The sequence below is a fragment of the Marmota monax genome, unplaced genomic scaffold, assembly GCF_021218885.2.
Source record: "Marmota monax isolate L192 unplaced genomic scaffold, Marmota_monax_Labrador192_F-V1.1 WCK01_AAM20220418_F8-fsc00022, whole genome shotgun sequence".
NCBI lineage: Eukaryota > Metazoa > Chordata > Mammalia > Rodentia > Sciuridae > Marmota > Marmota monax.
The window spans coordinates 10,254,730-10,326,818 of NW_026695215.1; the positions used below are offsets into that span (position 1 = coordinate 10,254,730).

The following is a 72,089-nucleotide window of genomic DNA, read 5'->3' on the forward strand; positions in this document are numbered from 1 at the left end:
ACATTTAGTGGAAGTTTTAAAAAAACCACTTTGAAGTCTCTTAGTATAGGTATCAATCATTCATTCATCCATTGATTTATAAAGTGATATTGGTATTAAACTCTCTATTCATTAGCATGTAGTCCAGATCAAAGATGCTGTCTTCCTGTAATCTAAGAATAGCTGCTCCTTGCTCCTCAATGGTGGTACCCTGTGACAAATCATGAAAGAAAAATAGTCTTTTTTTACAAACACAATGCTATTGGAGGAGCAGTCTCTAATGCCACATTCCAAAAATTCACCAGTTGCAACAGACTGGCTTAAAAAACACTTAACTCCTATCACTCAAAAATGAGTTGAGGGCTGAGGTTGTGGATCAGTGGGAAGAGTGCTCACCTAGCATGAATGAGGCACTGGGTTCAATCCTTAGTACCACATAAAAATAAAATGAAGATATTGTGTCCACATAAAAATTAAAAATTAAAAAAAAGAGTTGAAAAGCAGTAGGTGTAAAATAATGTATATAATTAGAATTAAATTACAATTTACAGGACAAGCTTATAATGGCTCAAGAGAATGGTAGTAATATACCTTCCAAGGAAATTAATTATATACGAAATACTTATGATAAGACATATAACAACTAACTTAGCTCCCTGTCAGTATTAGACTCAAATCTGTGTGTATCTATGTTTGCATGTATGCATGTGCATATACATATTTGAAATTACAAAGCAAAGATGAAAGGAAGCATACTGAATTATTCATAATTTATTTTGTATTTTTATCCTACTTTTTATATTCAAGATCCCAAAATGTAACCTCCCCCCAAAATCAGATGAAGCAACAATAGTACAGCAATTTGAACATAATAAAAGACCACTGTGTATACTTGTAAAACAGAGATACATTTTCTTGTTCTATTTTTATCCTAGAATATTTCTTAAAATAAATTTATTTCATAAGGAAAATTTGTGTTAATAATTTTCTTTTATTTAGTAATTTCTGGTACTGGGGATTGAACTCAGGTTCATTTTACCACTGAGCTATATCCCCAACCCTTTTTATTTTGAGACAGGTTTGCTAAATTGCTTAGGGATTCACTAAATTGTTGAGGCTGACCTTGAACTTGAAATACTCCTGCTTCAGCCTACCAAGCTTCTGGAATTACAGGCATCAACCACCGTGCTGGCAATAATTTTCTTTTATTTAGAGTTAATGAGGAATTTTGAGATACTTAACAATGTTGTTGCACAGATCAGGGATCTATGGAAACATCAGTAAACCTAATTTACAGGTGGGACAACTGAGATGTAAAAAAGCTAATGACAAAGTTTGTCACTGCTGACCTGTTTTAGAGAGAAGAAGGGGAAAGGATCATAAAAATTTGTACAGGGAAATTTTGTTTTGGGGTAGTTAGAAGCACTTACATTATAAACATTGGGATTCACATCACTTCCTAACATTATATTTATTCAAATATACTGTCATGTTTCACTTATCATTTATTTATAAGGAGAGGTGAAAAAATGAGAAGTTACTAGTAACATTGTACTTTGTATTTTCTATTACTTATATATTATAAAAATAGTTATCACTTACATCTTAAGTATTATTTCATAAAACTGAAATATTCCAAACCCTAAATAATTTTTGTATCCACATTCTCTTCCCCATTAGGTGGCTCTGCTATGAAAATATCTCCCCTTAATTTTAAAATTATGAATGTTTATAGTTTTGAATTGTATAGACAGTATTTACAAAATATACATTGATAGTGCACTAGGTGCTAAATTAAGGAATTTAATTTTTAGTGCTTCTTTTCTTTCTTTTTTTTTCTCATTATTCAACTGTGCTAGTTTATTTTTTTTTAATTTTTATTGTTGGTTGTTCAAAACATTACATAGTTCTTGACATATCATATTTCACACTTTGATTCAAGTGGGTTATGAACTCCCATTTTTACCCCGTATACAGATTGCAGAATCACATCGGTTACACATCCACGTTTTTACATATTGCCATACTAGTGTCTGTTGTATTCTGCTGCCTTTCCTATCCTCAACTATCCCCCCTCCCCTCCCCTCCCCTCCCCTCTTCTCTCTCTACCCCCTCTACTGTCATTCATTTCTCCCCCTTGTTTTTCTTCCCCTTTCTCCTCACTTCCTCTTGTATGTGCTTCAATGTAACATTAAAAAGTAAAAATAAGTAAATCAATAAACAACTCAAGTATTTGTTTTAATGTAATGAATATTACTTAACTGTTCTTGGCAACTGTTTCATGTTAGGGAAACAAAGTTTTACCCCAATTTATTTCACTATAATAACCACTTTATTATCTATGTCTCCAGTATTAGTGTGTTGTAAATCTCAAATATGCACAATAAAATTTATCGAAAATGGTAATTTTGGCTGCATTTTACATAAAAGCAAATTCAAATTTGACTAAATAAAATGGGAATTGGGGGGCCTACATAGCAGACAGTCCAAAGTAGAATGAACTATCTGTTCTTCTCGGTCATTAGCATTGATGTTTTGTTCTGTCCATTGTTCCAGGAACATTTTTAATCTAAAGTGGCTTCCAACCTCATGGTTTTAAGATAATTACTAGTATTGATCAAAACTACTTGTCTTCTTGTTTGTATCCTGCACAAGGACCCACCTCTGCCCAGTGAAATTCCATGGTGTTGGACTAGGCCATGTAGGTTATACGCCCCAAAACTGCCACCAGGGGGGTGCGCTGCGTTGTTTGGCTGACACCTGAGTTCCCCAACACCAACAAGAGAAGTAGGATTTTCCGATTGCTTTGGACCTTTTCTCTCTACGTGGATTCAGGTACAACTTGGATGAGCTGCATGACTGCTTCATATCCATGGGAAATGCAGGGATGTGGGTCAGTCAACACAAGTGCCATCCTGCACAGAACAAATATGCCATCTAATCTCAATTACTGAACACTCATACCCAAAACTCACTATCCCAATGCTAAGCCAGTATCTTTTAATGTGTTTATAGTTGACTTCCCTCTGAAATCATCTAAAGGATTTTTAGCACCACACAAAAAAAAAAGAAAAAGAAAAAGAAAAAAAAGTCCCAACTCTGGAGGATATCCCTCTTAATGCAGAAAGTACACCTCCCAGTTGACAAAAGGATGTGAAGAAAGCATTTCACTTTCAACATAGTGGCTATATTTATTTCTACTCTACATTTTTAGATGTAAAGTCATTTCTCTATTTGTCCATTCTAGCTGCATTTTCTTCAGTGTCACCTAAACTGTGTCCAAACACTAGTGATTTTAATAGTGTCTATTTGAAGAGAATCTGAACCTGTTTGAGGTAACTGGTTTTTGCTTTGTTTTGTGTGTTGTTGTTGTTGTTGTTTTGGGTTTTTTGTTTGTTTGTTTTGTTTTGTTTTGTTTTTTTGGTACCAGAGATTGAATTCAGGGGCACTAGACCACTGAGCCACATCCCCAGCCCTATTTGTACTTTATTTAGAGACAGGGTCTCACTGAGTTGCTTAGCACCTTGCCTTTGCTGAGGCTGGCTTTGAACTCGCAATTCTCCTATCTCAACCTCCCAAACCGCTAGGATTCTAGGTGTGCACCACCATGCCCAGCTGGTAAACTGGGTTTTGAGGAGCATAATGCACAGGGCTTGAGACCCAACTGGTTCAGACATACGCATGCAATGATTTCTGGTCACTATTTTAAGAACTTCTTTTTCATTCCTCTCTTGGATCTAATATTCCTTGACATTATGTGTGCTCAAAAGTAGTTAACTGAAAATTTCAAACCTGATAATTACTCCCCACATGCTTATGAGTGCACTTAGGTTATACAGTGATTTTGTTTTATCAATTGTTTTAGGTTTATTTCATTAAGCAAAATTACAATGTTTCACCATTGGGAGAAAATCATACAAAATGATTTAAAAGAGAGGAGGAAACCTATTCTACCAATTAAAAATTTTACTTTCTTCATTATATTATATCAAAAATCACCCATTTTCAAATCCCCAGTGAAAATCATCTTCAACTTTTTACTTTTTTTTTTTTTTGTAACTTGTTTTGTATCTTCATGTACTTTCATATCTACTTCTTGGCTTTATTTTACAAAGTCATTGATACCATCTTACTTCCCACATAATAAGGAAAAGACATGTTCCATCTCTCCCTATTCCCTTGACTCTAAGATGAGGGATTCAAAAGTGATAAGGAAATTCTCCATGCCATTCAGCTCCTATCTACATACACCTTTCATTTTTTGCTTCACTGAGATAACACATGACTTTACCACTGCTTAGCAGGAAGCCCTCTGTTGGACAGGTATTCTTAAAGGTGGCTGAGTAGCCCAGTGCCAGGAACTTGGAAGCTTGCCCCAAGTATGTGGTCCAGGCTGCTCTGACCATTGTAGAAATTTGTTCAGGGTCATTTAATCTTTATGCAGGTAAGTCCTGGACATTTTCTTTCAGTCAAAGCTCCAAAGCTGGGAAGTAAAAAAAAAAAGAATAATAGTTTCTATTATTATTGAAAGAGAAATCAGAGAAGATGTAATAAGAGATAATCCAAAAATAGGCAGATCCATAGCCATCACCCACCTCAGGATATATAAGAGGCAGAGAGGAGGGTGATTCAAGGGCGATTCTGAAAGAAGAGATTTTTGAAAAGAGTAGTCAGAGGGTCTTGGCTCCAGTCCTATCAGCCAGGGGAAAGTATCTTCCTACTTACCTCAAACTGAGCAGGAGGGCTTCAACCCAACAACCTAGAGAACTTGATATGGGATTTCTGGAATTCTCAGGGTCCCAGAGCCTGTGTCTGATTCTTGGTTGAAGATGTGTGAAGGTTAAAAATCCAGCAGGAGCCACCTTGAGGTATGAACAATGCATGTGGGCTTGCACGTGTGTGCTGTCTGTGGCCACATGGACCCAGGGAGGCCCCCACATGGCAGGCATGACTTGTTTGCAAAAAGGACCTATCGTGAAAAAAACTAGAACTGTTCTAGTATATAAAAGCTAAAGGGAGGTCTGCGTGATAAGGAACAGAATAGCCTTCTTTCTCTGTATGGCTAGGCCACCAACATAGACGTGGTTCCTGTGTTACATTTTGTCTTTGACTTTTAGGTATTGATTTTTTTTTCTCAAAATTTAAATTAGCTTTACAGTTATTGAAATTCATAGGTGGTTGGAAAGCCAGGTCTACCTAACAAAGCATACGGCGTGAGGTAGAGCTGCCACCTACCCCTCTGCCTATTTTCTTCACTTTGCTCCCTCTTCTCCAAGAAGTAACTATTACTTTTATTGTTATTTTTGCTTTCTTGAGTGTGTGTGTTTGTGTGTGTGTGTGTGATGTATGTGTACACACACAACTCTGAAGTACTCTTGCAGTATTCAATTTAGCAGATATGCCATAGTTTATACAACTAATTCCTTATCCATCAATAGATACTTGGTGATTTCCAGTTTGGGACCATTGCAGATAGTGATGAGACTTTAGTTAGAGACTCTAGGAGGAAAGGGAGATGAGTCTGGGAGGTGGGCAGGGAACAAGGCTTGTAAGGCTTTGAAGATCATAAGTTTGGATATTTTTCTCAGGGCTTCCATAGTATTGAAGAGTTTCAAACAGAAGATTGACATGATGTAATTTTGAGTTTTTTTCTAGATGGTGTGAATTTAATGTGAAGTCCAGAAAGGTGTCTGTTGCATGAATTATAAAAGTTGTTTTTCGCTAGAAAGATGATTTCTATATTTGAAGTACATATTTTGCTTACCCTGAAGCCCATGATTTGAAATAGTTTTCCAGGACAGCAGATTGATACAGCCCTTTAAGGCTATGTAAGTACAAGATACTTCAACGTAATGTTCAAAATTTAGATTTTAATACTATTCACACTTAGAATAATGCAAAGATCCCCATAAACGACAATCTATTTAAGAAACAAATTCTGTGGTTACAAAAGCAGAATTGTAAACAGTGTTATCATCAAAGGGAATCCTGAAAGTCATTTGGCTTTTCAAAATCTACAAAGTGTTTTTAAAAATGTCATTAGCTCACCAAATGTGTAATCATACTCTACATTAGAGCTAGTAATACAGTTTTGTGGCCTGTGTAGCTCCACGGTGACCTTGTGTCCCCAGAGTGACCCCCTCTTAGGCACACATTCAGGTCAACTCCATTGTGCACATGTAGGTGTTCACATTGAAGCATCTGAAATAAAATGATCAATGAGTAGAAGTCTTCTGTTTTAGGAAATGCCAGATTTATTATCAAATAACCAAACTCTGAATTTCATGGAAGATCTAAGTTCTTTTAAAAGAAAATGTGTGGTCTTCACTGAAAGACGCCTGTTCTTTTATTACTCCACTTATTAGTCAAGAGGATTTTTAAATTTGTTCTCTTGTTTGACATGCCTTTTATTGCCTTTAGAAAATGGGTTAATTCTCTTTCTCTAAATACTGGGGGGTAGGAGTTGTCCTTTATTCATCTAACTATAAATAATTAATCTTACTGGGAACCCTGGTACCTGAAGTAAAAAATTGATGCTAGGAAAACTACTATCAAATATCCAATCAGAGTCTGCCACATGCCAGGAACTGGCCTGTCTCTGTACTAAGGGCTACAACAATGCTGTGGAGGATCTGTTGTTATTATGATTGCAATGGTGTGCAAGCATATTTTGCCAAGTTAAAGAACTTGCCCAAGAATCACACAGCTGTTCACAAACGAAGATGAGAAGCCAGGTTTGGCCGACAAAGAAGTTCCAAGCTAGCAGTCTACAGTTGTATGTAATACCACCAAAGAACTCCAAGTTCTTTGTTGCTTAACGTGTACATTAAATTAATTTCTTTTTTTTAAAATTAATTTCTAATATTTAAAAGATGGGACGATTGTTTTACAATAGAGTTCTACCTTCTCTGAAAGGTCAGAAGATTGGCCACATTGGGCCATGCTCCCCCATGTCTACAAATCTGGGTGACATCCCCCAAGACACAGAATGTGCTCCTGGGCGCTTGCTCCTGCAGCTCTGTGCAGGGCTGAAGCTGGGGCCCATTATTCACTCTATCCTGTTGATTTCCTTCGCTCAACCCCAGCCACTCGGGTATTTTCCCTGTGTGCATTGCCAGGAGAGGCTTTGGCTCTGCTAATGCTTTCATCCACGCTCCCTTATTGGAAGGTGACAGACACAGGAATGCCAATGTCCAAATCTGTACCTGGAGCCAAAAACAATGACGTAAGGCAAGCAGTTCTCTGGTTGCACCACCTCCTGTATACCAGTGAGAAAACTGGCTAGGCCCAAAGATGACTTCCCCTCGTTAGCTCCATTCCTTTGAGTTACTATCACATTTTCCTTTGGCAGTTTGCCAGAGTTCAATTCTAAGAGCACATCAAGGTCAAAGCCTTGGCAGTTTTGTATGGGTTCCATTCTGAAGAAGACACACTATGTTGTATAGCATGTGGGATGACCAGCTCGACATCATCCAAGTCCCGTTCTGCCTGCAAAATGCCCCTGTTACCTTCTTATCCGCTAAGACCCAGCTGAGGCCTTTTCTCTCTAGGGCTCTCCGGCAGCCACTGGGCATAGTTTTGTTGTCTGTGCATCTGTATGTATCTCCTTAAGTGTAAGAGGGTTCACGTGACCAGCTGAATAAGGATGAAAACCAGAAATCTGGTTTATTTTTAGTAGTTCAGTACATCACTATAAACAGAAAACAGAGAGTGACTACATTGTAGGCACATTCATAAGTGGCCTTAAAAGACACTGCAGGAGGAAACTCTTCCCACAAGGAAATATCTTCTTGTGGGCTGAGCACCAAGCATGCACATATTCATCTACTTCGTCTGGAACAAATGTACAAAGGTGAGAATATGCTGATTTCTTAGCAGCAGCCAATACCTAGCCTTCTGGTCAGCAGACTAGTAAAAATGGGTTGAAAGATTAGAGACAAAAATACCCACATAGAAGAGTCACGTATCTAGACAAATGGAGTGAAGAGATACTGAGATTTTTCAAATCAATATTAGTATCCACCAGAAATCATGCATGAAAAAAGAACTGGACAACTAAGCAGACAAAATTACTTGACCAATTGACATTAGCAAATAGCAGCAGCAGCAGCTCCAGACATAGGAGAGGAAGCACATTGGAGGAATGGTCACGGTGGCAGAGTTAAAAGCTCCATGTGGCTATGAGCAGGGACCCCCACTCCCAGTTCTACGTTATTCTTCTGAATGGGTAACATGCTCAACAACAGAGCAACTGTGCACTGACAGTTGAAAACAATTATCCACGTGTCTCACACATGTGTGAATGTTTTATTAGCAGAGATACTGGTTGCTTTTGTTCAGGACTTTCAGTTTAAAGTCTTTTTAAAATAGCAAATATGTTTGATAGTTAGATTGTGTCTTCCTTAGAAACAAAGCACAGGTTTGTTTATTATACATGGTAAAAAATAATAACACCTCTTCCAATCAACAGATGTAAGCTTACTTCCCATTGTGAAATAGCTGAATTTGCTAAGCTTGTCCTATAATTCAATTCATTAAATGTATTGTTTTCACAAACTTCTTTGGGAAAGATGGCTAGGGAAACCAGAGCAAAATGATGATACATTTGGAAGAATAGAGTGAAATTATAGTTACCAGAGGCTGGGTGGGATGGGAAGGTGGAGGGAGCAATAGAATAGGGAGATGCTGTTCAAAGGGTGCAAATTTTCAGTTAGGTAGGAAGAATAAGTTTTGAGATTGATTGGTCATCAGCTTGACTATAGTCAATAAAAAGGCATTGCATTTTTCTAAAAGTAAATTTCAAATGCATCATCACACAAAAAAATGCTAAGTGAGATGATAGATATGCTCATTAGTTTGGTTTAAGTATTCCACATTGTATACATAAATCAAAACTTCTCATTGTGTAGCATAAATGCAATACAATTAGGATTTGTCAATTAAAACAATATTAATGACAAAAATGGTGATATTCTGACTTTTGCAATTTCAAGAAGTAATAACTGCTCATTGTCTATGATCCAGGAATCTTATGTCTTCTGTCAAAATATTTGAGACTATGGCAGCAAATTTATTAACTTGCACATAGGACAGACTTTCAGATCCTTCACAATTCTTGACATCAGTATGGCAATATTACTTGAGGAAACAAACTGACCACCTGGAGGCAGGAGAATATATAGACTCTTATCATATTAGAAAGCCCATCAGGATAGTTTTTTTTTTTTTTTTTTAAAAAAGGGACAGATGTGTATTCTTGATGTGGATTTGCCATTCTTACCTGCACAGATTCAATCAGCAGGACTTTTAAGGGTTTGTATTATGGAATCCAAAGGCAAGGATTTCATGTAACATAGCACCTGAACAGTGGAAAAGGTATGAGAGTGAGTTCATGATCATAGAATCCACTGGTTAAACCATAGACCAACTGCACAAAATTTGTTGATTTCATGGAATGCTGGGATAGGTCTGTAGAGCTTCTCAGCCCATTGTCAATTTTATTAAAGAAAGAAAGTATGGGATATCTTTTTTCTTTTTTTTTTTTTTTTGGTATGAGTTACAGGCATTGAATCAGAAACCTCAATATGATGTTGTATTCCCCAACAGTAAAAATACATAACTTGAGAATCAGGGGTAGAAGCAAGAATGACTTATTTTCCCTCACTCCAAATGACACCCTGGGTAATTTTGCACAACTCTGGGCTGTGGAGGAATGAATGTTCTGAAATCCAAAAAAGCATGCTCTTACCAAGTGAAACAGCAATGATCCCATTCAATTATAAATTGTAGCTGCCACCAAGGTTTCTAATCCTCCAGGGCTCCCCTTGTCCAAGAATCACAGACAAAAGTAAGAATTCCCATACTAGCAGGGATAATTGATCTCAGGAAGCAGAAGAAGGTAGGGATGCTTTCACACAACATGGGCACGAAACAGAACTTGTGGAATTCAAATTATCCACCTGGGCACCTCCTGACTCTTGCCTCATTGGACATTTACATGCAGCAACACAGAGATAAGATGGTAATGATCACCCAGCAGAGAGACTCCCAGGAATAAAGAGTAAGATCAGGACAACAACCAAGGTTTTCTGAGATGATAGTTGAGCACACAGGTATTTAGGAAGAATTGTGTGAGAGAAAAATGCTGAGTACCACCAGTTGTAGCCTGGTATCAACTGCAATGACTGAAGCTCTAGTTCATCCCACGTGTTTCTCCTTTCCAAGTTTTCCTCTCAAGAAAAGGGGCCCATAAGAACCACAGAGGAGCTCTCCGCAAACCACTGTGGAGCAAGTGGTAGACAGTGTCCACCAGGAAATGCACGACTCCGATCTCTGGCTTTGGCATAGGACTCTACCAACAAAACTGAGCTGAGGCCAAATGAGCACAGCAGGGACTTCTCTGATGGATCGATTTGGCTCAAGGACTCCAGATGGGTTTGTCTAAAACTTTCTTCAAACATCATATTTTATCCCACAAATATTTACGATTTTTGGTGTGTTGGTTAAAAATCATAATAATAAAAATTTTTAAACTATATGGCAAGACCCTTCTTTTCTTGCCTCACTTCTTTGTATAGATCAGAACTTCATTACAGCCTGAGACTTCTCCCCACCTCCTCCAGCTTCTTCTCATTCATTGCATTAATACCATTCCCCTAATTGATTTTTTATACACCTAAGTCAACCATGGTGTCTGCCTCTTTTATTAACTTAGTGTATTAATATCAATATGCACAACAAGAATAAAGACTGTATATTATGTAAAGCCCTACTGATGGTCTCAACCATTGTCTTTCATGAATAAAATCATCAATTCTATGAATTTGCATTACAAATAGAAACTTACTACCCTTTTTCTAATACACAGCAATTCGGAAGTTCAGTTTTGACAATATTTTATTGTGTTTTTTTGTTGTTATTGTTGTTGTTTTGTTTGTTTGTTTGTTGCATCAGGGCAAAGAGTGAAATTTTGTATTGAAGAATTGCCTTGAACTACTATTTTGAACACTGAATTCCTCTGAAAATTACCTTTTCCCATAAGCTTGATAATGTTCTTTATCAATCTGGCCTAAGATTGGAAGGTAAATCAGCACTAATACACAAAATGTATATTACAGGAAAACCTTGGGATGACAGTTCACATTGAAAACCAAGTAACATCAAGCTGCATCATACACTTCCGGGACTATCAGAATTTAAGATCAGAAGGAATACCGCCATTCCCACACAATACTGCAAAAGGTATACTTTTCAAATTTAAACCATAGTTTTATAGTTTCAACTTCAAAGGAAATTTCCATATTTCAAAATTCATTCGTGTGTATAAGTGAGGCACTTCTACCCAAACTTTGATGGGAAGTGAACAATCGGAAATGCAATGACACGCTAAAAGGCAAGCATCGAAAGAATCTGACAGGTTCTGCAAGCCCCTCCCATATGCCTGTGAGTTCATATCGTGTTTAGCATGTCTATCTGTGGAAGGGCATTTTCAAAGACGAACTACGTAAAATCTCATTACAGATCAGCATAGACAGGCAAACACTGGAAATCAATTTTGATGAAAGAAGACAAACTCTGAAATTCATTTAAGTGAAATATTCCTTCTAAAACAGATTCCATTCATTAGTAGACCAACATTACCAAGGTTATCTTCAATCATTGTTCCTTTTGAATTAAGTCAATAAGATTTGTTAAAACCTGATTCTGAACTACAACTTAATGACTTGCATAATGCTCTCCATTTTGCCTTTTAGGCCATAAGCCTAAAATATCCACTACCTGACCTTTTATTTGTGATGGCATAGAGTATGACAGATTCAAAAACAGAAATCATATGCCATGTCAATTGTTTTTAATTTTGATGTTGACTATCAGTTCTATTGAAAATAATTTTGGGACGTCTTTGAATACAACATGCTGGCGACATAACAGTTGTAAGAGGAAAGATTCTATGAGGACTTTCAGAACCATGACACTGTGCTGTCATAATCCAGCTTCTCTAATCTTAAATCACCTGAAGACATCCTTTGTGGCTGGATGGAAGAGGAGTATTTGAAATTGCAAAACATTTTCCACCATATTAGTGCTTTCAATGCCTCTGATGTATAGTTAATCTTTTAATTATATTGTTGTCTAAATATTTTAGCTGCATTAAAGATAAGCTTAAAATGCAAGAATATGCCAATAACAGCAATCCAGGGGGAAAAAATGACCATGTAGAAATGACAGGTTTGGGCAGAACGGGAAATTATTTACAGATTGTACCCATGTTATTGCCTAGTTATACCAAGTGGTGGATCAGGAAAAAAAAAATGGAGAATGAAATAGATATAAGATTTATGCTCAACAGAAAGTTTAATAATATAACATAAAATGAACTCATGCTAACATTAATAATCTTTAAAAGATACAATATTAGAATTACAGTGCACTAATATCGAAGCTTGTAAAATATGCACACTAAAAATAAAGCTTTAAATTAAAAGTAATTAATATTATTTATATTACTCTTCTAGATGGAATTTCAAGACTTATTAAATGTGTAAAACAAATTAGATCAAGATTGTTAACACTCCTTTTATTATTGTAGAAGATAAATGCTTTGTTGGAATTAAATTCGTCTCTAACTTCTTCCTTCCGCATGCTAATTAATAGAACAGGATCATGGATTTATTAATTAAAATAAGATACCTCAGGGAATTGAAATTAATTTTGATATCCTAATAGATACTTTTATATCAATAAATCTCCCAGATGTTTTGTCAGCATTATATAAATGCGGACAAAGGCATTTTTTTTTGGTTGACTTTAGCAAAAGTGAAAGGGAATTATCCATTTTAGACTAATCACAATGCATGAGGTAGATTAATGTAGTTTTTCATTAAGACTAATCTCCATGGATATGTTAGAAATTTCACAATAAGCTTTCAAACACTATATATCTAAGTCATTTGTTCAAATGTGATCCAGTTTAATAGTTACTGAGAGCTATAACCATCTGGCAGATGTTTTCTGGCCTATGTGAAATGAGTTGAGGGGCTCATTTCTGTTTCTATTGAACACATGTCCAGGTCACCAGAAATACCACCACAATTTGCACCCTAATTAGCAATATCAAGCACGTTGTGGGCTGCATGGTAATGGAACATGGGCTACCCTCCAAATTTGGAAATGAGTCTATTCAAATACAAATGGAAATGCCCTTCTGGGGTCAGCATCCAGAAAGCTTGCATTTCTGTGTAGTGTAAATTTCAAAACCAAAAGAGAATTTTTTATTTTTGCTCAAGGTATTCACGTGCCACTTTCTTTGAAAATATGTTTTTGGTCGTATTGTAAAATATAACATGGATCAAAGAGTGTTGTCAGCATGGTACTGGACATTTTGAGAAAAACAGACCCCTCCGATCATTTGAAAAAAAAACCACAATGCTTCTCCAATAAAATTATTTGTATACATACATATCTGTATGCAACGTCAGAGACTTCACAGAATGTCCTTACCCTAGCACAAGTAAAAATGATGTAAAATATAATCCATTTTTTTCACTGTGATTTTTCAGGTAGTATCAGTTGACTTTTTTTTTTCATTGTAATATCAGGTCTAATAAAATTACATTGTAAGAATTTTTAAATGAAAAGATTTAAAAACTCTATGTCACTTCTTTTATATTCTAGCTGGAATGGGATACACACACACACTGCACATGTGTGCATGCGCGCACACACACACGCGCACACACACACACACACCAAGAATTCTAGATGCTTTCATTAGCCAGTGTTTTGTTTGTTTGTTTGTTTTTGTTTTTTCTTACATCAGGCTGTATGTGTGAGTCTTTGGTCACATAATCCAATCCTTTACCAGAAATCACATGGATTTTTTTCTTAGGAACCCTTTTTTTGTTGTTGTTTACAAATACCAAACACATACTTTGCTACATAGAATATACTCTATAAAAAATAATAATAATTGCAGAAGTATGAAAATGAAACTCAGGAGAGAATAAGATTTTTCTTTGAATAGCAAATTTACATAATATTTAAATATTAAATGTGAATATTTAATATTTGTGCTATGGTCGGAGTATGAAAATTCATATGGCAAAGCCCTAGTCTTTAAGGTGATGGCATTTAACCTGTGGAGATTTGGGGATCATTAAATCAGGAGAAGGAGCCCCCATGAATGAGATTTGTCCCTTTTAAAAGAAGACTGACACCTCACCCCTTTCACCACGTAAAGAACAAAGAGAAGGTGCCATTTGTAAACCAGAAATAAGAACCCATCATACATCAAATCTTCCATGCCCTGATCTTGTATTTCTTGGTCTCCAAACAGGTGAGACTAAATTTCTATTATTGTATGCTACTGAGTTTATAGTGGTTTTTTTATTTTTATTTTTATGTTTTTTTTATAGAAACCAAATCAGACTAAGACAGTGGATATGTCACGCTTGGGTAAAAATCCATTCACAGAAACTAACTAACATACATTTGGAATGAAACGTAAACAGAATTCCTGTTCTTTCAATGCTCTGTAAGAGAAATACATAAGGAAATAGGCAAATACAGTATAGTGTAATACAAGCCATGATCGGGAAGAACGAGTTGGATTGGTAACCTCTAAGAGGGAGCTGAGAGTCTTGGAACCCAGAGCTGCTGGACAGCCATGGGTGCATTTAATTTGATTCTAAGTCCTGTGTCCAGCATCATAACTGGCCCATAGAAAGGAACATAGCAGAGTGTTAGAGTCTGTAAACAAGTCTGGATGGCGCCTGGCATTTTGCCAGAGGGAGTGGTTTGTGAAGTAACGCCAGCGAGCCATTAAGTGTGGAGATTCCTTATTGGTTGACTGCTGTATCTAGTTTATGTTAATTAAGACAAGCTGTGTGTAGTATATTTATACCCCTCCTGTCCTATAATAAACGGCTCCCATTCCTGCTGTATCAATCTATACAAGTTGCTCGTCACCCCCCCAGTTATTTTGCTGCAGCCGGACTGCGGCAACAGAGTTTTAGGATTGATGAAAATACAAATTATCATAAAATTATCATTATGGATGTTGATGGTGAGGGCAATGTGGATGTGGGTAGTTGTGCACATGTATGCATAAAATTTATACACTGTTGGAAATTGTGTGTGTGTATTACAAAAGATAGAGCCCAGGCACTCTATCACTGAGCTACATCCTCAACCCTTTTCTTTTTTATTTTATTTATTTATTTATTTATTTTCAGAGATTGAACTAAGGGACATTCAAAACCTGAGCCACATCCCCAGCTGTATTTTGTATTTTATTTAGAGACAGAGTCTCACTGAGTCACTTAGCACCTCGCTTTTGCTAATGCTGGCTCTGAACTCGCAATTCTCCTGTCTCAGCCTCCCCAACAGCTGGGATTACAGGCGTGCACCACTGTGGCCACCTCCTTTTCATTTTATTTTGAGTCAAGGTCTCCTAAGTTTCCCAGGCTGGCCTCAATCTTGAAATCCCCCTGCCTCAGCCTCCCAAATAGCTGGGATTGTCAGTATGTACCACCTCACCCCGTCTATTAGAATTTGGGGGAGAAATCAGCTTGGCTAATTATGTCAACTGTTCAATAAAAGATTTTATATAAAAAAGCAGATGACATGTATTCTGTAATATTTTGAATTCTAGAGTTGAGCAAGATCAGAGCCAGGGCATTGATAAGATCGTTCAGGGCTAGAGTACACATGATAAAATTCAAAAGAGCAAGGAGGCCTCCTAGATAACACCGGAATGAAAAGCAAAGAAAGCCATCTGAGTCATTAAAGCAAAACCAGGAGGAAATAACGTTAAATAAGCCAAAGAAGGAAAGTTTTGAAGCAAAGGAGGTCAGCAGTTAAGCGCCCAGAGAGGTCAAGTGAATAAGGATTTCAAAGCATATTTAGTGCTGGCAACCCAGCGCCATATGTTGCCTTGGAAACAGCAGTTTCCAAGACGTGACAGCTTTAGAACTGGGGAGTGGAGGCAGATTGCTCCTGTCTAGGTGGTGAATGGAGGGTGTGGGGGGGCGGAAGCAAAGAAGGCAAATATTGACATATATTTGAGGAAGCTTCTGTTCAGTGAAGGAGACAAAGGGCCTGGCATTGAAACTGACAGCCGAATAAGGGAGAGAAATAGTCCTTCACATTTTCTTTCATGTGATAGTGAAGTTCCTACACAGAGTGTTTCCCATAGATTTTTACCAAACAGTACCATGAATTACTAGGAATAGTTTGTGGAATCACTGTCTCTCCAGGTTCATCTGCCCAAATGACTTGTTCAACATGCTTGAAGGTAAAGAGATGGAGCAGGGAGCCCTGAGAGTCTCTGCAAAGCTATCATTTGCTTTTTATATTTATTTTTTAGTTCTAGGTGGACACAATATCTTTATTTTGTTTTTATGTGGTGCTGGGAATCGAACCCAGTGCCTCACGCATGCTAGGTGAGCACGCTACCACTTGAGCCACATCCCCAGCCCCTGCTTTTTCTATTTTAACAAGCCTTCTGGGGAGCAACTGGGAAGGACCAGTGTGACATTTCACAAGTTCTTCCTGATCACAAAGAAGATAAAATGTGAGGGGGAAAATTAAACATATAACATATAAGCCCCGACTCCATTTCCTTATCGATAAATGCTTGCAGCCGAATTCTATACTACCACATTTTCATTTTTTCCCTTGCTGCTGTTTTATTTATTGATTTTTTTATTGTTTCTACTTTCCTTAACTAATTGGCTTCCTTCTTTGAATTCTCTTGTTCACTAATATACATAATTACAAGTAAACTAAAGCAGTAAAAAAAAATGAATTAAAGTCTTTTTTTGCCATATAGAGTGGTTTTTAAAACTGCAACTATGAAGTATAGTTTTTATTGTTGTGTTTACGTAAACTAGTAGACAATCTGATCTTTTCTTTCTCTAGCAGGATAACAGAAGGAAAGGGTGTGGTGGGTTTCTGTGAGACCTCCTAGGGTCTCCTACTTTGTTAATCACAGTTTAAGTAAACAAAAAAATCAACTGTTATAAGTGATTTTTCTCCTCAACTCTCTCCTGGTAGCAGAGTCATCAAGCTTTCTGTGTAAATGGAAGGTGGAGTTTCACACCTTTACCTGATACAGAGGGCTCCTAGACTCAGTCATACAAATGGGGAGATTGCGGTTGCTTATTAACTCCGTTCATCCCTCAACACTCTGTTCTTGATAAATATAAGAGGGCCGTCAACAGGAGAGTTCTAACAGAGTGGACAAATGTCAGGTCCCAAGAAGCAACATGAACCCCCTTGGCAGATCACATGGTTATTCATAAGCTGCCTGGCGCTAAGCTTTTTTCACATTTTGTTCCTCTCCTAACTTGTGGTATTTTATGGCTCATAATCACCTTCAGCAGAATCCCAGTCAACAGACATGATTGGAATCAAATTTTGTAGACAACATACACAGCATTTATAAAATGGATAAAAAAAAATGACTCAACTTGTCAGTTTGCTGTAATTCACTAAATTAAATGAAGCATCCACCTATCTGATCCCCTAACGTTACATCTAATGCACAGGAATTTTCTTCCTTCTTCTTTTCATCCTTCAAACACTTTTCTCAAGTGAAACAAGGACTCCAGAGGTGCCTGCAAGCATTTTTTTTAAGCAAAAGGTCTTTATTTAAAGTCATTGCTCCATGGGCTGTGATTGTAGCTCAGTGGTAGGGGACTTGCCTAGTATGTGCGAGGCACTGGGTTTGATTCTCAGCACCGCATATAAATAAATAAAAATAAAATTCTAAATATAAACAAGTAAGGTTGAAAGGAACCATTTTGTTGAGTTCCCTAATCAGGAGATAGAAGATGGATGGATGGATGGATAGGTAGGTAGGTAGGTAGATAGATAGATAGATAGATAGATGTCCATCCTAAATAAGGGCTGGAGAAAAAACAATTCAAAGAAATTCTACTTTTATGGGATTAGTTCTCCACCTTTTAAGTTCCATCAGGATGTCCCTTTGATGTAATGAAATTTAAATTCAAAGTAGTATCACTTTCCTGGCCAGTATGGCATTGTAACTAAAAGATGTCCTGCACGGGGCCAGGCCAGATTCTTCACTCTGAAGATTTGCTCAGACCCAGGACATGACTTAGCTGGGTACACCATATACAGTGTTCCCTATCTCAGAGGAGGTCGCTCACATTTTACACATGGCAGGTTTGTATAGTGATCACTATTTTTCTGAAAGGTGAACAATTCTAGTTGTAACAAAACCAGAAAAGGGTTTTCCTTTTGGGTAAAGATCGATTCCTCCCTTCTCCACCTATCCTTACACTGCTTTCTTCCTAGAGAGGCTGACTTCTTTCCTCTGTAAAAGAGAGCCTCACTTTCTCCGGCTTCCCAACGGAATTTAGCCAATGGGGAGGTGCGAGATGGGAGGAGAATGCGGTGATCAGAATAGCTCTCCTCATCTTACCCTCTCCAGGAAGCCAATGTCTGTCTGTCTGTCTGTCTGTCTCTCTCTCTCTCTCTCTCTCTCTCTCTCTCTCTCTCTGTCTGTCACTTCTGTCATCCACCTGCTTGTTTCTGTGAGACTGAGTAGTGGACTCAGGTGATTCCTCTTAGATCTCATGTCCATGTATCTATAAATAATCCTTTGTAGTTAAACCTTCCTGTTCTGTCTTGAAGTGTCTCTTGGTTCCTCTCAGTCCCCTAACTCCTGGAGGTACATCCGTATGTCACACCCAGGCACTGCAGGTCTCGCCCGTCCCTGTGCTCATGCACCCCATCCAGGCCCTAGATTCCACTCCTGCATACCTCCTACTAGGAAAAAAAAAAGGAAATAAAGAGACAACCTCGAAAATGTGTGGAGAGTCAGACCCTTCTACAAAATCTACCACGTGTGATTGTGCTCATCTTCAATCAGGGCCGACAAAAACTCTTGCACATTCCGTTATCTGTGAAAAACACCACTCCACGTTGCAAAAGAACAAAGACATTCATTTGAAGCTTGTTTCGAGCACTGAATATTCGAAACATAAATGCCAAATCATATAAAAGTTTTAAAGTAAGAGTGTCATATCTCCAACTCCCACCTCTGAGTCCATTGTCTTTTTAACAGTTGGTGTTTTGGGTTTGTTTGCCTTTGGGTGGGTATCAGAAGATATTTTTAAAACATTCTAAAAGTCTTCAAATATTGAAATATTATAAATATCTGAAAATATAAGATTCTTCTAAGATATACTCCAGATTCCTGATTTGTTAAATAGTGTTGACTCTCAACAATATTAGATTAGCTATTTAATGAAATCACATTTCCTGTTGCCATGATTTACATATTTACACACAATTGCTTTTGTGTTTTCAGGGCTTCTACAGTGTACCTTCTATTGTTTGTCTAAAGCCAGGTCCTCTGGGCTCCACCCATAGGTTGATTACAAAAACAGAAGACCAACAGAAGCATTTATAGTATTATGGTATACAGTTCTGCAGAATGAAATCATGTGTAGGAAAAAAAAAAAAGTAACCTTTAGCTACCAAATCTGTGCTAAAGGGAAATTATTCCCAGCCTCAATCTCTAATTAATTCTCTTGCCAGACAATCAATTGCTCAAAATATTATCATAATAGTGTGCTTGTCTTTCCATCTTGAACTATATGTGCAGCTATGTATAATTTTAAAGGGGAGAGAATTAAAAATAGCCTTATACCAGTCCATAAATTATACACAAATATATCATCATTTATGTCAAAATATCAAAGAATTTATTAATCCTAGGAAAAGCTGATAATGAGAATGAAATAATGGTTTCAGGAGGTAACCTTGGTAACAGTTTGGCTTGGTTTCCATGGTAACAAAGAGTACAGCTGAGAGGCTCAAAGAATCACAATTTCCTTTGATTGGTAGATGCTCAAAAATGATGATTTGGAAAGTGACAGGGGATTTGAAAAAAGAAAAAGATTTCCCTTATGAGGAATGAGACATTAAGTGTAATAATAGCACATTGATGGTTGGACACAGACAGGCCTTTGAAATTTAATGAAACCCCCCTTTGCTCCTTCATAAAAAAATTGGATAGAATATCTCAATTTATAACAGCATGAATCTGGAGACTAAATTTCCTTCTCCTGATTAACTAGCCACTGTATACTAGATGACTTATAATGTCCTCATAAAATTAGCTTAAAATTCTATTCAATGACATAAATTGTGAATAAATCCACAATAAAACAAATATTTTTTGCTTTCTCTGTATTGTTCTGTGGATCTTAATAGGAAAAAAAAAGGTAAAATAAAAAAATATAGTGAGAAGGGAATTAAGAAATCTAGAAAATCAGGAGATATCCCTGTAGCTAGTAGTTGCATGAGCTCATATCATTTTTACTTGCTCCTGGCTTTTCTTTTCACAAAGTAACTCTCAGTACTTACTATCAAAAACAAAACAATCTGAATAATTACCTAAGCTGCTTAGCTGCTCGTTGGAAAATATCAGAGAGATTCTTCTTGCTTTACCCACTATAAGTAGAAATTGTAAGTTGAAAATGCATCTAACCTACAGAATCTCGTAGCTTAGCAACATGACAAACAGTAGAGTATCAGTTCTTGAGCCTCATGATTGCATGGCAACGCGGAGCAGCTTCTTGCTGCTACTACTACCCAGTACCAAGGGAGTACGATACTACATCACCAGCCTGAAAAAAAATCAAGTTGGATCATAGCTAGAAAGTCTATTGATAATGCCTATTATGTTTGTGCCATAATAAAGTAAAACTAAAAAAATTGAACCCCAATAAGTCAGGAAAATCTATAACACATTATTTTAAAGATTTTTTTCTATGTTTGAATTGTAGGATTTTAAAACATTTTTTATCAATGTGAAACACCAATTTGGAGAGATGCACAGACAGGCTAGGAAAACCCTGGATGAAACTGCCACAGTCTGGCTGGGCACAAATGCCGCAGTCTGGCTGGGCACACAATCACGAGCCACCACACAGCTTGTAGATTCAAACAGCAACTCTTTATTCCCGAACTCACACCAGCCGTCTGCAATCACGTTCTGGGGAAATCCACGTTCTCTTCCCAAATCCACGTTCTCTCCCAAATTCACCTCCACTGGGCTTCTATCTCCAAAATATACTGTCTGAATCCCGTGAGAACTCAAGGGGAACTCAGGCAGCAGGATACGCCCTATTCCCAGCAGGAATAATCTTAAACCTTAAACCTGGAACCTAAACTGGGAACGCCCTAAACAGGATTATCTTAAAACCGGGAACACCCTAATCTGCCTTGGTCCTTGAGCAAGGTCACCTACATATAATGTCACTGCAACATGTCAGCAACATGGGGTACGCTGGCAAGGAAATTGTCATACCTACTTGGCTAATGGCTCCCAGCATGAAACTGTAGATATTGAGCTCCTGTCTAAATGTCAGAGTCTCATAAAAAGAATAACAACAACAACAAACTTTATTTAGATCTCCCTAGGAGGAAGGTGTGTAAAGGAAAGAAAGATTGAACAATCTTTTGCAGAGTCAATGGTTTACATCTAGAAGGCAAAGCACTGAGTGACAAACAATTGCAAAATCCACACAAACCCTCTGAGAGGAGGATGTGGATTGGATGGACTAAAGGCCATGGGTCCAGGCATCTTAATAATAGTCTCCTACACACAACTAATGGAATAAAAAAAGGGGGGGGATTTTTTAATGAAAGAATAAATGTATGCATGGATCAAAAGTTTATGTGCTTCAAAAAGAAGTGCTAGGGAAGAATTCACCGTTTGTCATATGCTAGTCAATTTCTTGAAATCCAGGGATAAGGAAAGATTTCTGCAGTCATATAAGCAAAGGACTTATGAGACAGAAGGCCTACTGTCTTCAGATATCTACACAAATACTGAAGGTGAATAGGAGAATCTACAGCAAGGTACAGGAAACTGAAATCGCAACCCTGGAATGTTATACCCAGCCAATGTGTCCAGCAAGTGCAATGGTAACAATGTTTGTAGGTATGACTGCCTGAATTAAGGAAATAAGAATTGATGAAAACTTCCAGAAAACACAATATCATGGCAACCCATGACATGGCAAAATTATGATTAAAGGGTGAATGTTAATTATTGAGATTTTATATATAGAACTTGAACAAATGTTATTAATATACATGGTTATAGAAAAATGAATTTAGAGTTTATTATATAAACATGCTCAGGGCTAGATAACTATATCTCACTGGTAAAACATTTACCTAGAATGTGCAAGGTCATGAGTTCCACCCCCAACACTAAATTTATAAATAAATAAATAAATTCGATATATAAGTAATTCTGTAAGAATAGATACAGGATCTGTAATTTACAAGTCAAGAGAGGATAAGAAATAAGAACAAAGAATAGTAACATCTCTATTTATCCAATAGGATAAATCATTTTTAAAGTAAAAAAATCACAAATAACATATGAAATGAGATTATAGAAATAAACCCATATAAGTCAAAAATTGAAATGAATATAGAATAGCTTAGTGAAATATTAATTTTATCAGATTAGATGATGTATTAGTACAGTTTTTGTTACTATAGTAAAATACTCGTGGCTGAAATGATACAAAGAGAAAAGGTTTGTTTGGCTCACAGTATCGACCTCAGTTCAGTCAGAAGAGGACTTGGTAGCAGATTACATCACTATTGACATCTGAAAGAAAGAGATCCTGTTGTAAAACAAATCCAAAGAAGCTTGGGATTCAAGGAAGGTTTTTCATCAACAATCTTGTTATAAGAACTAACTCAGGGTCCCCTTGAAACTTACTATTCGTTCCAATGCCAGCTCCCCCTCCCCCAGTGACCTAAACTCCTCCCACTAGGCCTCACCTCTTGGATCTCATTCCTTTATTAACTTTGACACACTGAGGACCAACTTTCAGTGAGTTACTCTTTACTGAGTGCTAGCTCTGGGGCAGACACTGCTTGGATGGTTAGGATGTGTCAAGGAGTAATAAAGAAAAACTAAGACCCCTGCTGCAAAGAACGTGTGTCTTGCCAGGAGAAACAGACAATATGTAATAAACACAATAAATAAAATAGACAAATGGTTTTTTTTGGAAATTGTAGTGCCTAATAAATGAAAGAAAAATTAGGAAGGATTAGAAGGACCAAGGGAACCCCAGAAAGAGGACAGTGTGGGAGTGATAAGTAGGGTGCTTGGGCCATTTAAATGAAGGCATTAATCTGCTCCTATCTTACACAGCAGCATTCCAAAAAGAGATAACAGAGCAAAGGTCCAGTGTAGAAGAATCCCAGGAATGTTCCAGAAATAGAAAGGAGGCTGATATGACTGTTGTGGAGGAAAGAGAGGGAGCAGTGTTGGATGTGATCCAGTAACCAGATAGTAGGGGACACAGGAGAGTGAAGTGATCTGACTTACATTTTCAAATGGCAATTTTTGCCGTTCCCCTTGAGAATCTAGTGTAAAGGGCAGGGATAGGATCAGGAGAGGCATCTATGAGCTAGGGCAATAATCAGGCATGAGATTATCATGGCTGCATTAGGAGGGCAGCAATGAAGGTGGTGTAGACTCGTTGGATTCCTGATCTAATTTTGAAGCAAGAGCCAAAGGCTGTCATGTGTGATCAACAGTGCGTGAGAGGAAGAAACCTGAGAAAAATGGCTAAGGAATTTTCAAGAGAAAAAAATAAAAAACTCTACAAAGCATAAAAATGCATCATGTCATGCAAAATAGAATTGAACATGGTTTTTACAGAAACTAGAGACTTAAGAATTGTTTTGTAAATCAAGTAATCCACAATGACATTTGAGAAATTAACATATTTTAAATGTGTTTACCTGCATCTTTGGGGGAATATATTACACTTTATACAACAAGCCAACTACAGGCTCATGCTTTCTCTCAGCCACGCTGCTCATTCAGCCTGAAAGACTGTTCTTTCTTTTCTTCACCTTGCAAATAGATTTCCTCCCTTTCAAAAATAGCTTGCAAAATTCCACATTCTAATCATCCTCCATGCTCCAGTACTAGCAGGAGTCATTAATGTCCTCATCTTTACAGGATACATACTTTATGGGACGGTTTACACACTATGCTTCACCTTGGATGTGTTTACCCAGCTGTTTCTCACCTGAACTGTCCTTCCCCTTTCTTTTTTCTCTTCTCAGCCCGAGAACACAGTACAGTGCTTGGCAAATGGGAGAGAGCCAATGGATGCTTTTGAATTGACATTGAGTGGATACCTCTAAACAGGAATAGGTCCAGGTGACACATCAGAAAATTCATCTCAGTTGTATGTGTCAATAAGTAGAGGGGGAATACAAATCCGGAGTTAATTTTACATATCTTTGTATCTGTAGTTAGGTACAAATCTGAGGTTTTTGCCATGCCCGTTTGGTCACATTTTATTTCTGCAAAGAACAACTTTAATAATGCGCTATTGAAAAGTTGTAACAGCAAAGTGGAAGGAGGAGAGGGAGGGTGCACCCGGTGCAGGAAAGATGGTGGAATGAGATGGACATCATTACCCTAGGTAAGTGTATGACTGCTCCTATGTTGCAACTCTACATGGTGTACAAGGAGAGAAATGTAAAGTTGAAATATAAAGAAAAAAATAAAACTGCTGCAGTTGGGTACAATGAACCAAAATGCATTCTGCTGTCATATATACCTAATTAAAATAAATTTTTAAAAAATTGTAACAGCCCATATTTCTAGCCACCTTAAAGGTATAGTGGTGTGTGTGTGTCTGTGTGTGTGTGTGTGTGTGTGTGTGTGAGAGAGAGAGAGAGAGAGAGAGAGAGAGAGAGAGATTTGCTAATAAGTAAAATAATTAAGGGTGGAAAACTAAGTCAGAGCCAATGCCGCTTGTGGCATCTCCAGCATCAGTGTGCAGTGAGCACTTCGTGAAAGCAGGTAAGGCATCAGTACCTGTATTAAAGAAGGTACCTCCACTAGATAACAGCAAGAAGAAAAAGAACATGCACAGATAGCAACGGCTGACCTTGCTTTTCCACCAGACTTGAGCTTCCCATTCGGTAAGTATCATTCTCCAGATTATATAGGATTCTTTCCACTGTTTTAACCTCTGCTTACCAAAGCACGACCTTGAACGTGGCAGCGTTTTCTCAACGACTTAGCCTATCGACCCCAACCCAAGTAAACCTCCGCTGCGCTCTTCAACAGGAATCAACTCAAAAGTGTTTCGCCTATATGTTTAAGGTATATTTATCTCAACAATTCTCTCAGTTCCTTGGGAACTGTGCGCTTGGGGATCCCAGCTCAGGGAAGCTTATTTCAATGCTGGACTTGTGAAGAAAATGTGCTGCAGCAAACGACTGGAGCGCGCAGGCTGCCAGGGAACTGCGACGGCCGTCCAAGGAGGCAGCCAGCCGTGTGCAGGGCTGCGCGGGAGGCTGCAGCTGCTGACGTGCCCGGTGCAGTGTTTTGGTGACATCTGAAAAGGCAGACAGATGTTGGAAGGACAAAGTGACCACACTGAGCAAGGCACAAGGTAAATCTAATTTAAATAACGGTAGAAATAGAGAGCTTTTCACAATGATAAAGCAGTTCCTGTTGGGGATTACAGGAGTCTCTGAAGATTGTTAAACGTACTCTCAGCTCTGCCTTTCCATCCACCAGCTACCAATTCATTCTCTCTCTCTCTCTCTCTCTCTCTCTCTCTCTCTCTCTCTCTCTCTCTCTCTCTCTTCTTTCAACCTTGCCTTTATCTATTAAACACACACATTAGCCTACACCCTGAAGAATGGGTAGACAAATAATTGCTGATTGGTCTCATGTCTGCAGAGTACAGTTTCCTGCTAGTAATTTCTGTCTCTTCCTCTGTAACATATCCTCCAATGTTTGCCTAAGCCAGGAATTCTCAGAATACTCCCATTTCATTTGGACTCTTTACAGGAAAAGAACCTTAGGAACTATTCAATGTTGGAATTGAGCACAACAGACCTGGTGGACACCCCATGACAAAGATGCTATAGAGACTGATCATTTCAAAGAAAACTATTCAACTTAGTCTTCTTAAAGAAAATATATAGTTGAAAAGAACTTCTATGAACCAGCTAAAATTTTACTCCAGCCGTGGGCCTAAAAATCTTAATTATGGAATACATTTTTCTGTAAAGTCTTCATACACAAAATTTCAAAATAAGAGTCTTTTCCAACTGGTGAAGAGGGACCCTCCAGAGAGATTTGCTTCACAACCATGTCTCCCTTGTTTTCAGATAAACTCTACTGTGTATCTAGGATCCTTTTCCTTTATTCCTGATTCTTTGGATCAGTGCCTTTTTTTATGTAGGCCGAAAAAAAGATAATGTGAAATCCCTTTCTTAACCAAAAAAGGTGATCCCCCTCTCCTAGTCCTCAAGCACAGATATCTCAAGAGCTATTCCTTCCCTGCTTTAAAGAAACAGGGAGGTTTAATGTGCACATGTGAGACATTGAATTGCTAATTCAAATGGCACATTATTGATTCTAATTATATTTTCTTTTCAGAGAGGGGATGAGTTCTGTCATTTCATTTTTAGTGAGAAAGTGACTCACAATTTTTTCAAAAATAAGTAGAATATTGATCCCTGTGCTTTGCCGCTCCACTTGGGCACAATTTCCGAGAGTGAGAGCCAGGCCTTTGCAACTCAGAGTTCTAGGGATATACTGAAAAGCTAATAAATGAACAAATGAATGAAGCACTGTATCAAAGGAGCAGGTTTGAATAAGATAGAAAAGAAATGCCCTCTGATATAACTCAGTTGGTAGAGTGCTGGCCTCACATGCACAAGGCCATAAATTCAATCCCCAGCACCAAAAGAGAGAGAGAGAGAGAGAGAGAGAGAGAGAAATGCACTTTGATACAAAGTTTATTCCTCAGGGTGAATAAATAGTTAATGGAGCTGGTAGCAGTGGCTCAAGCCTGTAATCCCAACTGCTGCTCAGGAGGCTGAGACAGGAGGATAATGAGTTCAAAGCAAGGCATTAAGCAATTCTCCGGGACCCTGTTTCTAAATAAAATACAAAATAGGGCTGGGGATGCTGCTCAGTGGTGGAGTGTCCCTGAGCTTAATCCCTGGTACTCTCCCCCAAAAAAGTTAATGGAATAAAAGAAGTTACATTTCCCCAGAGGAAAAACACATCCGTTTACATTAAAGGATTGGATTTTTCATATTTAATAGAGTAGTATAAATCAGGAAAAACACCTAAAATAATGCTATTTTTCCCGTATTTGCTTTTCTTGCTTCCTGTGTTTATTTACTCCTAACTTATCTCATTCACAAAGAATTTTACTACAGGAAAGTGTAAATCCAGGGGCCAGACTTATGCATAGAGATGCATGTCTTAGGTGTTGCATGATGGAAAATTATTGCTGGACTCTTATTTTAGTAGACCATTCCTTTGATATCTCTGAATGAAAGACACCTGAAATATAGTTCATTTGCATACCATGCTCCACCTCCAGCGGTCACTTTCATAACTGGCTATTCATACAATTTGTTATTAATTATTGTTACATGACACGGTGTGATAGGACACATGAAAGCAATAATACACACATAGGTGTTTGTATTACTCAGATTAATGCAGCAAGATCTCTGGATGCTGCCTTCTCATATATTAATATTTAGGAGCCTTCCAATTAATTCCCCATTACACTGACCAAGCCTGTACTGGAGGGGGATGTGGAAATGAGAGCTCTCCTCCAGTACTCTTGGTAATGTAAGTTGGGACAAGTACATTGACGATCAACTTAGTGGTTTTTACTAGAGATGAAGAACTTCATATCCCATAAACCGGCAATTTCGATCTTCCACTTAGAGCTCCAAAACACAAGTCCTCATGTGCATGACAACCATGGCTTCCACCATGGAAACTACATCACTGTCCATAAAGGACAATGACACAGCTTGTGTTCATTAGTTTCATAAAATGGAATAACCACAGTGTTTTAATGGAATTGTATACATTGTGATGAATTTTTAAAAAAACATAATTTTAAGTGAATAAAATGTGCTTCAGATGCCATTTAAAATAACATTTATATAAATTAAGGAATAAATTTCTAGGCTGGGGTTGTGGCTCAGCAGTAGAGTGCTCTCCTAGCACCTTCCAGGCCCTGGGTTCAATCCTCAACACCACATAAAAATAAATAAATAAACAAAATAAAGGTATTATGTAAACCTAAAAAATAAATATAAAAAAGAGAAACAAATTTCTCTCACTTCATACATATTTGCATATGTACCTGTGTATATGTATAAATAAATATGTATTTATGTTGTGTGCGTAATTTTTAGGAACACATAAAATCGGAGGCAGAAGAACCATAAACCTAGTGAAGTATTCCTAAAACTGGCTCATCTGGTCCTTGTTCTGACCCCACCTGTAGGCTTACATCCTGCTCCATTTTCCCAGATGCTACCCAGAGCATATCAGTGTTTTTGTTTTGTTTTGTTTTGTAACATGTAACAAAATGTGAACATTTCAAAACATACAAAACAACTAAGTGGAAATTAGACTCTTAAGATAAATGTCATATGCCTTCCTGTCTGACTTTTATTAATTTTGAGTATTTTCTTCAGATACCTAGTTGTATGATGGTTTCTGAGTAGTGATCACCTTTGGTGACAGATTCGTCTCCCCCTGTTGTCCAAACAGATAAAATCAAGCAGTCTAGAAACAGCGAGGCTCTCCCTTCCCGTTATTTGTAAGCTGACAGAAGGGAGACAGACACCTTCTGAAGTTTTATGCATGCTGTTTTCTCTCCTTGCTGCAACAAGAAAAGCCTTTCATTTTAACCTGGCTGTTTTTGAAGAAGTGACTCAGACAACTTCATGGCCTCTAAAGGTAAGAGTAAATATAGCCAGCTAATGAATTATCCTTCCAAATGACTAAAAACACAGTTATTGAGGTGTTACACTCAGCAAGACTGATACATTGTGGGCTGCTATTTGTTGCTTTTGAGTTTCTCATTTTAAAATTTTTTACTTAAAGGAGTACACAGCATTAACACACACACACACACACACACTTGCACTCACACACTTTATCTCATAGAATGTAAAAATTCAAATGTAAAAAAACATGTTTGCTTTCATGAATTTAAATAGCAAATTTAGAAAAAGAAGAAAGCTTCATACCAAAAATTGAGAACGAGAAAATTGAATGTCAAACCTAAGGAAAAGATGAAGTTCTGAATTTAAAGGGATCTGAAGAAAATTTTTCGCATCTTAGTGAGAAGGCTTTTAAGTACAATTCAATAATTTTTAATTTCCCATTTGTTATGCAAACTATGTGATAAAGTATTTATACGAAGAACACAAGACTATGCAGTATTCAGGGAAGAAAATTAAGAATGTGTAATTGCTAGACTAAATTTGATTAACCACAAATGAATATTTCTTCTGGTTTATGAATTTAAAAATTTTCACAATTTCTTTGATAATAAATTAATTTAAAAGAATCTAAAATATTTAATTTAAGCAAGGGAATCAATTAGGGACTTTGGAGACAAGGGTCTGGTAAATTTTTTATTATATCCTTAAAACTATAGAAATGCTGTTAGTGTTTTCTTAAGTTCTCAAAATATGTGGGTTTTTCCCCCTCCAGGGAAATAAGTTGCAATTTCCCAGAAAGCACTTGTGTAATTGTATAAAAATGAAACTGTAACATGCCTTTGTTCCATTGTCAGAACAAACATTTAAACTCAAGGCTAAAAGGCTTTAGCATAAAGAATTATGATTTGTATAATTGGTGGAAACTTTTAAACCTATTTAAAATAAGTCCGAAAGTTTATAATATCCTAAATTCAATTAATGAACTATTAAAATATCCATACTTCCTTTCTGAAAGCACAGTTCAGACAGTATTTAACATTAAACAAATAATTTATTCTTTCCATTTTTATTCACTGTTTAATATAGGCCAGTCCCTGAGAAAAAGAGGGAAAACTTACAGGCCAATTTTAAAATACATACAAGAAACAGCAAAATGTGAATTTTAATACATGCATACTTCATTGTCTATATTTAAAGGCAAGCAAAAACCTTGATCAGAATTTTCTTTCATTTAATAATAACACTAACACTTATTCCAAAACTCTTCATCACTTTATGAGAGTTACAGCAACACGGTAGCCTGTAAGGTAAAGAGTTGCAGAATACGTAAAATATTTATAAGCTGGTTATACATTTTTTAAAAGAGTAGATAGAAATTCAAAGCCAGATAGAAATTCAAAGGATTTCCTTCTTCATCTGGTGGTCTGGGTCTTTGAAGAAACTTGTGACTAGAAAGCAATGCTATGATCAAAATGTGATTAATCTACCCCCAAAAAGCAGTGATGTTCTGTAATGATAAGGACTTAAGACTAAACTTAGAGGCAAAACTTTGAGTGGAAAAAGAACCCCCCTTCTGCAGTTTACTGGTAAAATTTAACACACGGTGTGGTTATAACACTGTAATAGGCCCAATAGTTCTTCAAAGAATTGAAGTAACAATAAAGCTATATTTTCAGTTAGAAATATTGTTTGACTAGATGATAATATGACTAGATTGTCATCATCATAGATCTAAACCCTTTTTGAGGATTTTTCTTCAAATTTATGTGAAGACACTACTTGTAACTTCATAATGGTTTCTGGCCCATGAACCTATATTGTTGGTTAGCATCCCCCAGGGAATACAGGTGAGGTGGACATTTCATAAGCAGGTCCATCTGCACTACTAAAGCAGAGGGCAGTCTGAACTGGAGGACATCATGAGGAATCCTGAGGTCTGGAAACCCTGGTTCAGTATAAATAAGTACATTTAAGAACAAGTTGTCCTCAAATTGAGAACAAGTTTGAGAAAAGAACAAGTTTCTCTGGTGAAGAGAAACTACCTCCAGAGGTGATTGCCATGTAAACTGATATCTCAGAGAATGAAGCAAGTGATCTCAGGATGATGATGTCTCTCAACAGTCTGAGACAGAAACACAGCAATATTCCATTCCTGAATAAAGACTTTGGGCACTGAATCCTCTGGGTTTCAAGTGCACCAATGCTTAAGGACCTGCTGTGAGTTTAAAGACCCGAGAACTTGGGAAGGAACGTACAGTCATTTGCCCAACACTTAATAACCCACTGCACTGTGTTACAGCAATTTACAAGATAAAATTGGAGCAATTTGACAATCTTTAAAAAAACGGGGGGGGGGGGTGAGATAGATCCTAATAATCTTATTCCAGATATTGTGTTAGAAATTAATCTTATGTACTTTTTATTTTATTGGGAGGTGTGGTACCAGGGATTAAACTCAGGGACACTCAACCGCTGAGCTACATCCCCAGCCCTAGTTTGATTTTATTTAGAGACAGGGTCTCACTGAGTTGCTTAGCGCCTCACATTACTGAGGCTGGCTTTGATCCCACGATCCTCCTGTCTCAGCCTCCCAAGCCACTGGGATTACAGGCATGCACCACCGTGCCTGGTCTTATGTACTTTTTAAATTGCAAGATAACATATGACCATTAAAATCCATAAACAGCACCCTGTTGTTTTGTTGTTTCTTAATAAAGGTGCATGCCTGTAACCACCAGCAAGAGAAAGATGTGCAACATTTCTGGCACCCCCTGAAATTTCTGTTTAGAACCATAACCCTGCGTTCCCATGTTCATTCCAAAAATGAACCTCTACTCTGAATTTTATCATGGTGAACTAGTTTTCTCTACATCATGTTTTTGCCTCTGTGTTTTTTGAAAATTAATGATGGCAGTGCTTTTGGCACTAATACTGGAAAAGGATGTCGATTGCCTTTTAGTATTTCCCAGATGCCGTTGCTATATTGGCACTTACCTCACCTCCCAATTCTGAACTAGTGTTACATAGTCTTCCAGTAGGACTCACACTTGGGATCCCATTTCAGGGCCCCTTCCCGAGAGCAAGAGGAGTTCGAAAGCTTGTCTTTTCTGACCGTCCAAGATCTAAGAGAAGTTCAGGATGGGATTTCTGGGAGAAGCAAACTGTTAGAGTATCATCAGCTCTATTTCAATGGGGTCAAATGACACATTTTTCCATTTGGTCATAATAGTTGAGCATCTCCTGTAAAGATTCTAAATGTCAAAGACCTGTACAAACTTAGCCATCCTACGTTAAGAATAATAAGCCCAATTTCGTCCCGCAGCCTTCACATTCAATAAATAAATGGATCATCTGGCAATTGTCCTTCATTAACATTATATGTACACCCAATGCTAATGAGCCTGTCATTGCTAGAATCAAATTATGTCAGTATCCAAAAGGTCATTCCTCGAGTGTCTTTATTTCCTCATCATTTTTTAATACCCATCCAGTTGCTCATTCAGGGTATACTTGAGTTTTCTTAGTGATAGGAAATGTATTATCTTCAAAGGAAATAATGCATTTTTTAAAATTTATTATTATAGTTGAGATGCAATAGACAGAGAAAAAAATATGCCTCTTGTATTAGTCAACTTTTCATTGCTGTGAAAAAAATATTCAACTAGAACAACTTAGGGGAGAAAAAGTTTATTTTGGCTTGTGGTTTCAGATTTAGAAAGGGGACCAACTTCGTGGCTCTGGGCCCAAGACGAGGTGCACATCATGGTGGAAGGATATAATGGAGGAAAGCTGCTCAGCCCCTGGCACCATCAGGAAGCGGAAGTGGGGATTTCAGGGGCTACAGGAAAGATGACCCATCTCCTACAGCCACAACCCACCTCCTACAGCCACACCCCACCAGCCTACAGTTACCACCCTGTTAGTCCATTCACACTAGGAAGGATGGATTGGTTTATAGCTGTCATAATCCAATCAGCTTACCTCCAAACATTCCTGCATTCGCATAGGAGCTTTGGGGTGACACATCGCATCCAAACCTTAACACCTCCCATAAACATACTTTCATGAGTTTGGTGTCATTTTTTAATTAACAGCATTGTGATGTATTTTTACTGATATATATGTTACTTCAATATTAATATGTGCACAATGAGATATAACACTTCTTCAAAAATTTTGAGTAGGTATTGTAAATTTCTCTTTTGTATAAATCCAGAACCAGTTTCCTTGTCCCTTCCATTCATGTGTCTTTAGAACAGTCAGAATCACATGCACCTATTGCATAATGAAATTGCAGCCAACTAGATGAACAAATAGGACAGTGGTCCCATGAGATTATTGCCTACTGATGTCTCAGCCACCTTCCTTTGTGAACTATACTTTATGGTGTTCACACAATGAAATTGCCTTATGACACATTTCTCAGAACATCAATCCACTGTTGAGCAATGCTTGACTGTACTTTGTTTACATAATAGCCTCTATCATTTCTGAAAATAAGTCTTTGTTAGTCATGCTCCACACCTACACCCAATCTAAAACAACACAATGCACTAGCTAAATCTACCTGCAAAATTCTGATTCTTTGTGGAAAAAGATGAGAAGTGAAAACACTTTTAGTCTTTGAAAAAAGACTCACTATCCAATGACAGAGACACCCAAATGGTAGTTACATGAGAAGAAAAAGAGCAACTACTAGGAGCAAGTCTATCATTTATACTTTAAAATTAAAAAAAAAAGACTTTTGTATGCATCATGTTCAGGTGTTATACATAATATTATGAAGAATAATGTATAATAAATACATTAATAGTATGCCCTATAGTAAATACATAAATAACATCCCTCCATATTTGAAGTTCCAAATCTGAAATTCCTTTTTCTCTGACTTAGGGGTCAAGTGTTAGTGGCAAAAGTGGTGTAAATTAAAGAAAGGCCACTAAAACGAGAGCTGCAAGAGATTATCTGAGCTAAGAAGTAACGTATTTTAAGATGGAGTAAATGAGTTGGCCTTAAGATTAAATATGTGTTGAGACTTTCATTCTCTTGCAGATGCACATACCCCAAAAAGCAGAGGGCTGCCTCGTTTTCTTCCTGGAGCTCCAGACACAGAGCAAAACCCTAATCCAGGAAACCAAGAATGGCGGCCAGGTCTCACTCCACCAAGCAGCTTCTTGCCAACAGTCTGCCTCCCCCCTGGTCTAGAATATTTAAGCCAGGTATTTACATCTTTCTGTTTCTATGAATTTTTCCCCTTAAAATTAATACAAACTTGATTTCTTGCTTTTTAACCAAGTTTGAAAGATCTTGACCAATAATTTGCTAATGTGAGAAAGACATTATAAAACATGAAATTATAAAATATTAATTTTAAAGTTATTTTGGAAGACATTTGTTTTATTGTTGCTTCTATTTTCCTTATTTACTTGACAGAGTGATGACACTAAGTATTTTTGATAGAGCTGTTTAGCACATTTATCTACCTTATGTTCATTGCTCGAGGTGTTGGGAAATTTACCCTCAAGGAATTGTCTCATATGCTTAAGTCACTTACCGCCATTTAATTAAAGAATATTTATTGAGTATGTGCCATACTCGAGGCATATAAAAAGCATGAAACCTAGTCCCTCTCACCCAAACATTCTGCATTATTTTACAACAGGCAAAACAAACAAAATGTTTATAAATAGTGCAAGCCTGTGTACAAAATCAAGGTGAACACAAACTTGTAAAATATTCAGGGATACCAAGGAGAGAAATGTTATACTTCAAAGAACCTGGGGGCTTCTGCAAAGAAGTGAGAATTCAACCTCTTCAACTGAATCTCCAAAAGAAGATGAATATCTGAGGGAAAACAAGTCATCAAATTAACATTATCATCTTCTGATACTGTGCATCTCTAGACCAATGGCTCAAAAGATCATGTTACTATTAGGTACAGTCACTGTTCTGGTCATTGGAAAGGAAGTAGTGATTCAAACCTTGTAATAACTCAGTCTGAAAAGAGCATCATCCAAATTACATAGCAAAAAAAAGCAATTGCTCTGTGTATGTATATGTGTATGTATGTGTGTGTGTATGTATAATTGCTTTTGCATTTTATCCTATCAAAGATTAGAATCACACTAATATTGAGATGTCAGCACATCTGCTGCAATCTTCAGCTTGTCTGGCATTCTTTCAACTATAAAGTCTCTCTCTTTTATCAAAATCAAATCTCTGTGTTAATTCCCTTAAGGTACAAAAGATGTCTGTTATGCCCGATAGGGTTTAAGCTGCATGCAGCATATGTTCCTGGGAAAATGTTTATAATTGCAGATGCCTCCTCCAGAAACCCATTGGCAGACAAATGTACTTCAGAGACTGGAGAGCTCAGGGAGATGTGTAAAAGAGCTGGAAAAGCCAACCTACCATCTTCCATCTGCAGAAAGGATCAGCTGTAATAGCTGACTAGAGTTGATTAACTGCTGCAAGCTGTTTGGGAATGTTGTCAGACAAGGTTTTGCCAAGTATAAAAGTGATATACCAGTGCCAGAGGGCTGAGGTTTGATGATCACATATGGTCATCGCATATCCTTCTTCCACCCATGAATGATGACACACCCGGGGCCAGATGCTTGACACAAATACAATTTTTTTTTTTTTTTATAATTCAATGAATAGACATATGAACTCTTTGGCTTCAGTCTAAAAGGTAGAACATTTCCTAAAAATAGATTTTTGCTAAACTTTTTTCAGAAAACAAAATATACCACAAAATTATCAAACCGTTTACATGGAAAGGGAATGATAACCTACTTTATACTAAAAGACATGTATCCACTTTAAACCACATACAAAAATAAATAAGCATTTCAAAGGTGTTCCATCATGGATCTGGAAGACACACGAAAACAAATGAATTTTTAGGTGCTAATTTTGAACTAAAAAATCCATAAGTATTAAACAAGATCATGAACATTTGGTGATATTACATTTTCGATAAATAAATGAAGTCTATAATAAAAATCCTTATATATATTAAAAAGTTAAATGATTATTAATTTTTATTTTATTATCTATGAATCAAACTTATGACTATTGAGAGTATCATTTTCAAAAACAAAGATAAACATACATATATACTTACATAAGACATCAGTTAAATCTAAGAACAAAATTAATGGATGCTTTGTAGATTGGATTTGCATTCATAATAGTCAATGGCATTTTATTCTGTGGTGTGAAAGGACAATTAATTATCACAATTTACTCACCTATAGGTAAGACTAGTAAACTAAAGGCACACGTAATTTGCAATTTATTTTTGAAATACATATATGAAATGAAATCAATGATACCTGTAAACTTGATTTAAAATATTTTAAAAAGAATTGCATCTGAAGCTGAATATCCACGGCTGTGATTGTGTTTTCATTTCTACAGCTCTCATACTTAAGGAATAATTTACTTGCCCTGACACCTGAATATATAATTCAATCTGTTTAAAGTTTGCAACACTTTCTATTTCACCAACCAATAGAAAAGGACGGAAAGGGCCCATTTGGACCTTGGTTTATAAGTGCCTCAGGGCTATTTAAAGGAAACTACAAGAACAACCTAAGTCAAGATGCTCAAATCCACGAGGCTTGTCCACAGAGAGAAATCAAATCCAATCTTATTACAGAGGATGAGGTAAGTATGAGAGTGAGGAAAACACAGAGGAAGGGCATGCAAGCTTTAGAGTGTCCCTTAAGAATTCTTTCCTCTTGTCCCTTGGTCTAGTGATGGCAGTAAAGTGAAAGTCGAAGGCTCGTCCAAACTGGTGGCCCCTTATGTACGCTGTGATCTTGGGGTATTTCCTGAATTTTTCTGGAACTGTTTCCTCATGCATTAAATTAGCAATATCTATCTGAGTTTTTGTGAAGATTATATCAGAGATTAGGTTAAAATATGTAGCACAGTCACTAACCCCATTGTAGCCAATTAGTAACAACCACTACATCAGAGAGGTACAATTTCCCTTTTCATTGTGAGGTCACTCTCAATTGATAGTTTCAGATTTTCAAGACTAAAATTCAACTCATGGCACCAACATTCAGAGTTCCTAAACTCAAGCACCTTAGACCTGACCCCACAGATGTCAATCACTAAGCTACTTCTGCACAAATCCACTGCTAAATAATCACATAGACCCTTTTGACACCTTTTCTTTTCCCACGATTCATCATTTTCCCAGATGTAATGCAACACACTACAAAAGACTTTTCTAAGTTTTTAAGAAATTGTCTGCCACAATTGTTGATACGGTTTTGGAATAAAATTATTTTGAGAAAAATATTTTGGGAATCTTAAAAAATAGTCCACATGTAGTCTTTTATCAATAATCAGATTTAAAAAGAGGAAATGGTATAGATTTTATCCCCAACTCAGGATATACAAATGAGGGGATAATGTAGCTTCAAATTTTCTGGGTATGTGGTATTCAATCGAGAACCAAGTTTTATCAATCATTGGCTTGGTTCAACAATTCCTGGAGTGTTTATTAATGTGATGCAAGAATAAAGCGCAGAAAATTTGGAGGTGAAATAGAGAGTGAAACATTAGAAAATAAAATGATCATCAGTATTTTCAGTGTTCATAATTTTGCTTAGTGAATTTCCATCCTTATTTTATTTTATTTTATTTGTGTATGTACTGGGCATTGAACCCAAGGGTGCTTTGCCACCAAGTCACATCATCCCCAGCCCTTTTTTCACTTTTTATTTTGAGACAGGTCTTGCTAAATTGCTTAGGGACTCACTAAGTTGCTGAGGCTGGCCTTGAATTTTCAGTCCTCCTGCCTCAGCCTCCCAAACCACTGGGATTACAGTCATGCGCCACTTCGCTCAGCTCTTCTTATTTCTCTTAAAAAATCATTTTGCACTACATACTTTTTAATGTCATTTCTTACCTGTCTTGGATAGCTTATGTGTGAAAATTGATCTCATTGTAATTATGTTACAAATTTATGTCACTATTCAGTAGCAAATCTCTTATTCTGCTTAATAGATATTTTGTTGGGATCTACTGGTTTCTTTCTTTCTTTCTTATTTTTTTTTCTTTTGTAGCCCAAAGGTAAGTGAATGAGAGATGTTCATAGTATAACTTCTTTTAAAATTTAATTCCATCACTAAGAGGAAGGAGCTGTGACTGAGGAATAGGGTTTGAAGGGAGAGGTTAGTCATTCAAATCATCATTGTCACTTTATTTCTTTGAGTTTTAAAACATCTTAGGTCTTATTATTCAGAGATTAATAGAAATTTTTTCAAAGGTTATCTTCTTTTCTTTCTTTCTCTCTCTCTTTCTTTCTCTCTTTCTTTTGTTTTTGTTTTGTTTTATTTATTGTGACAGAGAAAGTTAGCAGAATTAACCACTGTTGCTTTTCCTATTCTTGGCAATTGTTTCCTTCAGTTTTAAGGGTTCCTGTAAAATTTTTGTGTGAATATAAAACATTTTATCCTCTTCTTAATTATGAAATGTGAGCTGTTTTCAACCATTCTAATAGAAAACATGACAATCATCTGTTTTGTGTATTGTAGTAAGGAGATTAATAGTAATCTCTCTGGATGTTTTCAAAGCATTGTGATGTAATTCTTTTTGTTTCCTTTCTGTCATCTTTTCACAGTTAGACCTGATAATTATACACCAGCAGGTGGAGCTTCTCGGAAGTAAGTGTATTATCTTCTACATTTATTAAAATTGTTGAAAATATTTTAGTTCTCAGAAGTTTCTTTACATCTAAATATGTTCAACTGAGCTGGAGATGTATCTCAGAGGTAGAACGCTGGGGTAGCACATGTGAGGCTTGCCTAGACCTGGGTTCGCTCCTCAGCACCACATAAAAAATAAGCAAATAAAATAAAGATATTTTGTCTATCTACAACTATAACAATAATAATAATAATAATAATTTGTACCATAGAGTTAAATATATAGAGAGAAGAATTATATCAAAATGAGCACTTGGTCTTTTACTTAATAAAAGCACCAAGTAAAAGAATTAGTATGATTTAAATACAAATAGAAAACTCTAAGTCTTTGGTGCTATTACTATCCAAATTCTCACATTACATTTAATGTTAAATAAAAAAATGTATTTTAGCATTCCCAAAGATGTTAGTCATTTACATTTCTTAACAGGTTCAGAAATGGAAATCAAGGTTGAGACTAAATAACAAAAATCTACCAAAATTATAATACACCACGGTTTTATCGGTTCCTCAGTGATTCACCAAACAGGCAAATTATTTCTCAGGACACAAATGTATGAGGATGACTAACTGATTTCAAATTACTTAAGTGTTTTCTGTTCTAAATAGTCTATATTATTCCTAAAATGTTTCAGAATTGAGATACATTATTAAATGGAACACAGTTGTAGATGTATTACCAGATAGAGATTTAGACACAATCATCACTATTACTATAAGTTGTCCCAAACTTGCATAACAATGATGAAGCTATTATTTGAAAAGTAGATTCTGGATAGCATTGGTTCTTTAGCAGACAAGTGCATGAGTAGTAATAGTTTGGCAATCACAGTTAATTAATTACATAGCTTTGTTCTCAGATTTTACCTTGATAAATAGATAAGACCTCAAATTTTAGAGCATAGAAATAGATTTGTATAAAGAATAATAACCTCTACTTATTTTAAAGGGTTGATACTGACCTAAACATTATTTTATAAAATAAAATAACTTTTTTCTCTATTAGTGATACTTGGCACTGAGACTTCTAACAAATATGAGATTAAAAATGGCTTGGGACAAAGAATTTACTTTGCAGTGGAAGAAAGCATTTGCTTCAATCGTACTTTCTGTTCCACTCTGAGATCCTGCACCCTGAGAATCACAGATAACTCAGGTCGAGAGGTGATCACAGTAAACAGGCCCTTGAGGTGTAATAGCTGTTGGTGCCCTTGCTACCTGCAAGAGGTTAGTCTCTGAATTTTTCTTTTGTTCAAGGTTAGTCATTGTTTCTTTAAGTGATATGATATTTGTCTGGAGCTGTGGAACAATTAACCTTTCCAGTGTTAAATTAGTATGTTGCTCTTTAGAATCAGAAGAGCTTGAGGATTTGGGGAGTCACTAAATTTTTCCCTTTCCAACCAAAGACAGGTAGCCTCCATGATGTTAAATGGTTAAGACAGCTCATGCACATGAGATGCACCTCTTGAACTTCTGTACTAGATATATTGTTGTGACATCTATACACTCCACCCTGGGCAGATGCACCCTTGTCTTCTGCAAGAGTAATAAAGTTCAGGAGGTGCTAATGATGCTATTAGTCTAGAGGCAATGATTCAGTCATTTAATCATAAAATACAATAGCTTTTTATCATTATTTAATTGACCTATAGCAATAACTTTCACTGACATATTAATTTAACTTGACACCAAACTTTTCCTTACTTTATTGACTTTTATATGTCATTTCTATGAGCTAGTGAACAAGTTTCACTCTGCACTTTTTGTAGTTAAGGAAACTGGGGTTCACAGAATGGAGGCACTTGTTCATGATCGCACACCAAGGGAATGTTATTTGTCAAGCTTGATCTAAGTGTCCTGATCCAGTCCCCAGATTCTCTGTTGAAGTCCTGTATCCTAAGTATTGTTCTAAGTGTTATCAAAAGCTCTGTCCTTGGACCAATGCCAATCCAATAACAAGGACACAGTTTTGAGAGAAAGGAAAAAAAGTTTTATTACTTTGCTAGCAAAGGAGAATCAACAGGGGACTGCTGTTCCAGAGGTTGTGGTTCTCCCCACTAGGAGGAACAGGAGGTTTTTAAAGAGGTGATTCAAGGGCTCCATTCCATATGTTCTCTGTGTTAATTTGGGAGATAGTCATTTCTGAGATCTTCTGGTGCCATCCCCAAAGTCTGAATTAATTTGTTCCTGTAGTGGTTGTGTGCTCACGGAAACATAACTCTTCCTAGGATGGGGAAGAAAGGTAATTCTGTTTCCCCTGAGAGTAGGGAGGGGGAGAGAAAATGGGGGGGAAAGAAAGAAACGTCCGTTTTTAAAATAAGTCATAGTAGTAGAGCAGCAAATACTATATTTCAATCATAAAGTGGAACACTGTTACATAAGTACAAGGGCAATAAATATTCAAACAGAAGACAGTTACTTAGGGAAGTTTCTAACAACATCTATTGAAATTATTTCTCTATTTATGAAAAAGTACCTGGCTAAACCATAAGATGTCTCATACACGGAGCCCAAGAATTTGCTTTTGTGTGTGTGTGTGTGTGTGTGTGTGTGTGGTGCTGGGGATTAAACCCAGGGCCTTATGCATGTGAGGTAAGCATTCTACCAACTGAGCTATATCCCCAGCCCTGAGAATTTGCATCTTTTATGAGGATTTTGAAGGTTAATATGCCCCAAGATGTTGTAGTCTGCATAATAATAATTATGTGTCCATGAAATTTACTGATAATTGATATTTTATAACATAGTAGCATAGTGGAACATAAATTAAGATAAAATGTATCTTGATACCCATTAATATTTATTAACTTGGTCAAAAGTGCAACCAATTATTTAAAAATTGATCTCGGAACAAATATGTCATCCTTAGCAATTCTATTAAATTCACCTCTTTGTATCTAAGAACACTATAGATGTGCACATAAGACCGTGAATTCAGTAAGGAGAGTCTAAAGGATATTGGATGATGGAGAGCTGATTTAGCTTCAAAGCCAAAAAATTATATTTAAATTTGTAAGGAACCCTTACTTATCATCATACAGAGGAATTTGATTTGACTTCCATAGATATGAAAGGGTAATGGAGTCAAATTACACTTTGGAAGGCATGAACCTTACTGTTTGTTTAATAACTGTAACTCTGTAAAAGAAATTTTCTTTTAATCAAGCTCAAAGAGGCTGGAAAAACTTGTGAACATTTAATGATTGGTAAAGGAGGCTTCAAATAGACATGTGTTGTGGCAACAACTGAGAGGAAGTCAGTGGTGAGTTACCACAAGGTGAATGGCTATACTTGACCAGCTGCCTGAGATGAAAGGTATGAAGCCAGTGGGCTAGGTCAGACATTATGTTGCGGGGGAGGGGACACTGGTTGACATCTTTAGAAGCATATATTTAGAAATATTTGTAGAATACAAAAAATGATATCATAACAGCATATACTGTTTAGAGGTAAATTTGTATTAGAATGTAATTACAATATAATAACCTTTAAAAATCTCATTTTATCTTTATCTTTTCTGACAGTTAGAAATCCAAGTCCCTCCGGGTACTGTAGTTGGTTATGTTGCTCAGAAGTGGGACCCCTTTCAACCCAAATTCACAATACAAAATGCAAACAAAGAAGATATTTTGAAAATTGTTGGTCCTTGCGCAACATGTGGCTGTTTTGGAGATGTGGATTTTGAGGTATGATTGACATAATGAATAAAATTTTTTACTTAGGTCTTGATTTTTTGCAATATTATTTATTTTTTAAAATATTCAAATCATGAAATATCCATGAAATAAATTTAGAAAATAACATATTAGTGAAATCTAATAAATCAATATGTTCCACACCAACAATAACTTAAAGTTGCAGATGCTAGTTCAACAATTAAAAAAAAATACTATAAATATGCCATCCTGACCATGACATCTGCAAGCATTTTTTAATTTTTTAAATTTTAATAAAAAATTAATAATGATGATCATTATTAAATATATTAAAAAATATATATTTTTTTGCTTTGAAGCTAAAGCTAAAGTACACTTTTCCTAAAAGGGTACTTAGCTATTCTATCTCTTTTCTTAAAATAGTAAGTGCATTATTGTTTTTGATCTAAGTTTTTGAACACCAAGCTTTCTGTATATAAAGTTACATTTTTTTTAAATAATCAAGTTTTCTGATTTTGAAAGAGAGTGGTACATCCTAATTTGGGTGAATTAGATTTATACAGAATTACAAGCATACATGGTATAAAGCAAATGTGTACAGTTCAGATCACCTAAATTATGTGTCTTCTTCTTTGTAGACCTGATTGTCACATAACCCAGTTTAGATATCATTTCAGAAATGCATTCCATTAAAATATTTAAAAACTATGATTGTAAGAGTTGCTAAATTTCATTATAAAGTAATCCACTCTCAGTTTTTTATAATTGAATGTTAAAAGAGATAATTATAAATTCAGTTAGTAACAAAATGAAATATCTTTACAGATTCCTCTAGACATATATCTGTAGGCAGAGGAGATAGCTTAATTTCAAGTGTATATTTATTTTTTTATTCATTTTTTCAGTTTTCAGACTTCCAGGAACATTATTCATACATTGCAAAATTTGCAAAGTGAGATGGGCTAGTTCCACCCATTTTGAAAGGATTTGGTGTGGCTTTTTAAATGGTTAATATAACTGAGGAGAAGTAAAACATAAGCTTTAGTATCGATGGTATAGAAATGTCCTAGGTAACATTCATTCTTTTCTGACTTCTACCACTACATGGAAAGCGAAAGACCATATTAAATAACTTTCAGTGTCAGAATGGGAAACAGGGAAAAGAAATGCATAGTTGATAAAGTTGAATTGTAGACTCTTTCTAGCTGACAAGGTAGTCTTTAGTGTCAGATTATGATTTCCTTTAATATATATTAGCTTAGAGTGTTTTGTAAAGTTAAAATATGACTTAGGGTTGGTTAAAAAGGAATGACAGCAAATATCTGAGTAGAGTGTAAAGTAATTTAATAATATGTAATAATGTTTTAATAATTATAAAATCAACTATAAAAATATTTAAATTCACAAATTTTCTGTGGAAATTATTTTAATTATTTCTAAAGCTTTCTCAAACATATTTTTTGTGTATATATATATATATATATATATATATGCATTAATAAATATGTATTTTTTTAGTGGTGTATTCAGGCTTAAAATCTGCACCATGGTTAAAGGAATTACCTTCCTGTTTAGGCCATATAATTGAACTGCTGCCATCTTGTGGTTTCCTGGACTTAATTATTTATTGCTATTATATTCTCCATCTGCATACAAAAAGGGAAAAAAATGATGTTGGATTAGAAAACTATCAGAGAAGCATGATTTCTGAAGAATAAATTAGAAAATTACAGTCTTGTGCTTATATAAAAGGAATGAATAACATGAAATGATCTTTGGAGATGATGAATAAATTAATTCATATCTCTCATGAAGTAAGCATCCTGGAAAATGTGCAATCATCTCTTTTTGCCTTCAAATTTGATAGCTCTTGTCTTTTCAAAGGTGAAAACCATGAATGAAAAGCTTACCATTGGGAAGATTTCAAAGTACTGGTCAGGATTTGTAAATGATGTCTTCACAAATGCGGACAACTTTGGCATCCACGTTCCTGCAGACCTAGATGTGACAGTCAAAGCATCCATGATCGGTGCTTGTTTTCTCTTTGTAAGTGTGATCTTGGGGGTTTGAGTGATTTTTCTTCTCCTCACCTGTTCATTACCACAGAGCTAATCCCAGTTTACACAGTTTTGACCTACAGGATGTGTTTTGTACAAGGAAGTGTAGTTTAGGACTAATGTTCTTCATAAATCTAAATTTAATAGCCTTCATTTCTACCGGGTGGCCCCACTCCAGCTGCCTAATGGCCCTCAGGGATTTATGCCCTGTGACATGGTTCTCGTCTTTTTCTCAAAAACTGAGTTTCCTTCCCTTTCAATGTCAATTTTGATTTTTTTTTACTTATTTTCACTTTAACTGACAATATATAAATATAGATGTCACATGATTTATCCTGAGTAAGAATCAGAGCAATTCCATTGCTTAGCTCTTAGCTAGGTGCTGTTCAGAATGAGAAAAGTGAAGTTTTTTAAAATTCTTTATATTTGCTGAATATGGACATATGAGATCCAGAGCTTCCAATTGCCATCATAACAAAGATATGCCCTTATTCTTACTTTCCAACTTATAACATTCTTGAAACCATTTTTGGATGTGTGGAGACTGGTGGCCCAATAAGTCAAGTAGCACTTGGGCTAAAATGCTTGGTTATCTTATGATCCTAACCCCCCTTGAACATCTCTCTCTACCACTTCACTACCACTTACCATGCTCACAAAAACTCACAAAATTTTTCAACAAACCAACATTCTTCTCCATATTTTCCTGTTCCTCAGTTTTAGGATCCTAAATCTTATGGGTTCTGTTAATGTACACAGCTGACAGTCCTATGCACTGAGTCTTCCCAGAACACTTGGAAAATACATGAACTAAGAAGAATACTGTAGTGACATCACTGCTAGACACTCAGAGCTTATCACAGAAATAGATGGATAGAGATGGGGACAGAGAAATTGGGACAGAGAGGGACAGAGCATCTAATGGAGATACATATTCACTGGGAATAACTAATAGCTGACATTCACTACTTTTTTGTAAGATTATAATATTATAAAACATTCACACTTTTTTTGGCCAATGTAGGTTTCAAAACAATTTCTTATGCGGTTTTCCAAGATAAATTATTTGCTCAGATTCATAATTTCAAAATAAATTCATAATTATTTGCTCAGATTATGAATTCGTAAATTCATAATCTCCTACACTGACCTAAAATATCTACAATTGAAGTCTGCTGTCTTGATCAAATTTGTACTGAGACACAGTGCTGATTTAAATGAGGTTTCCAAGTTATTTATATTCTCAAAATTCAACATGTAAGTGTCATGAAGCTTAAAACTTTTCAATTTTCCTCCTACTGATAAATCACATGTTGCTGGAACACCACTGGGAAATATAATTGCTTTATATAATCAAAGCTTACAAGTCAGACTCTTGATCCTAATTGTTGCCTTTTGTAAATTCACTCATACCCAGTTTATTTATTTGTAGGATTTTATGTTCTTTGAACATTCACTAGCTGGATTATAACAAGCAAGATGATGAAAACAATAAAATATGCAGAATATATTTCAGTGAGTAAAAGGCAATTTGAATGATCTCTTTCCCTTTGAAGATGTCTATATTTGACGCTATCTAATTCTTTTTCATTTTATTCTAGATATCCCTTGGGCTCTGGATTTCATTTCTGAATGGTTTGAGTATTTTTCTCTCTTTTTTTTGTAACAAAATGTTAATTATTATATTTATTAAAACATAATTTAATGAGGCAATTATCCAGCTGTGAATGCATGACAGCTAAATACACAATTACTGGCCTGAGCACAAGGTTGCTTTGAGAGATTACCATTCTTTCTTTTTATCCTTTTGAAGTTATTGCAATGGTAAGCATGAAAGATGAGAACTAAGGCTTTCAGAATCACTGATGAAAATTCAATGTTTAGAGAATACTTTGAAGTTTTTTCTGGTACTAAGGGTAGTTACTAATCAAAAGGACTGAATGTCTAAAATATTTTTTTTCAAAAGTAGTCCCTTTTGACTTTGTTTGCTAATGTTCTTATTGTAGTGAGCTATTTTTACTCTATATTGGAAAAGTTACAGGTTGGAATAAATAATATGCTTACAGATGAGGAGGAAAAAGATGGTATCAATCAATTCTAGGGGCAAGAGACACAGTTATATTGCAGAAGGAAGCTCATATTTACAAACCAAAGCCTATGTAAATATCTACTCATGCCAGAGTTTTAAATAATCCTAAAAATAGATTTCTAAATTAGCAGAGGCAGTATTTTCTAACAGGAATTTTATCTACTTGCAAGGAAATTTCAGCCAATTGTGGGGTCTGAATCTTTGAAAATGAAAAATGAACAACTCTAGCCTTTTAAAAAAAGCAAACAAATAAAAGCCAAACCTATGAGGCAAATGTAGAAATTAGAGAGCAAAGTATATTCCATTTATCAATACCTTCCACTTCTTAATTCTGTGGAATTTTCCCAGTTATTTACCTGCACTGTCCACAATTTCCAAAGCCCACCCAAGAGGAAAATTCTTTTTTATGAATGACAACAATTCTTCTCCCCTTTTTGAAATGAGGGAACAGATTTTTTTTTAAGCAAGGCTCTACATTAGAATTACACAACTACCCAAATTTCCATGCGCGTGTGAAAATGTTTGGAGAACTGTTGTTCCCCAGTTAGAACAGGGAACAAATTCCAAGCATCTCTTACTAAGAGGATTGTTTGAAATTAGGAAGCAGTCATCTCCTAGAAATATATGTGGCAGGTTTATTTTTTTTTCCTAAATGGTCCATAACTATCCATTTTGTTCCATGTTCTGAGTTAAGGTCCTTATGTTGTATAAAATGGAAAGGAACCGAGAGCCTCTTCCTTGTTTTCTGGTTTAATTTCCTATAGCATTCTTTTTTGGGAGGTCGGTGGGGGGTGTACCACAGATTGAACTCAGGGCCACTGGACCACTGAGCCACATCCCCAGCCCTCTTTATATTTTATTTAGAAACAGGATTTTGCTGAGTTGCTTAGAGTCTTGTGATGCTCTCAGTCTGGCTTTGAATTCAGGATCCTCCCACCTTAGCCTTGCAAGTCAGTGGAATCACAGGAATGCACCACGGACCTGGCTCCCAGAGCATCCTTTGTTCTCTCTTTACATCTTCACTCCTTTCATGAACACCCGCTGTTGGCATGCAGAAACCATAAATTACCTCTCCATCAACCACAAAAGATCTTTACCTGGAGCATAATAGTATGGATACTAATCAAAAAAGTAACCAGGTTTCAGAAACACACAGCGTTTCTCCCAGTCATATCATCCCTGATTTCAGTGTGACTGGAATCAGTGTCATCTGCATGTGGGAGCAACACAGATATGGAAGGGAACCCAAGTTCCATTTGCAATGGCGATCACCTTCAGTCCGGCGCTGCTATTTACTGGCTGGGCAGCCTTCAACCTGTAGTCCTCTGGAATCTTCTCTGGTTCTCATGTTACCTTGCAGAGTTGTGGAAAGGGCAGCTCAGTCTATTTCAAAGAAAGTGTGTCATTTATGATCCTTTATAACAAGCTAAGGGAAATAGCATTTTAAATCTGATGCATATTTACTAATAAAATGGAGAACAATCGTTGCTATGGTTTGAATGTTGGCTCCCTCCAAACCCATGTTAAATTTAATTGCTGTTGTAACCATAACAAGAGGTCGTGAGGGTTCTAGTTTCATGAGTGGATTTAATGCTTAATAAAAAGACTTTCAAGTGCAGGATAATTTCCTCCAGCCCCTTCCTGTCTTTCTGCAATGTGAGAAGCAGCAATCCTCCCCTCCAGGGAGCACCATCTTGGAAGCTGAGACCAGACCCTTTCCAGGCACCTCCTTGGGACTTGATGGTGAACTTTCCAGGCTCAGAAATTGAGAGAAATAAACTCCTGGTCTTTATAAATGACCCAGCCTCAAGTATTCTGCTATAGCAGCAAAAATGGACTGAGAGCATTTCTAACCTTTCCAAGGACTTAGTACCATGCTCTGAGTTTCTGGTGGGATGTAAAATTGAAATGCAATGAAGGAAACTGGACAATGTCAAACTTGTGTCCACCTCTGTGCCCTGCACCCCTGCTCTGTGTTGCACATTTTCTTCTTAAAGATGATTCTGCTGTCCTATCTTCTCCTTGTCCTTAATTTTTTTATTTTTGTGATTGGTGTCATAACCTTCAAGGCTAAGACTTTCTCTATGGAAAGAATGGGGAAAGGAAAACACTATTTGTAAATGTTTAAAAAATATATATTTAAATAAACCTTAAAGGAACTATTAGAAAGAACTATTCAACACACACACATCTAATGGAGTCTCACTAAAGATAAAACTCCTTCTTAGAGTATAGGACTCATTTTCAAGCTGACTCAATTTGATGAAATCCTCCTGAAGTACATTGTTCCCAGGTTGGCACATTACAAAAAACTAAGTCCTGTGGGGCCTCTCCTTCCTCATTAAAGGCTAAAATGTGTCAGGAGCTGCCCTGGATGCAGAAGCCTTTAAGTCCTGATGCACAGGGTTCTGAACAATTATTGCACCCCGCAATAACTTAGGCTTTACCTCTGCTTGGATAATGAGGTGTGGCTCCAGGAGTAGGCGTCACCCGGTGGGATTGAGTTACACTCACCTGTTCCTTTGTAATCCTACCCCTTTGCCCTTTTGGGGATAGAATATTCCATGGAACAGCCTCCCCTAATAAGACCCCAGTTTTGAGGCCTGCTCTCTCTCTTTCCTGCCTGCCTTGCCTCCTTTGTGGGAGCTAGGTCAGAGGAGCCATCACAGAACCCAAAGAAAAAGGTATTTCTCTGTCTCTGTGTGATTATTTCATGCCAGCCCAGTTCACCTGAAGTGACCCTGACTGGTTGAGTCAGGTGTTGCGACAAAATATATCTTTCTATCTCTTCAGTGTTCTGTTTCTTCCCTTTTCTACTAAACAAGACCCTAGCAAGACCCTTTGAGGTTCAGTGAAATACTGCTGTAGAATGAGGTGGATCCTCTGTGAATCCCTTTCTGGTTTCTTATATTGGCCCCTTGTTGCTCCTGGATTTAATAAATATTTGTTGAGTATTTCCTACACCCCAAAAATATAGTCTTTGCTGGGGCTGGGATTGTGGCTCAGTTGTAGAGCACTTGCCTAGCATGTGTGAGGCACTGGGTTCAATCCTCAGCACCACATAAAAAAAAATAATTAAATAAACAAAGGTATTGTATCCATCTATGATTAAAAAATAAATAAAAATATAGTCTTTGCTCTTATGGCATGGATAGTTAAGTACAGGAGATAGCTGTTAAAGAAAATGTGGTTTATATACACAATGGAATGTTACTCAGCCATAAAGAAGAAGGAAATTATGGCACTTGCTGGTAAATGGATGGAAATGGAAACTATCATGCTAAGTGAAATAAGCCAGTCCCCAAAAAACCAAAGGGCAAATCTTCCCTCTGAGATGCTAACACACAATAAGGGGTGGAGGTAATAGAAGTTCATTGGATTAGACAAAAGGGAATAAACGGAAGGGAGAGGAATGAGAATAGAAAAGAGTAGAATGAGTCAGACATCACTTTCCTATGTTTTCATATGAACCAGTGTAGTTCCACATCATGTACAACCACAAGAATGGGACCTTATACACTTGTACATTGCTGGTGGGACTGCAAATTGGTGCAGCCAATTTGGAAAGCAGTATGGAGATTTCTTGGAAAGCTGGGAATGGAGCCACCATTTGACCCAGCTATTCCCCTTCTCGGTCTATTCCCTAAAGACCTAAAAAGAGCATGCTACAGGGACACTGCTACATCGATGTTCATAGCAGCACAATTCACAATAGCAAGACTGTGGAACCAACCTAGATGCCCTTCAATAGATGAATGGATTAAAAAAAATGTGGCATTTATACACAATGGAGTATTACTCTGCATTAAAAAATGACAAAATCATAGAATTTACAGGGAAATGGATGGCATTAGAGCAGATTATGCTAAGTGAAGCTAGCCAATCCCTAAAAAACAAATGCCAAATGTCTTCTTTGATATAAGGAGAGTAACTAAGAACAGAGTAGGGTCGAAGAGCATGAGAAGAAGATTAACATTAAACAGGGATGAGAGGTATGGAGGGAAAGGGAGAGAGAAGGGAAATTGCATGGAAATGGAAGGAGACCCTCAGAGTTATACAAAAGTACATACAAGAGGAAGTGAGGGGAAAGGGAAAAATAATACAAGGGTGACAAATGAATGTCAGTAGAGGGGGCAGAGAGAGAAGAGGGGAGGGGAGGGGAGGGGGGATAGTAGAGGATAGGAAAGGCAGCAGAACACAACAGACACTAGTATGGCAATATGTAAATCAATGGATGTATAACTGATGTGATTCTGCAATCTGTATATGGGGTAAAAATGGGAGCTCATAACCCACTTGAATCAAAGTGTGAAATATGATATATCAAGAACTATGTAATGTTTTGAACAGCCAACAATAAAAAATTTAAAAAAAAGAATGGGACCTTAATTAGAATAAGTAATACTCCATGTATGTATAATATGTCAAGATACACTACTGTCATGTATATCTTTAAAAAAATTTTTAAAGTAAAGATTAAAACAATTTTAAAAGTTAGGTTGGTGAGATGGCAGGAGAAGATGCTGATGTTCCAACGTAGGTTGTTATAGTAGGTTAGGTGACAGGTAGGGTAGTTTGGGTGGGGCAATCACAGAAAGAGGAAATGAACAGACTCAAAGACTATTGTAGGAGGTTAAATCATTACTTCAAGCTGGATTGAAAATGGAACTGGGGGCTGGGGATATAGTTCAGTTGGTAGAGTGATTGCCTCTCATGCACAAGGCCCTGGGTTCAATCCCCAGCCTCACAAAAAAGAAAAATAAATAAATAAAGACACAGAACAGGAAGCATTCAATATCCATTTAGGACAAGAGGATTACAACCCTTAGAGAACAGAGTAGCAACACAAGATGCTACTTCCTGACAGAGAGAGTCTTACAGAGAGCATCTGGGTTTAAAGGAAAGCATATCAGGGGCCGGGGTTGTGGCTCAGTGGAAGAGTGTTCACCTAGCATGTGCAAGACCCTGGGTTCGATCCTCAGCAGCACCTAAAAAATAAATAAATAAAATAAAGGTATTTTAAAAAAAAAAGGAAAGCATATCAGCTCAGTTTTGAGTGCACTAAATTTCTAATGCTCTAAAGTCTTTCAAAAGATATCCAGTAGAAAAAGGTGGAAATTTTTCTGCTAGTGTATTTCTAAAAAGAGCTCAGTTCATGAGAACTGTTTGGACCCACAGAGACCTGAATAATTCTTGGTTTATTTCAAGGAAGTCCCTAAAATTATTTTCAAAAATACCTCAACAATGAATTCATTCATTCATTCATATCTTTTGATTGAATTTTTTGTGTGGCACTGTAGATGGAACCCAAAATCTCACACATGTCAGCAGTTGCTCTACTGCTGAGCTATAAGCTGCAGACCACTGTTTATTTATTTTTAATTGACAAAAAATTTCATTTATTTATCATCTACCACATGATGTTTTGAAATACAACACTGTAGACTTGCTAAATTGATTGGGCTGGGGATGTGGCATGCGTGTGGCCTGGGTTCGATCCTCAGCACCACATACAAACGGAGATGTTGTGTCCGCTGAAAACTAAAAAATACATATTAAAAAAATTCTCTCTCTCTCTCTCCCTCTCTCTTAAAAAAAAAAAAGTATTGCTAAATTGAGCTAATTAATCTATGATTTTTCTTGCCTCACATTTTGTGGTGAGAAAACTTAAAATTTACTGTTTTAGCAATTTTTAGTAATATTAATTTCAGGCACAATAATGTGCAATAGATCTAAAATTTGTTTCCATCCGTTTACTTGATATTTATGGAATTACTTGTCGCGACCCCTCGCCGGCAAGGGAAAACACGACACAGGATTCTTCTTTCAGCAGTTTATTCAGGCCTTGATTCAAGTATCATCTTCTAGTGACCCCCCCGCCGAGCGCCCAAGCACAGCCTAATAAAGCCTCCCGCATACCAATCCCAAGCTGCCACGTGGATCTCTCTCATAGGGTGGTAAGGGATTGCGTGCCAATTCTCCATATAAGGAGTTGTTTATCACAGGCCACAGTGGAAGCCGGCGCCATCTTCTAATGGCGGCCACAGTCTATAAGAATGGCTTACCACAATTACTTCTAAATATTAGACTCTGTCTTAGATACTAGGTTATTAATGTTCAATGGTATGTTGTCCCCAACATTCTTTCAACAAATCTTTGTGGAGTGCAGGCAGCGTGTTACACATCAGGTCATCACTAAGTGATCACAATAAACAAGGGCATTAAAGTACTTGTTCTCATGGGGCTTACGTATAATAATAAATGACAAGAGAAAATAATATAATGCAACTGAAGATGACCATAAATACTGATAAAGAGTCTACCACTAATATCTAAAACAATAAACTGAGTTTTAGATATTGTAAGAAGAGAGTTTAGGGGAAAGAGTAAAGCTCATAAGTTATAGTGTGGACTTCAGCAGACTTCAGCTACAGAATCATGTTTACCAGAGTAAGATGTAGGTAATTGTCTTTCAAAAATATGATCATTGCACTGAAACTGGTGCTGGTTATCTGATTTTCAGGAATTTCATGACAGGGATGTTACTGAGGGGAAGATCAGAAATGTGTATTCTTGGTAATGAATCTCTGATTGACTAAGTTTTGATGATGAGTCATTGCATCAATGAGTTAACAAGTAACCAATTTTCTACCAGGAGGTAAAGAATTTTATATTCCCAAACCCATGAAGAAAAGTAATTCGGAATAAAGAATTAGAAACAGAGGTTGCCATTCCATTTGTGCATAGATCAGACAAAAAAGTAGCAATCCCCGAGGATATTGGGGGAAAGAGAATCCCAGGCATCTGGCAAAGCAAGTGTGAAGACTGAGTCCAGAACATGCTGCAGGCTGGAGATACATGGAGCCTACAGGACCTGAGTACAAGTGAGGCAAGAGGGAGAGGGATACCTGCTGCAGGAAGAACATTGTCCAGGGCTGGGTCCACAGAATCCTGCAAGGGAAAGCATGTGAGAAAAACTGGCACTTGGCTAGATACAGGACCTGAAGGATACTAAGAACTGGAAGATAAAGCCCAAGTTTCTGCTCAGTCCCACCATCTCCTTTGGGAAACAGAAGATTAGCCATACTGCTAATCAAAACAGATGCAACCACAGGCTGCAAAGACAGGTGCAAAGCAGGTGCTATGATTACAAGATGCTATGATAACAAGAGCAGAACAGGAAGCATTCGATATTATTTAGGACAAGAGGATTACAGCCCTTAGAGGCCAGAGTAGCAATACAAGATCTGAATACCTGCTCCCCAGGCCAATTGAGGTCAAAGCCAGGAATTAAATGTGTGGGAGAATATTCCATCTCAAGAGCATAATGCAGGGCATAGAAGTAAGAAACACAACAGCGCTGAGAATGCAGAGGCCCCATGAGATTGAAATGTGCCTCATGGGGTCACACTCTCCTCTTGGACCAGGAGACCCCTGCTTCTTACTCCATGTACCTCAGGCAGCTGTCAATTATACTGCTATATTGTGGTTCAAGCAGTATCTGCTTCTCCTGGATTGGTGCTCTTTGCTCTACTTGATCACAGCAGTCTCTGCAGGCTTTGGGAGTTATTTAGACCTGATTTGAAACTCCAAAATTGAGTCCTAGTGAATGAACAGGTATGGAAGAGAGAAAATCCGAAGGAAAGAAACTAAAACTTATTAGATAAATAGCCCCTATTTCCCTACAAGACTGAGTTTTTGGTAGATGATCTGAAGGAGCAGTTTATGACTCAGCACAGATAGCCACTCACTAAAACTCTGCTTTACATTTACCAGTAAATAGACAGAAGTGGAAATCATCATGTTAAGTGAAATAAACCAGAGTCAGAAAGCCAAGGGGTGGATGTTTTCTCTGCTATGTGGAAGCAAGAGCAAAATAAGGAAAATGAAAAGGAAAAAAGTAGGGGATCCTATGAAAATAGAAAATAAACCAGTGGAGTAGAGGAAGGGGATTAAGAGAGAGGGAGGAGGGATGGGAAAAGGGAGAATCTGACCTAACTTTACAATGTACACATATGAATATACCACAGTGAATCTGACCTTCACAAATATTCATGAGGCACTAATTTTAATAAAACCACAAATAAATAGAATAAATTAGAGAATGGTGGAGGGAGGGAGAGAAAGGAAAATACTGGGGATTGAATTAGAGCAAATTAAATTACATGCTTATCTAATTAACAACTTTTTAAACTGCCTGTAGGGAAAGACAATCCCTGGGACAGGTTACACTAATATTATGCATAACTGAAATGAGCTAAGAAAAAAAATATGATATTGTAGGAATATCTGGAATCAAGAAATACTTAATTATTAAATATTTCTAATTTTAAAAATCTGCCTCATTTAAGCTTCAATTTATGGTTTATGCACATAGGTTTTTAGATTTACCGTGTTATTATAAAAATGAGGATAAACAAAGAAAATGACATAAGTTTTGAAGACTTTCACAACTTATGCCTATTTATGTGGTTTAAAGTGGTTTCTTTCATTCTTTTTTTCTTTTTTTTTTTTTTTGTACCAGAAATTGAACTCAGGGGCACTGAGCCCCATCCCCAGTCTCTATCTTATTTACAGACAGTCTCACTGAGTTGCTTAGCGCCTCACCGTTGCTGAAACTGACTTTGAACTTGCAATTTTCCTTTCTTTTTTTTAAATTTTATTTATTTATTTATTTATTTTTGCATTACAATTCTTAATACACCATTATATCATAATTTATCATATCTCTGATTATATATAAGGTATGCTGACACCAAATTCACATCTTCATACATGTATTTTGTATAGTGAAGAAGGGGAATAGCATGGATGGTGCAATTTTCCTTTCTCAGCCTCTGGAGCCACTGGGATTCTAGGTGTGTGCCACCACACCTGGCTGCCCAGACCCTACTCCCTAGAGAATCACCAATCTCCTACTCCCCAGACCCAAACTGGCCTCTGGATCTAACCCTTGCCTATCTGCACTGACTGCCTTGTCTTTAATTCTGGCTTCAGTTTCTTTCTTTCTTTTTAATAAAATTTTTATAGCTTTATTTTATTACTTTATTATATGTGGTGGTGAGGTTTGAACCCAGGGCCTCACAGGTGCTAGGCAAGTGCTCTACCACTGAGCCACAACCCAGCCCTGGCTTCAGTTTCTTTAATTGCTAAAATTAGGAGGGAATACAATTATTATTTATAGTATTATAATTTCTGAATTTAAACCTTTGTTTTTCCTTTCTGTAAATTTTAATTTTATCCTTTCTAATTATATTTGTTTTGGAATCTATGGCTTTATTCAGAAAGAAAAACCTTTTCTAATAAAAATTTTATTAAAAAAATGCAGATGAATTTTGTGTGGTTCTTATTATATGACCTTTTTTTGGCCATTAAAACAAGTGAGTCGGGTGCAGTGGTGCAACCCTGTAATCCCAGTGATTCTGGTACCTGAGGCAGGAGGATCACAAGTTCAAAGCCAGCCTCCTCAAAAGTAAGGCACTAGCAATTCAGTGAGACCCTGTCTCTAAATAGAATACAAAATAGGGCTGGGGATATGGCTCAGTGGTGGAGTGCCCCTGAGGTAAAAAAAAAAAAAAAAAACAAGAAACAAAACAATGATATGAATCTTAGTTCCTTCTGTTAAGGTGTTAGACTGTTAGACATTATAGATTTAAGTAATTTACATAATTTTAGAAATCTATATTTTAAGGAGAAAATAAGTTGATGAATATCTTATTAAGGAAATATTCAGTTAGTGAATTTTGCTGACACAGCCTCTATTTTATGACTATCTGTCAAGTATTATTTTCATTATCATCATAATAAGGAAAATGTCTTTTCTGGGAATTTGCCATTTAATTTTAAATACTTGTTTTTTAAGTATCAGTTACAATGGAAATCTAAGAGATTTCAAATAAAGTATTCAGTGTTTTGCCAGAAACAAAACTAAAATAATCTGGAACTATTTGTTTTATAAATATATAAAAAGCTAGTTCTAAAGATCATCATAAGACACTGGGTTAGACTTTTATCCATTTCTCACCTAATTTAGTGTAACACACAAAGTAATCATTAAAAGACCAAAGGTGTGAATGAAGAAACCAAGTCTCAGAAAGATGAGTAACAGCCAGATTTTACAGAGCTTTTTACTTTTACCAGCCTTCTAGGCTGAGAATATGAGTGGTCAGGAAGTGACAAGAGAAGAACTTTACAATATACAGAGTGAGAATCTGGAAGCCTAGGGAATAGATGCCTTTATATGCCTTCAGTCCTGAATAAGTAATATTCTCATCCATATTATGCTCAATTCCTTTTGGGGAAAACAGAATATCTTTAAAATCTTTCATCCACTGGTGGCATATTTATGGTGACATTTTTGTGAATATCTTTGTAGTTACTCTTCCAAATAGTAAATGAAACACCTAACTGGTAAACCTGAAAACTTCTCTCTGAGAAAACGTTTCAATTCCATTGGTGTAAACTTTTTAAAATATTGGTCAAATATAAGAGATTTGGAAATGACTTCCTAGTGCCAGTAAGTAATAAAGGCTATTTTAGTCCACCATTTTATTTTATTTTCAGAATTAACTTTGGTAAAGCCCAACAAATCAATAAATGTAATTTTACTATTTTAACATCTGCATCATATCTTCAAGTACTTTACATTAATACACAACAGATTTTTAAGTATGTTGGAGGGTAGCAGTTTTAAATAACAAGAAAGGGGCTGGGATGTGGCTCAAGCGGTAGCACGCTCGCTCACCTGGCATGTGTGCGGCCCATGTTCAATCCTCAGCACCACATACAAAGATGTTGTGTCCCCCGAAAACTAAAAAAAAATAAATAAATATTTAAAAATTCTCTCGCACGCTCTCTCTTAAAAATATATATATATATATTGTGATAGTAGGAACAAATGGGACTCCATTTTGTTTTATGACTTCATCCTGTAAAACAACCATGCCAAGTAGAAGAGTGATGACTGAGGCAAGATGTTCTTTTCCTTTTGCTAAAGAAACCTTTAAGAACACAAAAGTACCTAATGGGGTATTGTTTCTGTAACTAGGGTAACGGGGCTCTGTTTCTGTAACTGGGGTGACTGGGCTAACTGTGATTGGTTAGGCTTCCCTCTGCTTGACTGCACTGTCCTGCTTCTGTAACCTGGCTTGCTTGCATTGGCTAGACCCCCTGAACATCCCTTTTGCGGTTTTCAGGCTTATAAGGAGTGCCCTTGCAATTGTTCGGGGGCTGATCAGGGGAACAGCTTTATGTTCTGGTCAGCCGCCACCGGGTGTGCTTCAATAAAGGCTTGATTCGATTATACGTGAGTGGTCTGGAAGTCAGTTTATGAAACCCTGGGACAAAGCTTTAATTATAACAATATAACAAGAAAAAGTGAGAATTTAAACAGTTGTTACTTTATTGAGTTAGCAAGTTTTTTAAAATCCAGAGATGTATGTAGAGGTGACCTAAACATTTTACACAACTTTTCTGCTGCAGATGGCAGCAACACTTCACATTGTGGTGGGTTTCTTTAGCTACATCAAAAGAATTATGTACATACAAATTTCTATTGAATATTCACTTTGTTCTTATTGTAATCTGGGGAAAAGCATGCCCCTTTGTGTGCAGGAGGGTCCAATTTGAGGTTAATTTTTCTAATCAACTGAGAAGCAGATCATTGCTGCATGGTACATGCAATAAAAGTTTCACTATTTTTATAGAGCAGACTAATGCCATTTTGTAAGGGAGGAAGAGACCACCAAGGGACCACAGCTCATGCAACAGCAAAAGGGGTTTATTGAGATTCCAGCATGCTGGGGCTCCGTGCCCAGCCCAGAACCCCGAGCAGGGGCTGAGCACTGCTTAAGTACACTTTTTTGGGGAGGGCGGGGATTTTACATACATCACAGTCTCCTTTAACAAATCATCATACACCGTGGGAAAATCAAACAACAATTCTGAGACATGGTTAGTTCATTCATTGGCGGGAACAGGTCGGGCCGGGGTGATAGGTCAGTTCTAAAGCAGGGTACACATTCAAACTGATTGTTCCAGGCCCTGCGATGCCTACGTGCAAGGCCACACAGAGCCCTTAAGTTATTAAACAACCAGGCAGTCAGGGGAAATATTTACTGGGCGGTTCCAAGCATTGTCTTAACAGCTACAGGAATTTCAGGTTTTGCATGTAGCATAGGAACTTAACAATACCTGGTCCTTTACATTTTAATTCAGGCCTTGCAGCTTAGAAACTTTACGATGCCCGGTCTTTTACACTTTAACTTCAATTTCTTTTACCCTTACAATTTTAATCAATTAAATGAATTTATGTGTTCCTATTTTTCCATGGAAAACGACCATCACCTGCTTAGCAAACAGTTAAACAAAAGCAACCATAAAAATCAAAAGAAAAACTGAAAGCAGATTCCCAAACTGATTTTCTATTTGTCACTTAAGAACTAAACAATGAGGCTGGAGATATAGCTCACTTGGTAGAGTGCTTTGCCTTGCATGCACAAGGCCCTGGGTTTAATTCCCAGTACCACAAAAGAACTAAGCAATCTTTATAGAAAATCTAATATTACTTAAACGTGTGCAGAAAATCTCTTTACTTTGGACATTTGTATGCTGTATCTTGATCACCTTCAGAGGAAATTTATAGTGATGCCCAATGACATGGATTCAAATCCTTCCCACCTTGGTGATTCCTAGTCACAAAGCAGGGGTAGGTAGGTCTGACCATGAATAAAAATAAGCTTTGAAGATATGAAACCATAATAAATATTCCATGAAGAATTGGGCTGTGGGCTCAAAAGAAGGGAAAGCAATATAAAATGCAGTGAAATGAATGTTTAAATCACAAGCATAGATATTTTCTTAAATACCAATGTCTGTGTCTCATTTCATGTTAATTAAGTCAAAACATGTAGACCTAACTCCTGGTTCATTGTACACATTTTTCATTTTTCCAGGAGGTTTGTTTGTTTGTTTGTATTTAATCTGCCTAGTAAATTTAATGCACAAGTAGTATCACAAGTGACTTCCTATCTAAAACTGGCTTCTTTTTTTTTAAGTTCAAATCTCACATTTGGCATTCTGAAACTTCAGTAATCAGTAAGTCTAATTCCTGAATAAATCTGGTTTATAGCATAGACTTTCCATCAGCTTGAGCACTTCAAAATATAGTCAGGTCTCTCTGGGATCCCAGTGTAGATCACCAGTTTACTCTTGTGAATCCATGTCTCAAAAGTATTGCATGATTACAAAGTAACAATAATAATAGTGCTATCATATTGTATTGCTAGAATTCTTTTTCAAAGCACTTCCAAACTTACAGTCTCATAAGAGAAAAAAGGGTTTTCATTGAGCATAACATTGGAAATGACCTGGTATGGCCTCTATATATTTAGGACTTAGAAAATGAGAAGTAGAGCCCGCACAATGGCCCACTCCTGAGGTTGAGACAGGAAAATTGTGAGTTCAAAGCCAGCTTCATCAATGGCAAGGTGCTAAGCAACTCAGTGAGACCCTGTCTCTAAATAAAATACAAAATAGGGCTGGGAATGTGGCTCAGTTGTTGAGTAACTCTGAGTTCAATCCTGGTACCAAAAAAAAGAGAGAGAGAGAGAGAGAGAGAGAGAGAGAGAGAGAGAGAGAGGTACAAAAATTTAATGATTTTTTTCTACTTTGCATCCACAGATCTTTTTACTATCCCAGAGTATTTGTAAGATTATACAACATATTTAAAATTTTTGAGGATGGCAAATTGGCTTATAGTTCATCCATAGAATGGAATTACCTTTCTTACAATGGGATTGATAGATGTAGGTATGACTTAGACAAAGAACCAGACTAATGCCTCTTGTTTATAACATAGCAGGTAAAGGAAAGGCAACTTACTTTGCATAAGTGTGCATTACCATAAGTAACTCATAAAATAAAAATTGATTAAGTGCAGGGTGAGTACGAAAGAGAGAGAGGGGAAAAAGAAAAGTGAAAAAGGATGGATTTTTAAATTTGCTATAGTAGAAGCACAGATATGCAAATCACCTGAACACCATATTAATTTTCTTTAGATAAAAATTCAAAAGAATGTGTGTTATGCTCGAATACGGGACCCCTAAAAGACCACCAGAAACCAAGATCAATGTAAGCAGCAAAGAGGTGTTTATTGAGAGCTAGCTTGTCCTCTGCGCACACACAGCAACTGGTGACTCTGAGAGGCCCTGAGCCCAGGGTTTGCAGCAGTTTTATACATTCTTTGGAGAAGGCAGGGACCCCCACATACATCATAGCATCTCTTAGCAAATCATCACACACCGAGGGGAAATCAAATAACAACTCTAAAACATGATTCGCGAATCAAGTGGCGGGAAAGAATCTGGAAAGAATTATTGGTTAGTTCAAGGGGTTGATGCACTTTAAATTGATTGGTTTAAACCGTGAGAATGTCGCAAGGGGGGTACCTGCCAAGCTGCGGGGCTTCTAGTTTAGATATTGGTCACCACACCTAGGTGGGAGCCATCTGGAATTTCAGATATTTCGATATCTTGGCCTAGCTTTTCTGTGGACTGACTTTAGGACTGCAGTAGGTCAGAGGTTAAGTTTCAGAGCAAAATGAGGTCCCAAGTAGAATGAGATAGCTTAGGTCTTTCATGTGCAGTGAAGGTCAGCCAGGACATAGGTCTACTCTAAATTATTTTTTTTTTGGGGGGAGTGAGGGGGAATTGAACTCAGAAGTACTCAACCACTGAGCCACATCCTCAGCCCTATTTTGTATTTTATTTAGAGACAGGGTCTCACTGAGTTGCTTAGTGCCTTGCTTTTGCTGAGGCTGGCTTTGAACTCGTGATCCTCCTGTTTCCTGAGCAGCTGGGATTACAGGTGTGCGCCACCGTGCCATGTTCTACTCTAAATTATTTTCTATTGTTAATTCACACTTTCACAAACATGTGTTATCTTGGCTATTCAATTAAGATCCTAGATCTGTCTCTGAGGAAACCATATTATGGTGACCAAATTCAGGATAGAACTTTTTTATTTCTTCTGGAAAAACTTCTGGGATTGTTCCTGAATTTAAGTTTGCCTGACAGCCCTAAGGAGTTCCCACATCCTACCCCAGCTGGGGAGAGCCTAGTCTACAAAACAAAGGAAGAAATAGGTGAGCTACCTTACATGGGAATCTACATCTCAATGATTTACTTGATAGGGGAACCATGGTCTCCCATAAATCCTAGGAACACCTACAGCAGAACCAAAGGAGCCCAGGCATTTTTGTTCTCAGTGGGACAAAAACACTTCTGGAATTTAAAGTGCAGAGATATACTGATGCCTACACTATACAGAAACTTGGTTTATGATAACAGGGCGTTTTCAAAGCAAGAAATTCATGAATACATGAATGTTTATTCTTTGAAAAATCATTTAATAAACTCTGCTAAGGAAAACTTTAGACAGTATACAGCTACCATTGTTTGCATAACACACTTCCAAACCACATCTTGCCAATATTCACTACAGATGCTGAATGTGTGGTGCTGTGTGTGTGAGGCAGAGAGAAAGAAAGGGAGAGAAAGATGTGAAAGGTGACATTTCCTATGTGCAGGAGCAGAGGCCCAGGTGTTCAATCATCTGCATGCCATATAAAATGTTGTCTAAGTATGTTTAAAAGAATGACAATCAGAATATAGGTCTACTCTACATGCCGAACTCTATTCTAAGACTAGTAGCTTTCTCAGGTTTGTCCTACCTAAAGTCCTTCATGTCAGTCATTTCCTCTTAACAAAACATAAGTGTTGCTGAAAGCTTGGTCTTTGTACCTGATGCCAATCTAATAACAGTTTTGAGAAAAAGAAAAAAGATGTATTGCTTTGCTAGCCAAGGAGAAACTGAGCCACATCCCCAGGGTCTCACTGAGTTGCTTAATGCCTCGCTTTTGCTGAGGGACTCCTGTCCCAAAGGCTGTAATTCTGCCCATCTGCAGAAACAGGGGGCTTTTATGGAGGTGCTCCAGAGAAAATGAGATTAGGGAGAAGAGATCAGAAAGGAGAAGATGGGGGGGTGGGTGCAGATCAGGGAGGAGATCAGGAAGAAGTAGTTTAGGGAAAAAAGATCAGGGAGAAGTTTAAGGGAAAAAAATAGGAAAAAGAAAAAAAAAACATGTAAGTTTCAAAGCCACAAGGGATATAGTCAAAGCATTAAGTGAATACCTGTTACATAAGCACAAGTCCATCCTGGCTTTCACTAAAGCATTTGCATTTCTGTAGAGAAAGAGAAAATGTGGCTGGCTCTATTGTTCTGCCCACTAGTTCTTCTGGTGAACACATTGAGACATCTGGGAATCAGCAATGATCTTGTGACAATGATTTAAGCAAGCCAATACACCAAGAGTGGAAACGAGAAAAAAAAAAAAAAAAAGAAGGAACCTGGGTGTTTGATGACATAATTTTATTACTTAAGACATTGGTATGCAGGTAGGCTATGATCTTGTTGTAGGGACAGAGGAGGCAAGGCATCGAAAATAGCAGGAAATAGTTTTATTTGGCTTCAGTCAGGTTCAGAGAGCACAGCTTTTGCTGTAATCAATCAATCCCCAGAACCCCAAGTTCAGTAAGTTTCAGAATTTTATACCCAGCATGTAAGGGGAGGGGCTCATAAGTTCACATAAAAGCAGTTTTCTTCTTTCACTGTTCTGAGCAAGTTAACTCTTCAAGGACAACACATGAGAAGGGGAGAGCTTCTTCTCCCCTTTCTTTCCTCCCCCTGCCAGCTGTTACCATGGAGCCCAATTGGTAACTTATCTTCACTGTGATGAGTCCTTGCTTCCCCCAATGCTGAAGTATAACACCAGAGAAGCACATCGAGGCAAGTGTAGAGTGGAAAGTTGAAGGCTTTATTAAAGGATAGCAGAAAAGACTTTCCCCAAAGGAAGAAGGGGACCCGAATGGTGGAATCCATGGAAAGGAGAGGTCTTCCCTTTTTATATCTAAGGTCTTTCGTCCTCCCAAGTTCCTGTCCTTTATTTCTCTCTAACCTGCAGGTGATGGGGGATGCAGATGGGAAAGTAGACAGGTGGATGGATGGGGCGGGGAGGAGTGATCTAGGCAGGAAGGGCCGAGGGTGATTTGATTAGCATCTCCCTATTTTGCTGGGAGCTACTTCATTAACAGTTCTATCAGACGGGCTGGGGGACCTTGGGGACATTAACATTTCAATTCCCCAGGTGTGGTTCTGGTTTCCTGGACTCAGATTGGACTCCATTTTCTTTATAGACTCCATTTTTTATATGGACTCCATGTTCTTTATTAGACCCAATTTACCTAACTACATCAACTACCTATCTTTAAATCTGGCTTCATTAGGGCAACACGAAAATGGGAAGTTTATCTACATTGAACTCTTTTGTAGAGATTCTTTTGCTGACAGTCCTAAAATCAGCCTTGGTGAAGAAAATTTCTGGAGAAGCCCAGTTAAGATTTTTTTTGTGGAGGAGGAGGTGCCACTACAACCTGAAGCTGAAAATATCATTATATAATGCAACCACTTAGCAAAATTTAAATGACTTCAGGCCACATGAAAACATAACTCTGGATATGAAAACAAAAGCATAAAGTTCAAAAAGATCAATTTTTTTTCTTATGCAGAACATGACATGAATTAAAAGAAGTGGAAAAAAAATTATAACATGAATGAAAACACAGGGCTTAGCCATAATACGATTCTACAAATAATTGGGACAAATATTTTAAAGGATAGTAGGAAAATGCATGAACCAAAAATTTTACTAAAGGAAGTATTAGTGGCCAGAAAAAAAATAAAACCCACATATGTTATCTCTAAAGAAATGAATGAGAATAGAGAAGATTCTTAAGTCTGAATTACCCATTGTTATGGAGGAATATGGAAAATAAATCCAAGGACCTTTCCCCAATCTGCAACTGTTAGCCCACCTGCCTTCTATGGGGTAAAATTAAAGCTTTTGTCATTTAAAAGCCCAGGCCTCAGCCAGAAAGAAGGCAGGAGTGGAAACTCCAGAGAACCCAAAAGGAACTGGCACCTGACAGCACCTGAGCCCCACCCTAATAGGTCAGCTAACCCCAATACAAGGCATCCCAGAAACTACCCTCTTGTCCCACCCTAAATGAAGGCTATAAATCCAGACCCATGCTTTAGCCCATGCCACTTTCAACCCCCAAGTTTGACCAGTTGACTTTGAGGTCTGCTTCCTACCTCCCCACTGGTTACTGGTGAATTCTTCTGCTTCCTCACATGTTGAAGTATAACATTATAGAAGTACACCAAGGCAAGCATATTAAGCAGGGTTTATTAAAAAAAGATAACATAGACTTCTCCCCAGAGGGAAAAGGGGACCATAGCTGTTATCCTGATATCCCAAGAAGCCAGGGTGTTTTGCCTTTTTATATGTCCTAGGCTTCCTTTGTTCTGAAAAACTAGCCTCTACCTCAGAGCAAAGCCTGTCCAAGGAAGGGGGTGTGACCATTGTCCTTGGAAAGACCCACAGAGCACTCCTAGGTACATACCTACTCTGCTGAGTTGTTTATCTACAAATAACTGGAGAGATCTGCTGGGCCAGGTGTCCTTGACTCAGTCAGGCTAGCATACCCTGCAACCCCCTAGCAGCCACCAATCAGCATAAGACCAGGAAAATACCTGGGATGCCAGATGACCCTTCCAGTAGTTTATGGTGGTTGATAATATGTTGGGAAATCCTGTAGTTCAGCACGTACTCCCCTCGTGGCTTAAACCAATCAGTTCAAATGAATCCCCCTCTTTTACTAGCCAATCACCCTTACCCAACTTGTTCCCGCCAGTGAATGTGCTAATCATGTTTTAGAGTTTTATGATTTTCCCGAGGTGTGTGATGATTTGCTAAGAGATGATATGATGTATGTGAAGTCCCTGCCTTCCCCAAAGAGTGTATAAAATTGCTGCAAACCCTGGGCTCGGGGCCTCTCAGCGTCACCAGTTGCTGTGTGCGCTTGGAGGACCGAGCTAGCTCGCAATAAACACCTCTTTGCTGCTTACATCGATCTTGGTCTCTGGTGGTCTTTGGGGAGTCCTGAATTCGAGCATAACAGTTCTCCTGCTCTCTTCCCTTTCTCTCTCTTCTTCCTGCGTACAAGACCAGGTCCAGGAGATGCTCGGTGGTATGGTCAAAAGGTAAGAAGCAGATGGATGAGGGGTGGGGGTTGGGGTGGACCAGCTGGAGAAGCCCAGGACACATTAATTAACTTTATAGCTCTCTATAGGGAGGGGCAATTCCCAGGATAGGTTATCTTAGCAACAGGTTGGAGCAGAGGCAGGTTTTTGATAAGGGTGGAGGAAGGGCTCTGAAGGAATTAACGTTTCAATCCCTAAGGGGACAGTCTCCAACTTCCAGGACTGAATAAAAATTGGGCTCTTTGATCCAGCCTGACTTGATTGACCTGGTGGATTTACGTATCTATACTGTCTGCCTGTCTAATTCCAGCTTCAATACAAGAACCAGGGACCTTGCTGCAATATTGTTTTAATATGCACAACAAAAAAAGAATAACGCCTTTGAAAATGTTCATCAGTAGTAAAATAGTTTATAAATAATTGTTCATAGAAAGAATGGAATTTTCTCTCTTAACAAAGATTGGCAGCCAAATGGAAGGTCAAAGAGGAAGAAAACAAACCTGAGTTTTGAGGTGAAACTAGATTCCCCTGCTTTACTAGTTTCTTCTAGGTTCCTATCTCACAAATTTTGAAGAATAAAACTCATAGACAATCACAGAAGGGAAGAGTAAACAGAGCAGGATTTATTTAAGCAAGAAGAGAACATTGGCCATGGGGGTTGGTGGGGGAGGGGGTGTTGATAGAAGAAAAACCGATTTTGTTGTGCCAGCTTAGGAGTTGTATATGGTTGTGGGCAGAGCAGGGAGCAAAATCTATATAAAATAGGTATTGAAAAGGCATCCTGACTACCATCTGGGTTCACTTGCACCCTCCTTTCTGCTACCCATTCTCCTTCCTGTAGCTTCCATTGGGTTCACCCCATCTCTGGGACAGAGGAGTTGTTTGGAGGTGTTCCCACTGGTGAACCTCAGGTATTTTACATTTGAAATAGGCCTTAATGGTGCTCCTTAATATTTCTATGGATTAGCCACCAGGTGTTGTTGAAAGGGTCTCCTTATCCTGACTGCCTGGTCATTTTGTTTTCTATTTTATCCTCATTCAGCAAGGATTGAAAAAAATTATGTGATATTGCAGGTAAAAAAAAAAAAAGCAAGTTACTTTTCAGAGCATGCAAACTATGATTCATTAAAAAATAATAATAATTACATATACACTAAATAGGCTATTCTTAAATTTTAAAGTGTAGAATATATATACCAAAATTCTCATAGTAATCATTCCAAACTAGGGTCAGGCATAAGAGAGTGTGCTAATTTATAAACTTTATATATTTCTAGCACTTCATATGCCTGTGTATTTTTTTAAAAAGAGAGAGAGAATTTTTTTTAATATTTATTTTTTTAGTTTTCGGCGGACGCAACATCTTTGTTTGTATGTGATGCTGAGGATTGAACCCGGGCCGCACGCATGCCAGGCGAGCGCACTACCGCTTGAGCCACATCCCCAGCCCTGCCTGTGTATTTTTTAAAAGTATTTGAACAATAAATGCATTTGATAGATAGAAATATAGAAATGGGTGCATAAATAGGTATAAACTGCTTTGTTATTTCTGTATTTTTCAAATATTTGAACAATAAATCCACTTGATTGATACATAGATGTTGATATAGACAGATGAATTCAATTTGTGTGTGTGTGTGTGCATATATTTGGTATTGGGGATTAAACTCAGGGCCTTGTGCACACAAGGCAAGCACTCTACCAACTGAGCTATATCCTCAGCATGATAACTCAATTATTAAAGAAATTTTAATTAATTGCATGAGGAGCATCAAGTTTTCTGAAATTTTTGAGATGGATTTCTTTTAAAGCAGAAAAACAATAACAACAACAAAAAAAAAACACCACTTTACAACCCAAAAGTGGTTTCCCAATTGCTCATGTGACAGTGACAAGCACTGTCCAAACCTGAGCTCCCAGGCCTAGGGCTATAGTGGGAGAGACCTGGCTAAAAAGGGACACATGGATTAGAGAACAGTGGCAGTCACCAGGCTTCTACTAAGTATGAATAAAATGACAACCACTGCAGACATAAAGAACAGAAGCCAAGTAACCACAAGATAACTGACCCAGTAAGAAACAAATACAAATGACGAAACAAAAGAGGACATTGAAAACTGCGTAAGTAAAAATCAGCAAAAAGTTTTGATACCATTATGAAAGCACAAATGACCAGGACAGGAGCAGAGTTCATGAATCAGCAATGCCCTTTATTCAGCAGCAGAGTCAGGCATCAAAGAGGCTCAATTTCTGGGTAGAAAATGGCCCCCAGTTACAAGAGGAGCCTGGGTTTTTGTAGGTGACACTTAGAGGTGACTTAATTACTTCAACAGAATGTGCCAGTTTGGGCACTCAGGAAAAAGGTTATAAAAATTTGAAACTTGTTTTTAGTGGGCCAAGATGGAGGATCCAGATTGAGGCCCAGTGTTTATTTTGTCCTCTGGGGATCATAATATTGTCACTGGGACAGGATTAATGTGTGGCTTCATTGTTGCTGGGAAAGAACTTACTGGGAAAAAATCAGTATTTGTCCTCTTTCCAGGGAATGCTATTTATGATTGATGCCTTCCCAGGGATTGTCTTGGGAAAGCATTTACTGGAGATGGATCAATGTTTTGTCTTCTTCCTCCCTCCCTCCTCCTGGGTCACACTGTCTCAGAGAGTTGTCATTTTCCATATTCTTCACACTGTATGGAGAAAATTGGAAAATTAACACATCCATTAAGGAAGACCAGCAAGTTATGAAAAGGAAAGAAAAGGAAGAACTTACGCAACCAAATGTATTACCACACATGTGAGACCATAGTGATCTAATAACATAATCTCCAACCAATCTGAATTTTCTATTTGAACTCAGTTTAGCTCTCTTGATGGGAGATATTTTAATAATAAGTAGCATAGTTTTCCAATTTTAAACATTAAAAATTTCAGTTCTCAGATAAAAGTAAATATCAACAATAAGGATATCACTAACCAAAAAAAAAAAAAAGTGAGTAAAGCAAATATATTAGACATAAGTTACATAACCACTTGTTTACTGTGTTGCTTATGTGTGCTTAATAAGTGTGGCAATCACTGTCCACTTTGATCAAGAATTAGGAAGAAAAGGTATGTATTAGAAGAAGAAAAATCAGAGACTGTACTTTTTTCTATTGCTTTTCATATAAAAAGAAAATTTTACACGTGTAGTCCACATAAGTGATCCCCAAATTGTTGTAAACGTTGGCAAACTACTAGTTCTTTTCTTATATATTAATTTTACTATTTCTGAAATAATTTCTAACCAATAAATACAACAGAAGAAAATTTCAGCATAGCCCTCTGGCTTCCTGTTTCACCATGCGAGTCTCTCACTTTGGCCACTGGGGTAGCATCTGTCACAAGGCCTTCTCCAGGGTGCCGCAGTCTGGCTGGGCACAAAATCACGAGCCACCACACGGCTTGTAGATTCAAACCGCAACTCTTTATTCCCGAACTCACACCAACCGTCTACAATCACGTTCTGGGGAAATCCACGTTCTCTGCTCAAATCCCCCCCCACTGGGCTTCTGTCTCCCAAAAAATACTGTCTGAATCCCGTGAGAACTCAAGGGGAACTCAGGCAGCAGGATACGCCCTATTCCCAGCAGGAATAACCTTAAACCTTAAACCTGGAACCTAAACGGGGAAAGCCCTAAACCCAGATTATAAACCGGGAACACCCTAAACCTGGATCCGCCCTGGTCCTTGAGCAAGGTCACCTACATGCAATGTCACTGCAAAATGTCCTATTTCCACGAGTCCTTCCACTAAGCAACATGGGGTACACTGGCAAAGAAATTGTCATACCTACTTGGCTAATGGCTCCCAGCACCAGGGCTGTAGAAGCTGGCACTAGCCAAGAACCTTCAGAAGAGAGAACAACAACAACAACAACAAAAAGACAAAAAAACCTCTTCAATGCAAGTTATACCACCTAAGAAGCAAGAGGAAATGAAGAAAGGAACAGAAAACCCCAGGAGGATTCTGGCTACCCATAACAACACCACCACCTTCAACAGAGACCTCCTGCTTAACACAAAAACATCTCCAAAGAGGATACTGAAGCAGGTGAGGAAAACAAGTCATACCAGGAAAACATGTAAATAGTGTCTTGTCAGCCTTAGAAAAAATTAAAGAGATTCTCCAAATAATACCAATGTTTATTTTGGAATAGCATTGCAATGGGAAAAGCAAATACTTGCAATAAAGGAAATAAGCATGCCGTAGCAAACTGTGGGCATACTCAGAGAAACTGAGGCAAAGGGAAAATTTTAAAGACAATAATGAGAAGGATTGCATCAGCTATTTTCAGATATTAAAGGAGTCATAACAACAGTAACATCAGTCAGAAGTTGAACAGAAAGTTTCTGGGCATGTATCCTTAGAATATTTTTTATATTAAAGGATGTGGTAGCCTCTGTTCAAGGTTGTGATTCTGGTAGTCTTTTGTGACAGTTATTTCCAGATAATCATGCTTAAGAATCCTTTCTACATAACCTCCTGTCTTTATTTCCATTTATTTATTTGTTTGTTTGTTTGTTTGTTTGTTTGTTTTTTTATTTATTTATTTATTATTGGCATTGGTAATTGAACTTAGGGGTGCATTAGCTACCTACCGCTGAGCTGCATTCCCAGCCCTTTTTCTTGAAATTTTATTTTAATACTTCACAAACCCAGTGACTCTACAAATGGCCTTTATGAACTTTTTCTGCAAACTCTCAATGTAGGCATCTTCTTGAAAAACAACACAACCTCATTGACACCTCCTTACCCTTCATCTCCCCACTGGGCCCCTTTGCAGGGTCCTGGGTAGCTACATCAGCACTGTGAGTAGTCTCTCTTGCAGTGACCCCAAAGCAAAGCAGTTAAGAGGAAGCAAATACAAATTCACAAAAGCAGTCTTGCCCCCTGAGAGGAATAAAGGCAACCACACATTTGGGTACAGCAGGGGCTGGCTAGGACAAGAGCCCAGGCAGGAATGGATTTGCAAAGGAACATTTCTTCAAAGGAAAGGGGGTTTTCCAGAAGTCTCACTTCACAGACCCCTATCTGTAAGACTGGGATGGCTCAGTTTGTGGAGTCCAATCAGTAGCCCAAGCAGCCCTGACTTCACACCCCTGGGCTACTCTCAGGTGCCTCCTCTAGATCCTATTGAGCCAGGTTTTGAGACACTTCCTGAAGATGTACCTTCCCCCTCAGTGCTCTCGCATCTTTGAAGAACAGACTCAAGCAGAGCAGGCTTGTACACTCCCTTCTTTCAGCTCTTCCTTGCGATTATGACATTATGATATTTGCTATTATGCTTTTGAGAAAAGTCATGGGGCTAGGGATGTGGCTCAAGCGGTAGCACGCTCACCTGGCATGCTCACGGCCTGGGTTCGATCCTCAGCACCACATACAAACAAATATGTAGTGTCTGCTGAAAAACTAAGAAACAAATATAAAAAAAAAGCCATGTCTTGTAAGGGTCCCGCGAAACGTCGGAGAAAGAGACCACCAAGTGACCACTCATGCAATTGGCAGAAGGGGGATTTATTGAACCAGCATGCTGGGGCTCAGTGCCCACTCAAGAAGGGAAAGCAGCCCAGAGCCCTGAGCAGGGGCTGAGCACTGCTTAAGTACACTTTTGGGGGAGGGCGGAGGGCTTTGTATACATCAGAACAAATCATCATGAGGCGCGGGAAAATTGAATAACAACTCCTAAACATGATTGGTTCATTCATTGGCGGGAACAGGTCAGGCTGGAGTGATAGGTCATTCCTAAGGAGGGGGTTACATTTAAATTGATTGGTCCAGGCCCTGCAATGCCTACATGGGACCACACAGAGCCCTTATTAAACAACCAATAGTCAGGGGAAATATTTACTGGGCAGTTCCAAGCATTGTCTCAACAGCTACAGAAATTTCAGGTTTTGCAGGTAGCATAGAAACCTAACAATACCTAATCCTTTACATTTTAACTCAGACCTTGCAGCTTAGAAACTTTACAACACCCGGTCTTTTACCCTTTAACTTTTACACTTTAACTTCAATTTATTTTACCCTTACAGTCTCAGCAACAAACTCTAAAAAGACCTATAAATTTGGAAACCTTAACTATTTCACATTTCCATCACCTCAGCTTCTTCCATGTTTTCTTTCTCTGTAAAACACAAATTAAACACTTCAGGAAAGAAAGTAATTTGAGTTAATTCAAAAGTCCTGGCATGTGGAAATTCTATGAAGTGTCAAGATGTAATTTTAAAAATGTATGAGGACTTTGTGCTGAAAATACAGAGTATTTTTAAAATAAGAGGTACTGTTTTAAACTTTAAGCCATCTTAAAAACAGTTCATGCATAAAGAAACATTTGGTTACGACCACATGGATTTTCTGTGTTGTTTGTACCTAAGGCACACAGTATTTGTATACCCGAATTCATTTTAAAGTTAAACTGAAATGAACATTGCCAAGTCTTAAAATACAAAATAGATTGTATATTTTTTAAAAGTGTAAAAAAGACTTTGTGTTGTACCTTGAAATAAATGATGCCTTTTTTCCCCCAAAAGGAAAATATTCAGTCTATAAGAAATTA

The 72,089-nt window shown here is 37.4% G+C and overlaps 1 protein-coding gene across 2 annotated transcripts; it reads left to right on the top strand.

Moving 5' to 3' along the window:
- The first annotated feature begins 24,740 nt into the window (after positions 1–24,740).
- Positions 24,741–48,347, top strand: Plscr5 (phospholipid scramblase family member 5). Of its 2 annotated transcripts, none has more exons than XM_046431214.2 (9): positions 24,741–25,469; positions 28,744–28,810; positions 33,853–34,019; positions 38,447–38,489; positions 39,538–39,758; positions 42,056–42,217; positions 44,072–44,233; positions 45,677–45,759; positions 45,846–48,347. In XM_046431214.2, the coding sequence occupies exons 2-8, from the start codon at positions 28,798–28,800 to the stop codon at positions 45,713–45,715; spliced, it is 807 nt and encodes a 268-aa protein (XP_046287170.1). In that variant the 5' UTR covers positions 24,741–25,469; positions 28,744–28,797; the 3' UTR covers positions 45,716–45,759; positions 45,846–48,347. The 2 variants fall into 2 exon arrangements, with proteins under 2 accessions (XP_046287170.1, XP_046287169.1); XM_046431213.2 differs by having other exon boundaries at positions 24,743–25,469; positions 28,622–28,810.
- Positions 48,348–72,089: the final 23,742 nt, after the last annotated feature.

Coding starts and splice junctions, on each gene's coding strand:
- Plscr5 (XM_046431214.2), top strand. Junction 38,490..39,537: donor GCAGGTGGAGCTTCTCGGAA/GTAAGTGTATTA, acceptor TTTCTCTATTAG/TGATACTTGGCACTGAGACT. Junction 39,759..42,055: donor GCCCTTGCTACCTGCAAGAG/GTTAGTCTCTGA, acceptor CTTTTCTGACAG/TTAGAAATCCAAGTCCCTCC.